Source organism: Rhipicephalus sanguineus, unplaced genomic scaffold (assembly GCF_013339695.2).
Source record: "Rhipicephalus sanguineus isolate Rsan-2018 unplaced genomic scaffold, BIME_Rsan_1.4 Seq172, whole genome shotgun sequence".
In the NCBI taxonomy this organism is placed as follows: domain Eukaryota; kingdom Metazoa; phylum Arthropoda; class Arachnida; order Ixodida; family Ixodidae; genus Rhipicephalus; species Rhipicephalus sanguineus.
In genome coordinates, this window is record NW_023614680.1 from 24087 (window position 1) to 96175 (window position 72089).

Below are 72089 nucleotides of genomic sequence, written 5' to 3' on the forward strand. Positions count from 1 at the left end.
TGTGCAAGTACGCAAGTAGTAACGTTTACTAACACGCCACCTAGGCAGGTAGTGCCGTTTACTACCTCTGACATTTACGACCTCGTGTGTACTTCTGAGGTAGTAAAAGGACCGCAATACGTAGTAATGGGGTCACAAAGGTAGTAACGGGTCCCGTTACTACCTTTTCTACTACCTTTTTTTTAAGAGTGTATGTCGCTCCAAAATCTTAGCGACCTGGAAACTGCGTGCACGATTGCATGAGCACGCTGATAAGTTGCTCAGTACGCGCTGTCGAGCATGGGATCATTACGTCATGCGAAGGCAGCGCCACTTTAACGCATATTACTAACGCAGGCCTATATGCACATTTTTATGGAGTAATACTTTTTAATATAAAGAAACGAAAGAATATTTCAATACTAACAAAAAACTCATCGACCGCGTACAGCAATCAACGGTCACGTGGCCGGTTTCATCGAATCGTTCATGTTTTTGCCGCCAGAGGCGCCACAGGTCATTTTTCACGACTTTCAATTAAGAAATAAAAATATAAACTCCATCTCTCACGAAAACAACAGGGTTGGTTTGAGTCAATGCGATGGACAATACTTCCATCAGTGGAGGACATCTCATTTCATGTTCTGGGCAGTTGTCGGTCCCTTTATTGCCCACTTTTGCAAGGAATATGTTGACTAAGACCTAGGATCCTCCAGAAGCCTGCGGTCTGATGCCTTTTAATCACGTAATAATTTACGTTGTTTTTTGTGTGTCGCGTCGCGTTCATTGAAGCACAATATACACATCTTAATTTCATGTAGCAATAAGTGCATAGAGGGCCAGCTCGTGAAATTTCGTGCAGCTGGGACAGTGCTTTGCGTACGCTTTACCGAGTCGAGGGTGGTGAACCATATCGTTTGAAAGACTCTGTTTGTATCCAATGCGGACGGGATTTCAGCATGGGAGTCAAGGGCCAATGTAAAGTAATCAGAAGATTTTGAATTCTGATTAAACTAGGTCGCTTTGCAAACACGGGCAGCAATATCGTCGTAGTCATCGATTCTTACAGCGGACAGCATTCAAACAAAACTTCCAGTGCCGCAGTTTTTTCTACGCGTGCTCAGTGACATCGTGGAACGTTGGTATTCTCCCCACGCAATGGAATGGGTACCCCTCTCTCCTCAGTTGTACTCCGTATACAACAATATAGCTGAATAATTATTACCTTATTGACTACACACGCGTCCTTTCTAATCACAGATCATACACATTTCCTTCCCATTCTATGGACCATATATACCTATAAACATTATAATGTAAGTAGTTTAGCGTCGATATCTGACTCAAGGTATCCGAGGTTCTTTTTATTTTTACAAGCGACGCAGCCACAAAGTTTTCCACAACTGCGCTGTTTGTGCAAAGTCTTCCTCCATGCTGGAGGACGGGAGTGGTCCCCTACACACCAAATTTCAATGTCGTTACAATTAACTCACGTGTTATGTTGATGTGCTCTCAAACCGAGTCTTCAGGTTTAATCGAAAAACGTGTTTGAGAACGTGTAGACGTTAGAATGACTTGCTGGTGAAGGTTAATCCCGCGGTGCGATGGAAATAGTCACTTGAGTTGACGCACATTTTGGCAACGCAAGGCAAACTCTTATTAGAGCCTGAGCTTGTACAGCCTGCAAAGTGCGAATATTTTTCTTGCAATGTTGGTCAGTACGGGCACATTATATGTAAAAAAAAAAAAAACCGAGAAACAGTGATCTATACACCTATGCAAACGCACATTGCGGTGAAAGCCCTGAGAGCTGATATCAAAGATTTTTCCCGTGCTCATTGCCACCTTGCAACACTGCCTTCAGAAAGGCCACAGGCGTCGTATTGCGCAACGATTTCAAACTATTCTGCCCACCTTCTGTCAGGCTTCAGCGCCGCATCTAAGCCAACGATACCTCCTTGGTGCTTCATTCGACCTAAAGTTCACCTCAGTGTACCGTGAATCAGAAAAAATCTGAGCTATCATCACCAGTGCTGAAACAACTGTATCTGCTTCTTTTGCACGAGAGGTACGCCGATCACGTACATGTTTGTACTGATGTATCAACAACTTTCAAATGTTCGTCCGGGGCAGTGGTTGGCCCAACGAAAGCTATTACCTTCAGTTTCAAGACAGACCACCCAACGACATCGACGGCTGCGGAACTTGCCGCTCTTTGCGCTACACTTTGGGTAGTCAATCGCGAACAGCCTCAGCGATTGTCAAGCTTCAGCAATTCGAAGGCAGCCCTGCAATCTTTGTTATCAATAAGCCTTGCGGCATGGACCATACGAACAATTGGTCTTTGAGATTAGGTATCTCCTCCGTACTTCATTAGATAAAGGACACCACGTGACATTTCAGTGGCTGCCAAGTCACTGCGGTGTGATAGGTAATGAACAGGCCGACAATGCTGTACCCTCAAATGACCGTTCCTCATATTTTCCTTCAAACATTTCAAGATACAGGCCGATATCCCCTGATACCGAATATGGCTGCATGTACTACCTATAGACATTCAGAACTCCGCCTCCTTGTTGAGAAGAGGTACCACTTGCTGGGGACAATTGCCCGACCTTTAATCAACTTCCGGAGTTCCAACTCAAGTTCTAGTCTACGGAGCTCAATCTCACGCTCCAGTTTTTCTGCTTCGCGTTTTACGCGGCGTTCCTCTCTTTCACGCTGTCTGAGCTGCTCTTCCTTTTTTTGCGTGTTGAGGTCTCATTCTTCACAGAGCTCTTCATCATCGGCCCCCAAATCAATGATTGCCTGTATGATTAGGTATTTTCGTGCCAAACCCTTTGCATCGATCCCCGATTCCTCACACAACAGCAACAAGTCCGGCTCCTGCAGCTTCTGTAAGTCCATGATCGTTCTGAGTAGGGGTGTGCGAATAGTGAAATTTTATCTCGAATCGAATTCGAATCGAATAGTGCCGAATAGTAGTAAAAAATATCCAATATCGAATATAAAAAATGTTATTGAAAATTGAAAGAAAGAACAAGAAAATGAAATCTGCTCACGTCCTTGAGCACATAATGCGGTGAGTGACTGCTACCGAATAACTACAAATTCTCATGCACAAACACAAGCTGTTCCACATGACCTGGCTTCCGGCTCTCACCGTGACGTTACGATATTTCCTGCTGTGGAAAACATGCGCTCATTGGGCACCTCAGCTGCAGGAATGGGAAGGTATCGCAAACAATTTTGGCGATACTTGGATAAAGTGCAGCTTCATGCTATTTCCAGTATTTCAAGGGATCACCCTTTTTGGGGATCGAGGGCTCATTGAAGTATTTTTGAACCTTTTGACTATAAGGTCTGAGCTTAGTGTGCGGCTTATTTTTTTACGTTAGCAGTTCTACAATCTCCCAGACTGTTCCCTGGCCTTCTTTGCTGGAACCATGACGTACGGAAATGACAATCTCCTTTAAAATAAACATGCGCTTGCTTTTGAACCAGGATATTGGTGAAAGTTTTAACGAAAGGCCTACTGTAACGACGTTAGCGTTAGTTCTAGCCGCCCAATCCTAACCAAGTTGCACCATTGGCCTTTGTTGCGTCTTAGATATTCGTCCTGTCGAATTATTCGAAACTTAGAATACTAGCTGTTCGAAAGTCGAATCGAATTATTCGATCAGGTATTATTCTATTCGAATTCGAAACTCGAATATTCGCACACCTCTAGTTCTGAGTGCTCGCTATTTCCAAAACAACCATCCGAAAGCACGTAACCTCGAGTCTTTCGGCAAAGTTATCTACCAGTTCTACAATTTAACCCTTTTTTAGAACTTGGTCCACATCAAAGAAAACGCCAAGCACTCACCCACACGTGATCGATGTCTCGAGACAGCTGCTTTCCTCAAGCCGACTGTTGTTGTCGCTTGTAGCTTGAGATCCCAGCGCTGATCACCAGTCGTTGTGACCGGGGTTTAGATCCGCCCAACCGCTGCAACCAGTTGTTGCGACGTTAGGGTTTCGTCGTACCCGGACTCCATTTGGTAGCGTGACCGGGTTGAGGAACCGGGTTGAGGAACTGATGCTAACAATTTGGGAAAACGAAAACGAACATGTTTACTGGCACTTTTGTACACTTATTCACATAGTGAAAAGGTAAGAGTTCAGCGATGAGCGAACTGGATGAGCCTTTAAAGGGGTCATGAAGCACCCCTTGGGCTGATTGAAAAAACACACCCTGCGGAAAGCTGACACGGCTGTGAACTGCTCTGCCAAATATTACAGTCGTGCGCGCCGCGTAATGGCCACAAGCGGAGCGCGAAGTTGCCGTTTCCCCAGGCACCCTCTTTTCAAACAGAGGCCGGTTCTCACTCTCGTCGGTGGGCGGGGCGTCGGTCCGCTGTACGTCGCAAGACCCATAGCATGCTTATTGGCCGATAGCGACGTAAATCGAGAGCGGCGTTCGGATCAGATGCGCTTCTTGCCGCGGGGTGCCGCCCCTTGCCGGCGCCGCACTCCTCAGTACACGGTAGCCGCACTCGCGCAAGCGAATCACAGCGGGAGAGCGATCGCGTTTCATGACGCGCGCTGGCGTAACTTCTTTCCCCCATGCCATCCCTCCCTGTCTAGCTTCCAGTGCGCTCGCCGGCACGAGAAAAGAGAGAAAGCGCTGGGAGCGTGCGCCAAACCCCCGTAACTCCGCTGATTCTTGACGGATTCGAGAAATTTTTGCGGCAATCGATTCGGGAGGCAGGACACTCCGATACTGAGGCCATTAGATCATTACTTGGAAAAGTGGTTCATGACCCCTTTAACCCAGGGCTCAGAGCCCTTTTTCTCACTCAGCACCGTCGTTATAATTCCTCAGGCTGGCTCCTCCTTCTTGATTGTAACCAATCACACACACGACACCACCCACCATGGCACCAGCCAATGACACTGTCGCTGAGGGATCGTTGCACTCACTGTAATAACAAAGGCCCTGTGGTCAACGACACGGGAGCACAGGATACTCGGGACGGCCGGTCTGGAGCGAGCGCGCGCCTCTAGACCGGCCGTGACTCGGGCAAGTTCATTTGCCTCTCCCCAGAGGGCAGGAAAGGCTTTGCGGCGACTTAATGACTCCCGTCAAAACATGCAAGACCGGTCGTCACCGCAGCATACCAAACCATGTCAAAGTGGTCCATTGTGAAGACGTCGCCAACTTTGACGTCTCTCTGCTAGTTCATTGCATCTCGGCCGCCCAACGGAACTCGTTCGAGGCTCCTCCCATTCTCGGGCGCTTCCCGTCACGGAGAGTCCGTTTCTGGGATGGTTGCAGGTGCTCCAGTAGTGTGAGAACGCATCTCCCGTCCATTCTCTTAGTCACGGTGCAGTCACCAATGGCACGGCTCCGCGAGCCATTGCCGCCAACCCGCTTTCGTTCCGTCTTTCTGTTATCGCCTTTTTCTTTTTTTCGCGACAAAAGCAATGCCCTGTCGCTGTAAAGAAAGCGAAGGAACCTCCTATGGAGAGGATGAGGACGTTGTAGGTTGCCGGCGGATCTAGCCTTGCGAAATTCGCGGGCAATTGCTCCGCCCCGTTTTCTCTTTTCAGATTATATTGAAAAGAGGAAACGAGGATTATATTGAAAAGAGGAAATTATATTGAAAGAGGATTATATTGAAAAGTGCCTGCAGACCACGACGGTGGTTACGTTGCCATTGTCACGAAATGCAGCGCGGCGATTGTTTCACTTTGAGAGGAATTTAGAATGCGAAATATCTGTTCGCGTAGCTCTTGCAGGAGCTTGTTTATGAAAATTTCTTCGCTCACATGATCACATAGAGCATGAGCTCCTACCTACAAATCTGTTTTAGCCACCTGACAACGATAAAGAGTTACTAAAACTTCGCTAACTACGCGCGAAACTTCTCCAAGTATTCTTTTATCTACAGACTGCAAGTCAATATGGTCGATGTAACAGCAATATCGACACCATGTTCTGTATATATCTAACTTTAAATATGGTGGACGTAAAAAAAAAGACATCCGGTATATAAAAAATGCACGTGACATACACGATCAAATGTTCTGTTCTTTCCTGCGCGGCGTATTTGAGAGGGGCACCTTTGAGTGTGGACATGTCATACGCTTCTTTCGAAAATATTTTTGCCGGATTTCTTTCGGATGCAGAAAATAATATTACGTAATTAATTGTAAGTTAGAAGTTACTGAATTTGATGTTTCCTTGAGCGCTGTGCAACCTTCTTTCTGGAAGCCTCGCCCTAACAATAATACTTGCGACGTTGCGTGGTTAATTATTGTTTTCTACTTGTGCAGTTAATCAGCACGCAAAAAATATACCGGGACTTGCTCCGTGCAACAGCCAATTATACATGAATTTGGTTTTGTCCTACCAGAATGTTTCATGATATTTTACTAAGATTTTCATATCTCAGCCATAGTTATCTGAAACCACGTAAATCTTATCAAATGCAGAACACAATCTGGCCGTAAATCTAGAACGTATCTTTCAAGTAATTCAAATGTGAGGTCACTTCAAAAAAAAAAAAAGAAAATATACACAGAAAAAGATTGAAACTTCTTTTTACACTGTCTTAAGGCAATCTCGAAGATTGCCTTAAGACAGTATAAAGTCTTCAAATGCAGTGCAGGCATCATCACACCAGTGCAGGACGAAGGCCTCTCCGAATGATCTCCAATTTGCCCTATCTCGTGGTAGTTGATTCATTTGCATTGCTGCGAACGTCTCGATTTCGTCGCCCTGCGTTTCCAATCCATTCGTATCCATGTTGAGGAAAGTTCAGCCCTCCTCCCCCCCCCAAAAAAAAAAAATTTCAACACTGCGGGTGTATACATACGCACACACGAACGTACATAAAAGATGATCAACCGTAAAGCCCCCCCCCCCCCCCCTCCGCAAAAAATTTCTGGCTACGCCCTTGCACCGCTTGTCTGTCCTGCGCATTAAGTGGTCCAGCAGGAGAAAGAGAGAGAAAGATAAAAGCGAAGGAAAGGCAGGGAGGTTTACCAGGTTGCACCCAGTTTGCTACCCTACACGGGGGGAGGGGGAAGGGGAGAAAAAAGAGTAGAGAGAGCAAGGAGGAGAGAGAGAACAAGTAATACGCGCACACATATCAGTGTTCACCACACACACAGAGACAGTCACAACAGAAAAATATGACATCGGTTTCTCTGCGGTTGTCTAAAAGTATACGCGTTAAAAAAGGCTTGCGAGGACTGGCTCCAAGGAATCCAGAACTTGTAGAGCACATTGAGCTGATGGAGTGGTCATTCCGTTGAGGAGAGTGCGCATCGTGGTCATGAGAGACCTCAACACAGCGCGGACTTGTAGGTTTTTGTCGTGGCAATCATCTGTGGACGATGGTGTACATTGCGGGCCATTCTGCATCGGCTCTTTATGAGCGCGCAGTGGTGGCAGTGAGGGCCACGCGACATCCGCCGCCGCTTTTAAAGCCTCTGCGTCTTTCCGGCTCTCCGATTGTGATGCAGTGGGCGGTGGTGGTGGTGGCGGCAGTGGTGGTAGCTGTCGCTTCAGAGAAGTCTGACAGCCTGTCGGAGTAGGAGGTCGCGTTGTCCGTCCAGATTGGGCAGCAGTAGTCTTAGACCTTCGTCGCCGACGCGAGCGTCGTTGTCTATTTCTCACCACATCAGCAGCCTCTTTGTGCGTTGAGCCGTCCCGTACCATCTGTTTCATGACGCTCCATTCCTTTTTCACCAATGGACAGTCCCTTGATGAGGCTTCGTGTGGTCCATGGCAGTTGGTACACTTCAGGGCAGTTGCTCGGCAGGATTCCGCATTGTGTGGCTCTGCACAGCGGGGGCAAACCGCCACGTTCCTGCAAACTCCGCTTACATGACCCATTTTTTGACATTTACGGCACTGGAGTGGTCTTGGTGTAAACGGACGGACCACGTGACGAAAGTGTCCCACCTTCACGTGGGATGGCAATATGTCTCCTTTGAAGACAATCTTTACGCAACGCGAGTTGCGCAGACGTGAGACTTAGACGATGTTGCTATGGTCACTAACTTCCTTGATGAGCATTGGAAGGTCGCCACAAGGAATGGAGATGTCGACATCGTATATGACACCTACCACCATGTCCTTGTTAAGTGGAAGGTGAGCGCGAACCTTGATACCGTCGAAGTCTGTGACCCTGGTCAGAGCAAGCAGAGATGCCTGGTGTATAACCCCTGTTTACAGTCGTAAACCAAAACGAAGATCTATGAGTGCTTCACCAGCTTCAACCGCATCTACTGTGAAGCCGAAGGTGGCTTCAACGAACTACACCGTCTTATTTGTGCCAGTTACGCCATCAGACAATCTGAGACACCTGAATCGGCAGACCATCTCGAGGAAACTCGAGTCTCTGGCCTCCAACGAAATCAAGGATGTTCGGGTCCAGCAGGTATTCGCATTGCAGCCGGTATACACTAACGTCTAGCTGATTACTTGTTGCATATGAGGTTTTCAATTTAGAGACGAAGGTGCGTGCGTTAGTATTTGTCGCGCGCCAGCGTGCCGACGCAGCGAGGACGATGAAGTCTGAGGAGGCACGAGAGGGGAACGTGTGGGCGATCGAATAAAATGAGTTGGTTTTGGTAACGCATGTAGTTGCATCTTCCTTCCTCTGCCTCTCCGCTACATATTCAACTCTGCGGCAATCGCTTCCACTTTCACGTACCATCCAATTACACGGGCGTCCGTGTCGTGTAGACATCTTGTCGACACAATCGTACCCAGCGCTCTGATTCATGTATGTTCCAATCTACAGCAACACCAGTGTCCGTGCGGAACCTGAAAACATTGAAGAAAGCATTGCAGTGAAGCCCAGCTCTCTGCAGTCAGCATCCGATCGCTATGAAACCCAGCTTCTCTGGCTGACGTCAACTCGGGAACGTACAGCTTTTGTTAAAAGTCTCGCACCACAGAGCCGAACGACGTCGTTCGGCAATGTGGTGTGCTTCGAGTTGTGCACTTTAAACTGCAGAACTCTAGTTAGCGCACGCGAGAGATTTTGCTTTTCCCACAGTATCACAGCGTATTGCACACCACAAAAAGCTCCAGCACGTAATCAGCTTGAAGTTCTAAGGCAACGTAGCGCGCAAACTTTCGACCAGGAATGTTGCTTGTAGGTTTGCCACCATGAATTGTACAGTATTTTTGTGTACAGGGGGCAGGGGGTTCATGACCAGACAGGAACTTCTTGGGTTCGAAGTCAGTCAAATGTCCCTCTGAACACATTTTGCAGTCAAGTTTTCCCATCCGGCTACAGGAAAAGCATGTTGGGGGAGCCTGAAACAAAGATAAGCTCAGTGTAGCGAAAGATGAGCTTACTTCCGTGCTAGCGGAACTTGCGCTCATATTTGTCACTACCAGTCGCTCTAAAATTACGTATGGCGTTTCATTTCCTTCCAAGAAGGCGTACGCGTTTCACCCGCCTGCGCGAATTCGAAGAGGTTTCTTCCCGAGCAGCGATGAGATGATGCGCACCCACGGCCTCCTGCCCTCGAGGCGGCGCGTCTTAATCTATGCCTGCTACTGAGTAGCGGGCAATCACCAGGCATTTCCTTGGCAGGAAACCCCCCTGCATCTTGCACGATAGCTCACCCCGCCAGCACATCCGCTGTGGCACGAACGAGTGAAGACGGTTTGCCCATGCGTTCATCCGCAGTGAGAACGTCACTTAGAACGCGTAGTGTGCCCAGTACGAGAACGAACAGTCTTTGTCCCGACTGCCACCTCAGAAAAGACGAGCAGATATTGCCGGCGCCCGAGCATCGGAGAAAGTTGTGGTTGTCGGACGGTGAGCGATGAATCGCATGGTCGGGCGGTCTTGTTGCTCGAAAGCGGTGCGGTGAAGGTGGTTCTTCTGCGGGAAGGCGCCGGGTACCTCAGATGAGTCTTAAGTCGAGACAAGCAAGGAGAGGGTCATTTCTACACATCACTTAAGCGCACCCTCTTCATTTTGGAAGGGTTGTACGGTGTGCTATAGGCAGAAGAACTGACATTTGGGCAAGTTGGAATTGGTTATGCATCTTTGGAATGGGCAGCACAAAAGCAAGGACACGAGAAAAAGTACAACACACCACAGAGCGCCTTCTCACAACTAACTTTATTAGAAAGAACACTCACTATTTAAACCTTCACCTAGTCTCACGTGCTCTTACATCATTGATAGCCAAAACGAGAACGAAAAACATGTGGTCCTGCAAAGATTAGAAACGGGTACTAAAACGATGGTCATATGTACATCTTTTTTTCTATGTAATGAAACGATTGAGGAAAGAAATTTCATCGCCATGCAGTGCTCTTGAGGGCATGCTTACATATAGATTGCCTTTTTTTCTTAATGTAATGAGCCTCAACACTTTCTCTAGTAGCTTGATGGTTATGTCTGAAAATACACATGGTGTCACGAAATTTAGGGGTGCGTCCGTGTTGCGCACAGTGTCGAGCAACGTGCGAGTACGTGTTGCTATCCAATGAGCGCTTGTGTTCCGACAACCTTACATTCAGGCAACGACAAAGCGCTCATTGGATGGCAACGCATACTCGCACGTTGCTCGACACTGCACAACACGGATGCACCCCTAACTTTCGTGACACCATATGTATATTCAGGCATAATCATCAAGCTACTTGAGAAATTGTTGAGGTTCATTACAATAACACACACAAAAAAAGGCAATCTATGTGTAAGCATGCATGCCCTCAAGAGCACTGCATGACAATGAAATTTCTTTCCTCAGTCGTTTCATTACATAGTAAAAAAGTGTGCATGTGATCATCGTTTTTGTAACCGTTTCTAATCTTTGCAGGAGCACATGTTTTTCCTTCTCGTTTTGGCTATCAATGATGTAAGAGCACGTGATACTTAATGAAGGTTTGAATAGTGAGTGCTCTTTCTAATAAAGTTAGTTGTGAGAAGGCGCTCTGTGTTGTGTGGTACTTTTTCTCGTGTCATTGTTTTTGCGCTGCCCATTTCAAAGGTGCTATAGGCTTCCAAAGCAATGTCGAGCGGCGCGCACTATAGCTCAGGCCGACATCTATGCCTTCAAATAAGTTCTCGCTCTCTCTCTCCCTCTTCGAGCGGCGCCACTGCTCTTATCGTAACTGGAAATACTTACGGCGCGTATCCCCTCGCCACAACACTGCCGCCCCCGCTTCCAAGCAAAGATCTCGGATTGCACCTGTGGTGCGTCAAAGTGCAACTATTGCTGACCAGCATTGTTCCGGGCCGAATGAGCTCATGCGCGCAAGTGTCCTTGCCGCCGCCGCTGCCGAATCCGGCGACAAACCGCTTTCGCCGGCAGCGTCTATCCCCAGTTACGCATAGCTCGGCCGCGCGAGCGTCGCGCCTAAACTTGAGGTTGGGCTCCCTATATATACTGCCAAGCTGTGAAGAGTGTCACGTTGGGGCTCGGCGTGCGCTACGTTTATCGGGTCTGCCAGCGCGTCGATATTGCCATTTGACATGATTTCGTCGATAATACGTGAGTATGCTGCTGGAAATCAGCATGATTTTCTTCTTACCGGAGTGAATGCCCAGGACCACTTTTTTTCCGCCGTGCGAGCATGACCGTAAGAATGAGGGATGCTGAAAATAAGATAATTAACTAGCAACTACGGAGTGGATCTTTAAAACATAATTAGACGATGCGAGATAGCTGCTGCAGTAAACTTCGCACAAAAAGAAGCAAATAGGCAAAATAATAAATTACTTTATGTTCAGGATGTAAGAGAGAGGACGACTGGCTTGTGAAATTAAGAGAGAGCTAGCGAGACCGAACGCAATGTGTCCCACCGCGGCAGTTCAGTGGAACGCGTTTCATTGCTGAGGGCGAGATTCGTTTTCTAGCCACACCTGCTGCGTGCTGACGGGGCAGAAATTATATGTAGAGACACCCGTGTGCTGCAATTTTGCATGCACGTTAAGAACCATCGTTCATTTGTCAACCAAGAGGTCATAAGCGTCCCTACCATGCACGCCGCTCGTACGCCAGATTAAAGTTCAGGAAGCAAAAAAATCATCAGCCTGACGACACCCCTTGGAGGGACAAATGCCTCTATACCATTGTTCTCCAATTAACACGGTCCTGTGCATGCTTGCTGCGACCACATTATCCCCACAGACTTCTTAATCTTATCTATACCCACCTAACTGTGTGCCTCCCTCTGCCGCGCTTGCCTACTCTTTGAATCCAGTCTGTTACTCTTAATGACAAGTGGTTATAGTGACTTCTCACTGCATGCGCTGCCCATGCCCTCTTCTTCTCGATTTCAACTACGACGTGATTAACAGGCTTTTGTTCCCGGACCCACACTGCTCTCTCTTGTCCCTTAACGTTACACTAATTTTACTTTCCATGGCTCGCCGCGTTGTCCTCAAAATGTTATAATGGCGAATTCCATTGGGAAAACAGGAGCACTCAAAAGCACGCTGAAAGTGCTCTCTTGAGAGCCGGCGTGTTTCAGTGGTCGAACAGGAGTAGGAGCACTCTCATCCAGTGGAAGCGCGAGGGCGCTTTTGCGGCGCCGAGAGGAGATAGGAGCAGTTTGTAGTGCTCTCGCCTGAAAAGCGGAGTAGGCGCAGTACGACATGCAGTACGACGAGAGTCACGTGACTTTTATACGTCACATTCTCCGTATTTGTTCTAATTTTGCTTCAGCCGGCGAGCGCGGCGACAATGGTAGCAACCATATGTAGTTTGACACCACTGATGTTGGCCGTATTGGCGCCGTTTGTATACGCGTGTAGCGACAATGACGGCTACGAAGTGTACGCGGCTACGTTTGCTGGCTGCGTCGTTCCATAAACGTACTGTGTAACTGCGAATTAGGATAATGGCGAACATGCGACTGACAGATTTCATGCGTATTTTGCTGCTGCCCCACACAGAGTGCCGGGGCTTCGAATGTTTGGTCACATGGTACACTTCTCCCCACTAATCACCCTCTCACCTGCGCTCTGGGAGCGTGCCGTATTCCAGTGGCAGATCGAGTGTCCCTGCTCTCAGTGCTCTACCCCCCACTCCTCACTGCACGACGCCCCTACTCCTGTTCTCTCAATGGAATTCGCCATAATAGTAAAAGAAACGTCTCCGCTGCATTCGTGCTTCCGAAACAGCCACTATATACGGAGAGCCATATTTCTGTCGTAACTGAGAACACTATACGCGCTTCGTAGCCAGAGTTACTGATATGAATATGTCGTGTCTCGTGGCGCACGTGCTGACTGCAGACTGCAGCAAGCTCAGTTCGGTTGCTGTTACACGAACGTGCTGGGAAGCGAGCATTTTGTCTGCCGACACGTACGTCTCCCGACAAATCCGTAGAACGCCATTTCATTAATTCGTCGGGCTCAATTACGATGTGACTCGCCCTTACTCAGTACCAGGACTTACCTACTCATCTGTGGGCGAGAATTTTTTGGTCGTGATAAAATCTGATGGCAGCCTCCCGAAAACACTGGCTGATGACAAATAGTAAAAAAAAATGCAACAAACAAAAAATGTATAAATCCGCGGCCCCAGATCCATAGAAATATATACTTAACGAAGTCTAAGACGACAATGAGATATTATTGGTTGGTAAAAAGTGTACGCATGGAGACACAAGCGCCTCTTGGAGGCGCCGGCAATTCCTCCGCTATGACGTAGTCATAATTATAGTGGTAACACCGTGTGATATCGCAATTACGAATGTGATACCGCATTTACGAGTGGCATAGTACAGCGAACCAGCCTATACTTGCATACTTTAGTGAGGTGGGAAGGAAGTATTGTGAGGTCGCATTGACGTGTATAAGGCAGGTGAGAAAGAAAACTATCCCGTAGTCGGAACGATACAATGAAGCATGAAATGTACAGAAAGACTTAGTGTTACCTCCATGTTAACTCTAGTTAGGCCCGCATGCGTGCCCCTCGTCGTTCACCAATGTTACTTCAATTTCATGCTTTGCATCCTAGTTTTTCATCCGTGGATGACGTCAAATGTATCTGACGTCCGTATTGGGCGAACAGAATGCCCAGAGGCCCGTTATCCCACCGGAAACCGTTAATTAGTGGTGCGTACAAAGTTATTTCAAGGTCCTTGCGAATGGTGTAGCATACATGCTGTCCTCCTAACTAATAAATAATGAATATAGGGGATATATCGTAATTACAAATATCAAGGAAGCCACGGTACTAAAAGCAGAGCCTTCTACAAGAATTTTTTTCTCCCTGCGCTGGTTTAGAGAAATAAGTACTCAGGAATTACTGCGGAGGGCATTGCAGTGAATATGTTTCCGGGCTATAAGAATATCGAGTTCGGAGAACTCTAAACTTTACCGTAATGTCTTACACACCACATTTACATCCATGTTTCTCGAACTGGCGCTAATCACAAGGCTTCAAACCTGAATGTTATGCTTTAAGCAGCGTGGCTGACTTCATGTGTGCAATAAAGAAATTTTTGTAGTAACTATATTGGATATTGCAGCGCAATTTTCTATGCCCGCAACTATACTGCAGTATAAATGAAGTTTGGTCAGTAAAATTTATGAATTCATGTCCAATCCCTTATCTCGAAGGGTAGCGGCTTGGGCTAGTTGTAATTGCCTTATCTCGAATAATTTTAGGCAGCCTTCGAAGAAACATGGGGGTGTGAGTGTCGCAGTGATCTAACGCTAACTCGTGACATCACTGTTTTCCAACGAGATTATAAGCGCCACCCGCGCTAATTACAGTTTCGGTGACGGTGACGATGATTTTGATGAAACAGAGCACGGGAGGTACTGAGCAAGCGGCAAACAATTAGGTGAAAACTTTAGCACCACTACTTACATTGCCGTAGATCGAATTCTACTAATTCTACTAATCGAATTCTACCAATTATGTTGCTTGGATTTTCAATGGGGATCGTGACATGGCCTTTCGATTGGTTTCGCGAGTTGAAGAAATGCCGGTTTGCAGTAATTCTGGTGCATGTTAAGCACTTCTGACTGGTAAAAATTGTACGAAAGATTCCCGCAATAGAAATATCTATTGCTTATACGGCGTCTCATAACAAATATTGCAATGTTAAACAAAAAAAAAATGAGGTCAAGTGCTCCTCCGCTTGAATCCATCGGTTTGAACTTCAGCAATAGTAACTGCACATGCACGTTCAAAACGACCAACGGTATTCTGATTGCTCAGTTAGGCTTTGACAGCGCCGACTCTACGCCGACGTCGGACACTGTGTTCTGCCTCTCTCTGTACAAAATCTGTCACTGTTGCAGAGCAGGAAGCGCACTAGCGGCTGACTTCGTTGCGCCATTCATTTTATCGTGTACGATTTCGGTCATGCACTGCAAGGCAGCTTCACCAGGCAGCACGTATGCTCTCTTTGACGGAGTGCAACATTCTAAGCGTACAGCGTACCAGACAGACAACGTCAACTGAGCCCTTCACTGCAGCTCCGCGACTTCCGACCGGATGTTATCGAGGTGAAGCATCGCTCATCGCTTCTCTGTCGCCTTTGTTGGCAGTTGCCTTCGCGAAGACACCTAATTGGAATGATCGGGAGTTCAGCGTGCGCGCTCTGCGCAGTGCAGCAAAGAGCATATATATATATATATATATATATATATATATATATATATATATATATATATATATATATATATATATATATATATATATATATATATATATATATTTTTTTTTTAAGTGTGAAAAAAAGCGTGAACAAAAAGCGCAGGATTCAAGCGGGGGCCTTTTCGCAGCAAATAATGCGAGTCATACACAGTGGCGTACCAACTCTCGTTCGCAAGTGGGAGAATGGCGTCGCTCACGCTATCCGCCGTGTATATATAATATATATATATATATATATATATATATATATATATATATATAATATATATATATATATATATATATATTATATATATATATTTATATATATATATAAGGTAGACAGAGAAATAAACAATAGGAACAGACACAATCCTTTGCAGGATCATATATATATATATATATATAATATATATATATATAGTAGTGGGAGAAGAATCACGCAGACCCCGATAGAATAAGGAATGAAGAAAGAGACCGACTTTCGTTGGTTTGGCACTGTGTATTTTCAGAAACGTTTCGTCTGGTGGACCAGATATATTTGATTTGAGGCGATTTTTTATATTGCTAGAGCTGATCAGATGACTTGCTTTTCAAAACTGTTTGTTTTTAAATCAAGGAAGAGTCTGCACAAACAGATTGTGCAGGCTGGGCCGCCCTATACCGCCACAATACAGCATTCATAACATTATGGAAATATTACCGGGAAGCTTAAAAAGCACACCCAAATTTAACCTGATCATCTCAGCATTCCATCAGCAAACTTCCCAGTCTTAGTTTGGCGTTGTAGATACGATGAGTATGAAGAACCTGCTATGACTCTAGTACCTTAAATTCTCACCTATTAAACAAAACAAGTACTTCACATAAATCTTCAGGATAAGACGAGTGCCAATTCCTTTACTGTTAGAGACCTCTAATATAAAGTCTTTCTTAAGAAGAAGACCAAGTTCAGTCGATCAATACTCAAGCAAACCACATTGAGCTGGTTGTGAATCGTTATGAGATTATAAATGACTACGAATTTATATACTAGGTATCATTCCTTGCCCTCCTACTTTTCCTAGCTTGGGTTGGGGGTGGACGGGAAAGTGGTGAAGTGGCCCTTTTAGATGCGAAGTATCTTAAGGCGGAGCTCAATCCGGTGGTGGTGGTGGTGGTGGTGGTGGTGTGCGGCGTGGCCACCCTTACTGCGCATGCGCATACCCTCTCCACACACCTCCTCTCCACTCATCCTCTCCCCTCCCCCTCTCCACTTTACCTCTCACCTTCCCCTCTCCACTTTCCCTCTCCCCTCCCCCTCTCCCATACCCCTCTTCCCCTCCCCTCTCCACTTTCCCTCTCCCCTTCCCCTCTCCCATATCCCTCTCCCCTCCCCCTTTCCACTCTTCCTCTGAAACGCGGGCTAGACATGCCGAAATTCTCTCCTGCGCAACGCCGCGGTGAGCTCGAGCGCATGCGCGTCCCCTCCCCTTCTCTCTCCTCTTCTACGCTGCCCCCCTCTCGCCCGCCTGTCGACCGCGTTCCCCGCTCGCCCTGTGAGAATTAACGGCCAGGCTAGATGGAATGATACGACGCGCGTAGCGTCCCTCTTCGCGTTCCACGACGCGAGGTCGGTAGCATGCCCAACGATCGCCAACGGAACGCGATCGTGCAAGTGCTCCGGCTTCGCATCGCCTCATGGTCCCCTTTAGCGGGAGATGGTGTAATTTACTCCTCCCCTCAGGTTTCTCCAAGTAAATAGTCTACGTAAAATTGTGTAAGCTCAATTTTCCTTGAAAAAATGTGGGCGATTATAACGTTAAACTACCCCGCATTGTTTCCTTCCGTATAGGTCATTATAGCTGGTAATGATTGGTCGAAATTTTCTGGATCATGCTCACAGCACCTGCTTGTAAAACGACGCAACAAATGACGCGTAAGTGATCCACCGCGTAATTACCACGAACGCATGACTACGTTAAAAAAATAAACTATTTTCAATACGGCGTATTGTTTCTCATTGGTTATTCGCTATTCGTCAAAAATTTTCAATGTGCCATAAAATCGCCTTCAATTGTTACGCGACGTCCACAAGTCTGCGAAAACTCGCGGCTTTAAAATGAAGTGTGCACAGTAAGCAGCACATTACTGTGCCTAACAATAACTCTTTTTTTTTTTCAGAATAGCCAGACGGTGTCTCTTTCTGAACGTAATTTGAGAAGCTGCCCGCCAATCACATTGGCAGCGGCTGCTTATAGCAGCGGGCGAGATGGATCAATATGTGCATAATAGATACTTTCAGTTGTAGTATAACGATGCTGAGCTGTTTTTGTACAACCCTCTGTGAACTTATCGTTGCTGACAAAGAGGTAGAGAGAGAAATAAACATTATTAGGAACAGACACAATCCTTTGCAGTGTTAAGCTGTTTATTGGACGGCACTCGCGAGAGGTACCGGGATTGATACCCAGCACCTCCACCAATTTGTTAAGCTGTTTATGGGCGGCACTCGGCGATAATGCACTATGGCGACAGTCAAGGCAAAAACACGGGTTCCGAGCGCGAGCGGCGTTTAGAAGAGGACGACCTACTAGGAGCCGCTGGAGAGCGCAACCGTTAAACAGTACCAATTGCTTCGCCACAGCAGGTAGGCAGCCTTCTTAGTCCAGAAAACCGTGGACGCTGATCATCTCCTGGTGAGGGTAGATCAAGTAACGGGGCTAACTTGAAAGCTGGGCGTCTCAATGTGCTTGAGCCCACTGCCTTGTTACAAGCCGCCACGATCGCTGCAGGCTACCATATGATAAGACAAGTGAAGCAGGCTAATCGGAGACTAAAGTGGGAATCTATTTTAGCTGTCCTGTCTAGGCACAACTAAAATACTGGACCAGGCCTTAGCCAAGAATTTCTTCCGGGAGGGGAGGGGGGCACTTGCTGAAAAACCTTGACTTTTGAGAAAACACCTGTTTTTATTGTTTATTTTTGGTAAAAACACATACTTCACCAAATTTCGGGGGGGGCTAGCCCCCCCCCCCCCCGGCTACGGGCCTGTACTAGACACTTCTGCACATTCATCAACTCACAGCAGCGTGAATATGGAGCGGTGGCGATGCTATTCATTTTCAAATAAACGGAATTTCCTGGAAGAGGAGAGCATTTGGTCTGGCTATAGAACGTTTACTGGTTCCCGCCGATATTTTCGTCGCGGATTACTTAAAATTGCAGGCCAGGCAGGACAAAATAAAATCATGACAGGTTGCTGCAATGTATAGAGCCCCTGCTGAGCGATAGCCTCCTCTGCAATGCTCGAGCGCAAGACGCACAAGCGTGGAATAGGCAAGCCGTAGCCTACAGTGCGTGGTCATGACACACAGAGGACAGTTTTCACAGCAGAATTGTAAGACAAATTTTATTATAAAATTACGTTATTGCTGCGTTCAAGTAAAACTTTGTCTGTCTTGTTAGTTTCCCAGTCTGCAGCCGACAATAACCAATGTCAAAAGTGGGAGGTATATAGATAGATAGATAGATAGATAGATAGATAGATAGATAGATAGATAGATAGATAGATAGATAGATAGATAGATAGATAGATAGATAGATAGATAGATAGATAGATAGATAGATAGATAGATAGATAGATAGAAACGCTCAAAGTGCCAAAGGTTCGCTAAAAAATGCTTCGCATTTAAAGGGACACTAAAGGCAAATATTAGGTCGACGTTGATTGTTCAAATAGCGGTCTAGAAACCTCGTAGTGCTACTTTTATGCCAAGGAAGTGCTTATTTTGAAATAAAATCACGTTTTAGTGGTCCGCGTCGCTTTAGCGCACTTCATATCACCCGCCTGAAAGCGGTATTTCGCACGTCACTGTTGCCGTGCCCAACGTTGCCCGCCTTTACTGCGCGGCGGCGTGCACTGGCGGCGTGCACCATTCGGGCATCCGGCAACATCACATGCATGCGGTATTTTGTGAACTTTCTGTCAGAGCGACTTTTACGAGCGTGCAAAACACACACGGCAGTACGCGATACCGAAACTACCACTGAGACGCGACCGCGTGAGCGAAGCAGGGCGCCGGGCGAAGCGCAGTTCGGCGAAAACGGAACTTTTGAACCACGCGCGCCGTTCCCCGCGTCAACGCCAAAGGGGTTCTTTTTTCCATGAATCAAACAGAAACGAACAAGCAGCATTTTATTGCGTCTCTTGATGCATGGAAGGTTCTTTTTTTTTATTGCAGCTAGTTTGATTACTAGTGATTATTTGTATTCAGACTCTCCCACGTCATCGGGATCACTTCCAAATTTCCCACTCGTGGCGCTCATCGTGTGATACATTTAGCTTAATTTCTCGCTAAGTAGGGCACTGCTGAACTTCAATTGATGGCGCAAATGTTAAGACAGGAACGTAGAAGACACGTAAGACACGGACAAGCGCACACTCGCAACTAAATTTTATTTTTCCGAAAGCTTAGCTTAAGAACCCTCAAGCAAGCGCACAACACCACAAAAGCAAAATCAATCTCTGATACCATCGCTTGATCAAAACCTATCCACCAAAAAACGATACTCATTTTGAGAAAGAGTTATAGAAGGAACGCTGACACTGAAGTTCAGCTATGCGCGCTGAAGCTATGCACCAACTAGCCCGACAGCAAACGCTATTAGGGCACTGCTGTTGATAATACTGCCGTTTTAGACGTTGGCATACATTGAGCTTTCACTCTGACATAAATTGTTATTTGCCTTTAGTGTCCCTTTAAAATTGGGTATGGGCGAAGCATGTAGAGACGGGTGCTCCAGCTCCACTAAAGTGAAACCTGCGGAGGGGCAAAGCATGCAGTGTGCGCCGGTGTTTCCCCCAGAAAAATCACTGCTAATGGGCAATGAGAGACAGAAGAGAGATTAGACACAGAGACCCGCAGTCCGCTTTTTGTTAACGTGCACGCTGCGAATCTTTATTGTTCAACTACGCACAAGAGAAATCTCCCACGTGCACTACATTGCAGGTCACGATCCAGTGCCTATATATACGCGGTGGCCGGTGAACGGTTGCGCAACGCGAGCAGTCGGTTTTTTCAATAAAGATACTCGCTAGCACACGCTGCCTGCATCGGCGTTGTCTCTCGCGGGCGAGGCCGCGTTTTCGTTCCTTGCGAGCTGCTAGTTCAGCGTTCATGGCCGAAAGAGCATTTCCATAGTCAACGCGCGCCGTTCGCTCTCTCTCGCCAGGCGGCGAGCGCAAGAGAGGACACGACGATGCACGCGAGACAGGACACGACGATGCCCGCCGACACGCCGAGACCCTAAGGTGCTTCGCCCCTAAAAAGTCACAGTTTCCCCGCAACGGCGAAGCAATTTCCAGCGCGTCGCTCAAGCGCAAGAAATGCACGAAAAGAACACACACAGGACGAGTGCGAACTATCAAGTGTCACAGCTCGACACTTCAAACGCGCTACTCAAACATAAAGAAGGACGCACGAAACGAACGCACAGGTATACACAGGACGAGCGCGAACTAACAACTGTCACAGTTGTTACTTCTTTCTGTTTTAACAGCGCGCTCCTTTCGCAAATGCTGCCGCTGCAGCGAGCATATATATATATATATATATATATATCGCGCACTTGTTGTAACACTATCCTTGATGTGAATAAAAAAAATTACGCCATCTCCCGCTAAAGGAGACCATGAGGCGATGCGAAGCCGGAGCACTTGCACGATCGCGTTCCGTTGGCGTTCGTAGGGCATGCTACCGACCTCGCGTCGTGGAACGCGAAGAGGAACACTACGCGCATCGTGTCTTCCCTCTAGCCTGGCCGTTAATTCTCACACGGCGAGCGGGGAACGCGGTCGACAGGCGCTCGAGAGGGGGCAGCGTAGGAGATGAGAGAGAGGGAGAGGGGACGCGCATGCGCTGGCACTCATCGCGGCGCTGCGCAGGAAAGAATTTCGAACGCGTCGACAGGCGCGCGAGAGGGAGGCAGAGTAGGAGAGGAGAGAGAGCGGGAGGGGACGCGCATGCGCTGGCGCTCATCGCGGCGCTGCGCAGGAGAGAATTTCGGCATGTCGAGCCCGCATTTCAGAGGAATCAACCGAAGCAAGCGCTGGACTGAACGCGCGCAGCGCTCTACCAGTTGAAGGAGAGGAGACTAGAGGAGGAGAGTAGCGCATGCGCCGCAAGAGCAGAAGCGAGAACGCAGGAGAAGCGCAAGCAGGTGCTGGTAGAGAAGTGGAGAGAGTAACGCGCAGCTGTTGGAGAGAGGGAAGGAGGAGAGTTGTGCATGCGTAGTGTGAGTGCGGACTACCACGCCGCGGGACGTACCCCCGAGCAAGAGATGCTTCGCATCTAAAAGCGAATCACATTACAATGCAGCTGCTAACAGAACATCGGCCTCGTCGCTAGTTGGCCCACAAGGCAATAAATGCACTTTTGTGCTTCTTGAGGATGACAGGCCTCTGCGCACACCTTTGACCAAGCGATGCAGTCTCGCACATGAGACCAATCTATCGCACATTTCCTTCTTTCCTTCCCTCCCCTCTCTCTCTCTCTTGTCTTTTTGTTCCCTTTCCCCCAGTGCAGGGTAGCCAACCAGACGTTTTCCTGGCTATCCTCCCTGCCTTCTGCCATTCTGTTTCTTCCTCCTATAGGCATCAACTTGGCAGTCGCACTCTCAATGTACACTGAATGGTTCCATAGTGATGGTGTCAGGACACTGTCGAGGAACACGGAAAGAAGAACAAGACGGGACGAAGTTCCTAAAAATTTCGCTGGCACGTCTATGTACACGGGTGAGTCGCGCTGCAGTGCAATAAAACATGAGCTGCACACGTGCTTTCAATTTCACTTACCAAATGCAAGACAGGAACACTATTGTTCCTGCATACGGAAAGCGCCTTATTCTCGCCGGATAATACATAGGACACATTAATAGCGAAAAAAGAAAGTCAGCAAAATATCGTGATCAGGGGTGCTATGCAGGATGGCCCGAGCTTCTCGGGAACACGAGTTTGCTCGAGCTCGCACTACGGCGGTCACGATAGGATGAGAGCGTGAAGCGCGCGATTTCAGCGTTGATAAAAACGGCTGAAAGAACGAGCATGGCGTAGCAAACGGATGTGCGGCATTTGCGGCGGTTTTCAAAGGAACATCGCGTGTGAACGCGTAAGCGCCGCCACTCAGTCAACATTTCAATAGTGCAGAGAGGTCCGCGTGATTGTCGCGCTACCTTTTTGCCAACTGAACGTGGCGCCTCCCACAGGCGTGTTTGTGGGCGTTTGTCCTCTTTTGGGCAAGTTCTTTCGTTCCACCTGCAGCGTGGAAATATCCACCCTCAAAGGCAACAAGGGCTAAACGAGCTGCGCGAGAGTGCTGCAGCACTCTCGTGCAGCTCGTTTCGCTTCTCTCGAATATTACAGATAAATAAATGGACAGGTTACTGCTGCTTACATTACACGTCTGAAGATTTTTCTGCAGTAACGAATCAGTAGATCAATGTCCAAGGTATGTGTAAACCGGTAGCGAAACTTCCATAGAAGCCAATGTGTCAAGTAGTTGGCAGCTCGTTACCACCGTCGCCATCTACGTATCGCGGGGACAACTAACAGCAAACAAAAAAATAAAAATAAAAATAAAAAATGATGTAACAACCGCAAGCGGTAGCGACGCCACGCATTTGCACTACATAGCGCGAAATGAATTTTTTTTAATTGCTCATCTTTTACATGCTTTTGATAACTACGCGATTTTATTGAGTCTTTATGGCTTGCCAATAGCGTGTGCGAGAGAAAATGAAGATGAAGAAGAAAGATTGTGGAAGCAAGCTTGTTTTATTAGCCAAATAGTGTACTTGCAATGTACACCGAAATACTTTGAAGATGAAGAAATTATGATACAATGACTGACTCACGAGCACAATAGCACAATAGTTGGAAAACTCACGTTGCCCAATCGAGGAAAACCACTGGAGCGAGACAGCAGCCTTGAAGGTATTACTTTGGCAAGCTTAGAGTAGAGCGTTTCTTCACTTAGCGTGTCGCATTCACCGTCACGAAAGGCGAGGGCACGCCGACCGTGAACCAGCGAAAGCAGTCTGCAGTCACAGGAGCAGTTATCTACACATTCTATGATCTAGTTTAGCTTCTCTGAAGTGCCACGGCAGTAAAAAAAACACATAAACAAATAAATAACCTGCGGAAGATACGCGTGAAACCACCGTGCAAAAGTGAACGATGCCATGTTGACCCGACAGTGCGTCGAAGCTGGTTGAACCGGCCGAACTGAACATAATCCCACATAGCAGACTGCCTGCATACGCCCACCATTTATGGCGCTCAACCAACAAAAAATTGAGGCAAAAAAAATGAGCCAAATGACCCATAAACCGTAAAGTGAATTTCTAGTTTACTTTGTCATTTATAAAATTAAGAATATTCGAAAAAAAAATCAATTGAGTTCTTGGTTTTCGTCATTGATCCCCTGCGCACCTAGTCGCGCTTCAATCGTACGGCGGTCGCTGATATCTGTGGCAATAGCTTTTCGACCACTTCAAACGTTTCGCGACCATTATAATTAGATCATGCAATGTCTCCACAAACGAGTAATAATAACATTTCTCGCCGCAAATTCCACCAGGGGCGCTTGCTTCATGGCTGTGAGTGGTACGTCGTGAGCACGGTGAAATTGAATGCGAGACATCGCAGCCACGAGATGATATACCCTTTAGTTCTTCGTGCGTGTGTGCCTAGTCTGTGCGATGAAGCTCATAAAGGAATCGCGCCGCTCGCTGGCGTTGCGACGTGAGCACTGCTATTCGGCAAGAGCAAACGAGGTGGGCAGACCCGATATTCGCCGCGGGCGTCTGTCAATCAAACTAACTGACGCGCGAACTCGGGTACAAACTCGTTGATTTTGAAAAATCCCGAGTTCAACTCGTCACTGTCATAGCGCCGGTGTGCCTGTCAAGCGTTTCATGTGGTGGACGCTACTCAGCAGCTTCTTTGCATATAAAATAATTTGGTCAGCTTGCACTACTTGTGCAAGGCTGGGGCCATCGGAGGAGCTTGTGATTACCTAGCTTCTTCCAGCTTTTACGTGGCCCGTCTACTCAGTCTGCTTCGTAGTGACGACCACATCAGTTCGGTCTCAAATTTATTGGTATTGATTAGCTAAGTCTTAATGAACATGACATTGAATAGTTATGTCGTAATTGGTAACGTTTTCATTAACACTTCATTAATTACTCATGTTTAATTAGCAAGATTTTAAATAGTTTGATACTAATGATCGAAATACGATACAGCACGATCCTAATTAGCACGACCTTAGTGAGTAAGGTCCTTATTAGCTTGGTATTAATTAGTACGCCCCTAATTCGTGTCGTGTTAATTACCACGATCATAATTAGCTTGGTCTTATTTTTACACGGCTTCATTAGCCTGGTCTTAGTAAGCTGCTGCTTAATCAGCTCGGTCTTAACATGACTTGGCTTGATTAGCTTCGTCATACCACGTCCTGGCTTAATTAGCATGGTATACCGATCATCCAATTAGCTAAGCAGCCGAGCGCACGTGCTCGGGGAGCGAGCAGACGATTAATAAGAGGACGAAGAGGGCGCGTGCCGGCCGAGCAGCGCGCTGGAATGTACAGGTTAACCATGATGATTACACACGTGACCCCGGCGCTTAGCTCCGGCCGCGGTGTTGTAAGGCTCTCGGCCGGAGCCAATCTCAGAGGCCGCGGTGTTGATTATTCTAAAGGATACTTAGTGCAGGCATTAAACGCTTGAAAAGGAATTTAAACAGCCCGTACCTCTAAAAATAGCGTTAGTGAAAGTTTCTGACACTTTTCTTGCATGGGTGCACTTCTGCACTCAGTGGAACGACAAAAAAATGAAGAAGATGCCTCTGGTTTGAAGACACCACCCAACGTTTTCGACCGCCCTTGACGTGACGCCGCGTTCCATCATAACCAATTGAACGTTGCGCGCGCTGAGGGATAGATTTGACCTTTCTGTACTGTTAGCTCGTTCAAAAGGGGGTGTCACCAGAGCTCGGAAAGATTCCGAGTTTCACCAAACTCGGGCCATCCTGCATAGCACCCCAGATCATGGCTTTTACACCTAAAACTCAGGAATTAGTTTTTTTTATTCTTACCCGGAATTTGCGACGGACTACGTTGGTTCACCACGTACTGCTTTCTGCAAGAACCTTTCTTTTGCAATGCATTCTTTGTTGTCCTGTCTAAAGTGTAGTTGGTTCTCATGCATCTAAGAATCTTTTTTAGCTTATCCCTATTAAAGATGTGCTTATGATGAAACAAGCGCAATATGCACGAACACTTAGCAAGGACAGAGGACGGAGCGCTAGCCTTCTGGCATATTGCGCTTGTTTCATCATAAACCTTTACCAACACGCCCAACTGGCAGTCCTCTTAACAGATGTGCTATGTACATAAACAAACTGTGTTTGAATTTCAGTGCTTTCTGTTCTGAATTCTAGACTATATATTTTCGGGTACAACTCTAGAAGGCAGCGGGATTTTTCTCCTCAAAGGTAGATGAATATGCGTACCCTTGAATGACGTCATTAACAAGACGGCCGGTGACTCAGCCACCGGGCTCAGGCGCGGGACTACTTTAACGGGTGGCGCACTGCGCAAGCACGAGGGAAGGAAGCAGAAAATGAGACAGGAAAGGGCACAGACTTCTAACATTGGAATCTGCGCTCTTTCCTGTCTCTTTTTCTGCTTCTTTCCTTCGTGCTTGTGCAGTACCCCACCCTTTCGATATGAACCAACTAACATGCAAGAATTATTTATTACCATTTATTCATTTCTTTAGTCGCAGACTCAATCAAAGGGGTCTCTCTGGCGGGGTCTCTCCGGCCTTAAGGTAGGTCACCACCCTCAAAAACGTATTTTTCTGATTACACGTATCTGCTTACAGTGCCTACACATGTGTAAATCTCGATGGATTTTTTATAATGACCATTATAGTACGGGTGCTTCCCGAACGTTTGTTTGAATTCATGCTCCGATAGCGCGTCATCATAATAAAACTGTGTGTCGACGTCTTTTCCAACATTTATAGGTATTATAAACTGGATCAGATAGCCCGGCCAATTGACATGACTGTCTGTTAGGTTATGACTGACGAAGAATCGGTGTATTCTCACATATGAGAAAAACTCTGCTTGCAGATGCAGGTACGTCCGTTCCTTCGGGTTTCGGTGCCAACCTTGTGAAAGGAACAGCCACTACGAGGTCTGTCAAAACTATGCGCGCTGCCAGACGTGTGCATCAGGCCTGACTGGTTGCGAAACCTGCCCACCCGGAAAGTACGGCGTATGGTGCACCTTGGGTAAGTTGTCAGGAAACGGATGGCTGCGGTGGGCCGATGAACTCTTTCCAACTTGCTCAGGACTTTTGAAGTCATAATCACATCTTTCGGAGCAGTATTACAGCTCGTTTGAAGTAACGAGCGGGAACAGTAATGCTCGATTATGAAAATTAAAGTGTTCCGGAAACGGTCTTTTGAATTTGTGTAAGCCCATAGGATATACAGCGTTATCAAATCGTTCGCGCTATAAATTAAGTGGAACACCTCGTAAAACGAGCTAAAGCCGATTAACTGTTACCCTCCTTCTCGGCCTGGCTCTGCCTTCTCAACTTCTTCGCCGCGTGGTACTGTTCACCGGACATTAGCGGCTCGACTAAGCACCACCTCTTGAGCGGCCGTCCGCCAGCGCGTGGCTCTACGCCACAAAACTCCAGGCCGCTGGCCGCTCACATTTTCTTCACCGGTAATTCGATAATCTGAATATATATATATATATATATATATATATATATATATATATATGAAGGAAAGATTACTTTTAAGGGCTCGTTTTTCTTTGTCTTTGTTCGACACAATATTAATGAGAGCAGACAGCAATGCCAAGGAAAGTATAGGGGGTGTTATTTGTAGTAATTAGAATATAAATGTGAAGAAAGTAAAGTGGACGAAAGATAACTTGCTGCCGGCAGGGGACCGAACCTGCGACCTTCGAATAACGCGTCCGATGCTCTACCACTGAGCTACGGCGGCGGTCATCTCCCCGTCCACTTTATAGGGTATATATGTGGATTGAAACTTAGGAGTGTCAGTCAGCGCCAGTCGCAGCCATGGCGGCGAGTGTGGAACACTCTTTTTTTCTGCCTTTTTTTGGCGTCACGTAGCACGTGATCTATTTACGAGCAGGCAGCTGACCAATATTCCCTCGCATACTACCCGAAGGCATCATGTCTGCCAGAACGAGACCCTCGCTATGAATGAAGGAAAGATTACTTTTAAGGGCTCGTTTATATATATATATATATATATATATATATATATATATATATTACATCCATTGAGACGTCTGAAATGAAGGAAGAATCTACACAAAGAGATTGTACAGGCTGGGCTGCCGTATACCGCGACAACACAGCAGTGTTTAATACCCTTTTGGACATTTTATCGCCGACTTTAATAAGTACAGCCACCTTTAGCCTGTTCTTCATCTGAGCATTCCATATGCAAACTTCACAGTCTCAGTTTGGCGTTGTAAATACGGTGAGTATGAAGCACCTGCTATGACTCTAGCACCTTAAATTCTCACTTATTAAACAAAACATGTGGCTGACAAAAGAAGGTACTTCGCAGAAGTCTTCAGAATAAGCCGAGTGCCAATTTCTTTACTGTTAGAGCCCTCTAATATAAAGTATTTCTAAAGAAGACCAAGTTCAGTCGATTAATATTTATAGAAACCACATTCAGCTGGTTGTGTATAGTTATAAGATTATAAATGACTACGAATTTGTATGCCAGGTGTCGTTCCTTGCCCTCCTACTTTTCCCAGCTAGGGTGGGGAGTGAACGGGAAAGCGGTGAAGTGGCTCTTTACTGCTCTCCTCCGGCTACTCCTACGTAATTCTAAGCTCAAACATTCTTTCAAAAAAATGTGGGCGACTATAACGTTAAACTGCCCCGCGTTGTTTCCTTCCGTATAGGTCGTTAGCTGTTAATGACTGGTCGAATTTCTGGGACATGGTCGAATTTTCGGGGTCATGTTCACTGCACCTGCTCATAAGACGACGCAACAAATGACGCGTAAGTGATCCACCGCGTAATTACCACTTACGCATGCCTACGTTAAAAAAATAAACTCTTTTCAATACGGCGTATTGTTCGACATTGGTTCTTCGCTATTCGCCAAAATTTTTCGGTGTGCCATAAAATCGCCTCCTTGTTACGCGACATCAGAAGTCTGCGAAAACTCGCGGCGTTAAAATAAAGTGTGCACAATAAGTAGCGCGTTACTGTGCTGAATAACAATTTTTTTTTTTTTGGAATAGCCAGACAGTGTCTCATTCTGAACGTAATTCAAGAAGGCTGCCCACCAACCACTTTGGCAGCGGCTACTTATAGCAGCGAGCGAGATGGATTCATGTGTTTAACAGATACTTTCAGTTGTAGTATAATGACGTTGACCTGTTTTTGCGCGTGTACAACTCTCTGTGAACTCATCGTTGCTGACAGAGAGGTAGAGAGAGAAATAAACATTATTAGGAACGGGCACAATCCTTCGCAGGTGGGCAGCCTTCTTAGTCCAGAAAACCATGGACGCTGATAATCTCCCTGGTGAGGTATAGATCAAGCTACAGGGCAAACTTGAAAGATGGGCTTTTCAATGTGCTAAGTCCACTGCCTTGTTACAAGCCGCCGCGACCGCTGCAGGCTACCGTAGGAGAAGCAACTTGTGACGCAGGCTAATCGAAAACTAAAGTGGGGATCTTTTTTAGCTCTTCTGGATCGGCACAACTAAAATACTCGACACTTCTGCACACTCATCAGCTCACAGCCGCTTGGATATGAAACAGTGGCGATGCTATTCGTTTTGAATGAAAAAAACTAAATTTCCTGAAAAAGGAGAGCGTTTGATCGGGCTATAAAACGTTTACTGGTTCCCGCCCGTATTTGCGTCACCGATTACTTAAGTTTCAGGCCAGGCCGAACAAAATAAAATCATGACAGATAGCTGTAATCTTATAGAGCCCCTGCTGAGCGATAGCCTCCTCTGCAATGCTCGAGCGCAAGGCGCGAAAGCGTGGAATAGGCAGCCCGCACCGCAGAGAGCCTACAATGCTACAATGCGTGGTCATGACACATGGAGGACAGTCGTCCCAGCCGAATTGTAGGAAACTTATTTTACATAGATACGTGATTGCTGCGTTCAAGTAAAACTTTGCCTCACTTGTTAGTTTCCTAGTCCGCAGCCGACAATGACCACTGTCGTAAGTGGGGGGGCTCCGCCCCCCTAACATTTCTCAGTGGGCGGGAGGTGCTAGCGCCCCCCTTGACCCCCCGGTAGATACGCCTATGGCTGCAACCACTCCGTTCGCCGGCTGCCTTGCAGAGGCACATGATGTCGCAGTTTGACACGTCACCAATCACTAGATTTTCAACCCACAAGGCAGCAAGGGTGATTCATGGTGTCAGAGAAAAAAATCACAGTTTCACCGCGAGGGCGAAGCAATGAATGCGATAGGAACAAATTGTAATATCATACGAAGTAATGCTGGTAGCTAGCTATTTTGGATCCGATGTCGTGTAACTCTACAAAACGCTGGTGTGAGAGAATGCGGCCGCTCCAGGGAGAGATGCTCTTTTCACACAGTTTCTTCGCGTTGAGAGCCCAGCACCTAGAAGGGTACACGAGCCGACCGATGATGCCTGCCGAGATAGCGCGCGCGCCAGCCATCGTGACCGCGCACTGAGAATCGAAGTTCACAGCCGCTCGATCGATCCGCCTATAGGCAATGCAACTGCGTCTATTAGCGCAGCCTTAAGGAAGCTTCATGCCTTTTTTGGAAGAAAAAATTATGTTTTGTTTCAAGTGCGCGAAACAAAGGTAATTACTTTTTATATGATATGAAACAATTAAAACGCGATACATTCGCTTTTCGGACACCAGGACCTTATTCGGAAGGATATGGAAGGATAACGTACTATTGGTTTCATGACAACGCCATCGGTTCGGCATCGTACGCTAGCCATTTCTGACCGCGGCTGTGTTGTTTCCTCCCACGAGGCCCTGTGAATGGATATCAAATTGAAATAGTGCGCCTGCATAGCAAACTTTGGCAACGTCTGCACTTGTTTTGAAGCATGCCTTTCTCGTGCAGATTGCTGGTGCCAGAATGGAGGAGTCTGCGACAAGGACACAGGCAATTGCCGGTGTCTCCCAGGATTCTCTGGTACACTTTGCGAAATCAGAGATGGTAAGGGGATGAGCATGCATCTTATGCTGTTTGTATTATTCATTGTTTTACTGGGGGAGCAGAGCAGGGGTGTATTACGCAGACTGAAACGGCGTGTTTTGCTGCCGTTAAAATAAACGTCTTTAAAAACGTCCAGCGTGTCATGTGGATGCCTCAATTTCTGTTTTCCTATTACGTCTGCCATGTTACGCAGTAGTCGTAAAGTAGGCATGTGTTACTGTTCCATGCACGAGCATGGGCCTCGGCAGGAGTGCACAAATTGGGCACATTTTCCGGATAAGCTTTTGTTCATGTTGTGTACTTTATTTACTAGATTAACTAAGTAACAGCACGTATGTTTATATGTTCTGACTCCTCGCATCATATCGACTTTCTAGACTAACTCGTGGGTTCAACGCCCTGTTCAAGGCCTCACAGCTTTTTGATTTTGTATTTATTCTTCCCCATTTGTTATTTATTACCTATCCAACTAACACGATTTACATTTTATTTTTTTTTCTTTCAATTGACCTATATATGATCGTTATTACTCCGTTGCTTAAATATTGCTGGATTCTTGTCAGGCTGCCCCCCTCCAGCTCATCCGCAAGGTGTCTTAGCTACCATGGCGCCTCCAAACCTACCAATGATTATCCACTACAACTGCCCAACTGGCTTCAAGAGGATCGGTGCTGGCACCATCAACTGCCTGAACGATGGCTCCTGGAATGGAGTGCCACCCTATTGTGGTAAGACCGCCATCTGGATGCGGCGTCTCCTCTTGCATGTTTAGATGCGAAGCGGCTTTTGCTCGGGGCTGTGTCCGTCCCTTGGCGACCATCCACTCGGGAACCAGGTGTGCTGGCACGCGCTAGCGCGTTCGGGCCTGTGTAAAGGGCTGGGTAAGATGCTGTGGCCTCTCCCCCTTACACTCTCACAGCAATCATGTGATGGCGTCGGGGAAAGAGATTCTGCAGACGCGCGATGAACCAACGCGTTGTATCCTAGTCAGAACGCGTTGGCACGCGCTAGCGCGTTCGGGCCTGTGTAAGGGGCAGGGTAAGACGCTGTGGCCTCTCCCCCTTACACTCTCACAGCAATCATGTGATGGCATCGGGGAAAGATATTCTGCAGACGCGCGATGAACCAACGCGTTGTATCCTAGTCAGAACGCGCTGCGCTAGCGCGTTCGGGCCTGTGTAAGGGGCTGGGTAAGACGCTGTGGCCTCTTTCCCTTACACTCTCTCAGTAATCACGGAACATTAAGTCGACCCATGCGCTGCTTCGCATCCCCACATGGTTCCCTTTAGTGGGAGATGGTGTAATTTTTTTTCTACTTCGGATGTAAAAAAATACGGGGGTCTTTATACAAAGGATCCTAATTTATTTACGCTGAGCTATATGGTTAGCGTTATAATCGTAGAATGATGTCACAGCGCTGTGATAACATGGTAATGGTATCGCTTGAAATCAAAGCCCTCAAAGGTTATGTTGCATTATCACCGAACTTCACTTGTCAAGGCGTAAGCTTTATTTCAACTCGACGGCTCTGGATGTACAACATACACGCGAGCCTTACTTTGAGTGCTTACTCGAAGTTTTCGTATAAGTGGTCGTCATAAGAACGCATCCCCTTAACGACGTAATGGTCTTCGAGGGAAGGGACAAACTGAGTCGGTATCCTTTTATGGAGTCTTGAGAAGGTGTTCGGGATGGTTCAAGCTATGTGACCGCATGCGGTGATAATTTAGTAGCCTAAATGAAAGCCTCGTTTGCTTTCCAGTCTACCTCTCTCGTTCTTTTTCGTCATTAGAAGCCTCAGGTGACACCCACAATTGTAGCTTATTCTGGAACGCTCGCGATGCGCCCTACTATAACGCTCGCTAATATCCTTCGCTGCACTCTCTCTCAGGCTACCGCCTTTAGTGAGTCTAATTATGCCATTGCCAGGGACACGCAGAGTAGAATGCAGACATTACGTCTTCGCCAGTCCGAACTCTTTGAGCTAAAGAAAATAAAAATGCAGAAAAGCGTCGGGAAGATCCACTTTTACTAATAGCGCCAGACGAGAGAGCAATTACTTCGCAATCTACGTTTCACAAGCTTGCAGCGACTCGCGCGGGGTTCACCTTCTCTCCCATCTTTTCTGTATTTTTCTATCCTTACTTGCCGTTTTTTGTGCGACCCTTACGCAGAGAGGCAGGTGCCGTGCCCTCCGTTACCCGACGTGGCTCGGAGCGTCGTGCAGGTGCATGGCACTGCGACCAGCGTGCGAGAGATCCAGTACAACGGCACCACCGTGACCTACTCATGCGCCGACGGATACGAAGTCGTTGGCGCAAAGTCGCTGGAGTGCACCCACGAGGGCGTCTGGACGGCATCGCCGCCATCCTGCCTCAAAGGTCAGTCTGGCGAGCAGAGAAGGCTTTAAATGTGTAGCGGTGATCACGCAGCTCACATAGGCAGTCAGGAGAGAGAAAGCAGCAGCCGTATATGGATGAAGCAAACGGCTGATCTGCATATTGATAAGAAACCAACCTCCAATAAGTGTATTGATGTCCGTTGGCTTAGTATGCACTTCATATAATGCGTCTGGCAATTATTCTTTTTTGTATATTATTATTTTCTTTTGTGCGGATTAAAGGTTTTCGGCTCTGCAACAGGCACTCTTACGCGGCTCCACTGGTAGCATAAACGGCTTTATCGGTCAAATATCGGTCTTCACATACGTTCCAAGTGTTGAGTATCTTCTGTAAATGTGAATTAAATTTTAGATGGATGTCGCCGAGGATATAGTTATGGTCTCTGGCCAGTGTTGTTGAGGTGTGATTTTATACCTTGATATTTACGTTAATACAAGTTAAAACGGAGGGAAGAGAGGAGGCATCGTTGGAAACTGTGGCGCGGCGCCGTACAAAACGCGCGCCCGAGCAAATTTTCAGTGCGCATTCTACTAGCGACCTGTCTTGTCCTTTTAGACTTTTCAACCGTTGCCCATAATCAGGAATGTTACTAATAATACAACAAGCGCACCGTCGACTAGATCAACAAAACGCTTAATTTCTCCTGTGGTTTTATTGTAACTCTCAATCTCTGGTGTGTTTCTTGGCAATTAATTTATATGATATTGTTTGAGCTGTTAGATGTAACTTCAGAACGACTAATTTTGATTTACATAGTTGTATCAGTGCACTTGATTCGCAGAAGGAGAACATAGTGCATGGACATGCAGGAGCCATTGCTATATCTCTACAAACCAATTCGTGTAGCTTTGTTGAAAAGTTGACGAGTTGAGCGATTTCGTACCGTATTATTGTATACAGCCGCACGACACAATGTGCTCTGCATCGTAACGTTTGCATCGTTCCTTCCTCTTTCCATGCTACTTTGTTGCTATGCCCATATAGCGGCGATGCAAACCAGCGCTAACAAGGAACACACTCATCGTAATTAATTTAGAAAGCTCATTTTATTTGCCTGCTCAAGTAATGAACTTGTAACCAGCTTGACGTGCGGCTCCATGGGAAGTTTTATGCTTCTGCAGGGCCGAATTCACGGTGATTTAAGTTCGTATAAGTATACTCTTTTGCAATTAGCAGCGGTACCCCTGTGACGTCCGACATCATGTCCACTCTTAGGAACATTTCTAAAGAAGTTTTTGTAAGCACCAGCCATGATTTCATAGGGATACACAGACGCGCACACGCCCAGTGGATCGCTTTCACAAACATGCCGCAGTCATGGGAGCTGGGTCAGATGGCGAAAGAAGTACAACGGCCGATCTTAGACAATGAGACAATCAAGAACATTTAAGAGATGACTGACCTCGCGTTTCAGTAAGCTAGAAAGAGCTCACTGGGACAAGCACAAAACGGGAACGAAGTATCTGTTTTCGGCCTCTGTACATTGTAGCAGTTTGTGTCTGTACGTCCGATATTCCACTAAGCTCCACATTGCATTATACAGGCATTGTTAACGATTTGTTAAATCAATAGTTTTACTCAACACTATTATTGCGTCTTTTGACTGCATGCCATGCTCAACTAAATAAAGCATGTAAGCCATGAAAAAAGAAAAAAATTCCTCAGAGCTTTGAAATGAAACTGAAATGTTCGACCCTGTAGCGTGTGATTTAATTGACTTCTACAAACTGCCTTCAATTTCTGTGCTGCGTGGCGACGCCTTGACGAAATTCTCATAAACAACCCAAAATGCTGTAAAGACGAGGTACGAAGAACGTGACACACAACGCAAATGCTCGTGTTGAGCGCATGCGTTCTCAATGTGAAACACTGCGGCATACCTGTATACAATTCGAAGAAAAAAGGATGTACGCATTATCATGCGGCACGACGTATGTAGACCATCAGATGGACAGGCGCCTGAACGATATATTGAAAGAGCCTAAGCGTAAAATAACGAAAATACTATCGGGTATTGAGCTTTCACTGTAGAGAGTGCAGTTGCGCTCTTTCGTTGGAAGATGCTATGTGTATACTGCGTAGGTCAGTTAATCGGGAGACTAAATCGAATCGGGCGAATAATGTGTAGGCGAGGCATGTAATCGGAGAAGGATGCCTGCTACCTGTCGGCATCTAGCATGTTTCCGCAGTAGGTCTTGTTTTCTTGTTTATTGTCTTCCTTGTACGACTAATAATGTGCCGCCTATGGCTAGGGGTGGCCTTCACGAATGCCATTTCGAATCGGAATGGCCAGCAGCCCGACATGTGATAACTGTAGGTGCGAGGAGACAATCGCCCGTTTTCTCTGTGAGTGTCCTCGCTTCAGTGCACCAAGCCCCGCCCCGGTGGTTTAGTGGTTATGGCGCTCGACTGCTGACCCGAAGGTCGCGGGATCGAATCCCGCCCGCGGCGGCTGCATTTTCGATGGAGGCGGAAATGTATGAGGCCCGTGTACTTAGATTTAGGTGAACGTTAAAGAACCCCAGGTGGTCGAAATCTCCGAAGCCCTCCACTACGGCGTCCCTCATAATCATATCGTGGTTTTGGGACGTTAAACCCCAGATAATATTATCATTATTCAGTGCACCAACAAAGGAACTATAAAAAGTGTTAGATAGACTTGAGAATCGCCCAATGCCGGAGGAAAAGGTCTTAGGACACTGGCCGAAACCGTCCTCGGCACGAAAAGCTTTGAGAGCGTTGTTGCGCTTCTTGCGGGCAACTAGTCTCAGAGACAGACTTTAAGCAGTATCGTTTATCGCATTATTGTTCTTTTCTCTCTCTCTCTCTCTATTGAAACATCTCTTTTCTATAATCTTTTATTCTCCTTAGCCCTTTTCCCAGCACAATGTAGCCAGCCGGTATGAGAATTGGCTAACCTCCCCGTCCTTCCGTTTTTTCCCCCTCCTCTACGTCTTCTGTCATTCTCGCGTACCAGGTTTTATTATTCGCGGTCAAGAAAAAGCATGTTGCCAGTGCGCCTTGTAGTTGTCTACATATCGTTTCTAGTGCCTCGTCTTCTCTTTTGCCGTTTGCTGCTATTGAGATCCTGTCTGACAAGAAATCAGGCTGTCACTAGCTGTCTCGCTATTTGCCTAGAAAATCGACGTGCCGCGTCTGATAATCGTCTTCACAGAAAGCGATACATTTCCTTCCAGTTGCCGAAACAGAAGTGACGTGCTCAACAAAAGCCAAAGAGGTCTTATCTGGTGACAGCGAAACGGCAGTGAGGTAAGTAAGGCGCGTACACACTGTTCATATTGAGCTAGAAAGCAGGCGCTTATCGACGGGAGATGTGCACTCTTTAACGATAAGAGCGTTGCAACATTCGCCTGGTATCATGGCCATGCTGCAATGTTCGCCTGGTCTCATGGTCGGGAGGCCGTGCATAACTTAATACTGGACGCCGTGCAGGAACTCCTCCTTTATACTACACCGCGTAAATAAAAATGAGCCTTGCATAATTTCTATAACGAAAGTAAGGACTAGGGCCATGCGACAAATATATATATATATTTTAGAGGTTGTTACCGTTGGATAAATAAAGTTTATTCAAATCCAATCGAAATTAGAGGGTGTTCACTGAACAAAAGCCGCCTTGCAAAGGTAATGACAGAGGATGGTCGAAAAATGCATATCAAGTGTCTGAGGCCTCATACGAAGGAAATCCCTGCGGATTTCCTCCGTATGGTTTAGCATCTTGCTATATTCTCTAATGAATTGACAACTTCTTTGTGTGTGATTCAGTTGCAACATATTTAAACAATCCTCTGGTCACGCTCGGGATAACTTCTGGCGTGAGCGCGCTGCTCCAAGCATGGATGCTGCTTGTCGTGCCTCGTCTATATATGTTAGGTCATGGTGTCTGTCGAACGGTAGCGCGACACAGGTGTGATCGGTGGTTGTCTCCGAACTTGTGCCTCGCAGAAGGCATCCATTTCAGCTTCAGTGTGGCGCCTGCGAAGAGCTGGCTCCTTACGTCAAGGCACATCTTTAGACCGCGAAATATTTCAGCTTTTTTTTTTCCTTTGTGTGTGTCTCTCTCTCTCTCTCTCTCTCTCTTTTTTTTGCAGTTCTCGCATTTCGCAAAAATTGTGCTCAGGTATATAACCACTCTCGAGTAACAAAAATTAAAGGATTCCGCTTTCCTTTTTGACTTTCGTATCGCTATATCTCGGTTAATAGCTTGTTTTGTCTATAATGCTTATGGTGCAATAGACGCTTCCTAAAACGTCAGAGTAAGCAACGACTCTATATAGCTGCGCTTCAATGCAAGACGGTTGATTTGGCTGTCGAGGACGAGCGCGCGCGGCGTTACTCTGAACTTCATCATGCAAACACGGTTATCGCATCTCGTCCCGATGTAAATTTCTGACCACTCGCAGGTTGCACTGTCCCCCCGGCTGCGGCCTGGTGTCCGACTTGGTGATTGGCTCCTATCAATACCACGTTCTCTCCTCGATCTGCCGCGCAGCCGTGCACGCTGGCCGAGTGAACAACGCCGGCGGCACGGTGCATGTGCGAGCAGCGGGCGCTTACGCCGACTTCGTCGCCTCCAAGGCCCACGGTGTCTCCTCAGCTAAGTGAGTGCCGCCGGCCCCGAGGTTTTACTGTAGTGCGGTCTTTCCGATGCTCACTGACTCTGCGCTGGTAATTCAGCAACACGTTGCCGCGTGTATGTATACATATTGGGGGAAGTTCAAATAGAGTTTGTGAAAAAGCCTGAAGTTTCTTCGGTTGTATGCCTGGCGAGACTGTATCTTTAAGGCCCCAGAAATTCCAGTGACAGGTGGAACACGCTAAGAGCATATGACGTATACGCTAAGAGTATAACATAATAAGATGAATGAACGAAAGAAGGGGAGCTTCTAGGGGCTCGTTTTTTCCTTGTTAGACAGAACATTAATTAGAACTAACAGACAAGAAAAGCCAAGGGAAGTATGGGGATGTTATTTGTAGTAATTATGACGTAAATATGAAGAAAGTAAAGTGGACGAAAAGATAACTTGCCGCTGGCAGGGACCGAAGCAGACAGGGTCAGCTGGCAAGCTCGTAAAAGAGAAAAAAAGAAGGAAAAGAGAGAAAAAATATCACGTGCTTCGTGACGCCAGCAGGCACAAAAATAGTGTTCCACACTCGCCGTCATGGCTACTAGCGCCGCTGACTAACATATCACAAGTTTAAATGCACATGTATACCCCATAAAGTGGACGGGAGATGAACGCCGCTGTAGCTCAGCTGGTAGAGCATCGGACGCGTTATTCGAAGGTCGCAGGTTCGGTCCCTGCTAGCGACAAGTTATCTCTTCCTCCATTTTACTTTCTTCACATTTACATCATAATTACCACAAATAACATCCCCTGTACTTTTCTTGGCTTTTCTCGTCTGTTAGTTCTAATTAATAATACGACGAAGTAATTTAAACAGTGTCTGTGAGAGAAAGAGAGAGGATTGAAGCCAGAGGCCAAGGGAGGGGGTAACTTTCCTTAAGTGCCCTGTGGGTCTGAGGGACAGCGTAGTGGAGGGTTCCGGATAAATTTTGGCCGCGAGATGTTCTGCAAAGAGCACCTAAAGCATGATACTTAGGCGTTTTATTTCAACTTCACTGAAACGCGGTCGCCGCGGTAATCGAACCTGCCACCTCATACTATATACTCAGCAGCAGAGCGCCATAGCCAATGAGGCAGTATAACATGTCCAGGCTTCGTCGTTGGGTCAAGCTCGGCACGCTTACTCATACTTGCACATATCTCATGATTTTTTTTTTCTTCTCTAATACCCATACTTGCGCATAAATAAGTTAAAGCGACGAGGACCACAAAAGAACATGAAGAGTACACGTTGCAGGCTTCTTCTTGTCAGGGCTTCCCGTCAGGGTAGCCGACACCTTATTTTCTTCTGGGGCCGCCGCGACGTCCTCTTATTGTCGCTTCCCGACAAGACGGGATTCCGCCACAATCTCTATTTTTATGCTTTCATATTTTCGTTATTTCAGCTTCTCCTCTCTTGGAGCCAGTTTCAGATTCGTCACTGTGGACGACTCGCAATGGAGGATTCCTGATGAAGGTGCGTATGTCGGCATACGAATAAACATGCGCGCTATAGTGCTACGCCGTGCATCATCATCGGCAATGCTTAACATGGTCACCTCAGGAACAGCACTGCAGCTGATAATACGTGAAGTATAAATCACTTATATTAGTGATCGATTAATCACTTACATATTAATCGCTTATAAGAATGAAATTTACTGTAGGCCTAATATTCTAATCGAAGCGAAAAGGCCACGCAACAACAGACAACTTGTCACCAGTAAGAACCGAAGCTGGAACGTTTGTATGACGTGGGCAGTGTTTTGCAAAGTGAACTACGCTGACGATCGTTCTTTAGTCAACTTTCGGAAGTATTCGTGCATATTTATGACTCGTCATGCGAAGGTTGCCAGCTCGGATCTTACCGGTGCGTCTATTCTTGCAATTTCACGTAAAAAAATCAAATTATACAACTTTAATTTCCAAATCACGACATGATTGAGGCACACCGTAGTGGCGTATCCGCATTATTAATGCGCAGTAGGAATTCCTTAATGCGCACTTATATGCAAGTTCATAAGCGTTTCTGCATTTCACCTTTATTTAAATGTCACGGTCGCGGCAGGTATCGACCAGTGACCTATGGAGATCAGCAGTGCAACTCCGTAGCCACTAAGCTACCACACCGGGTCACTTGCATGGCCGTTTTCCTTCGTTTAAATTGTTAATGTATCAAAAATTTAACACTCATCCATAATTCTACAGTTCAATAACAGTTTTCATATTCAATGCGCTTTCTTTTAGTTCATTGTGTGTAGGGGTTCACTTGGTTTTCGAGTAAACCGATTCCCGTTGTACTCACTGATACAAAAATTTCTGTGTTAACTCCTCTTCGCAGGCTGTCCTTCCAAGTGGACAGATTCCGGCAGCTTCTGTTTTTACTCCGCCGGAAAAAGCCGTCCTCGGGCACCGGCGAGGAATTTTTGCCGAAATCTGGGAAGCCAAGCTATAGCTCTTCGCGGAGACAACGCTACGAAGGCCCTTGTTGCCGAATTTCTGGCCGCTAATGGTATTTCCTTTCTCTATTCGTTGTTCAAACGAAGTGCAATTTTATTGATTTTCGCCTACACATTCGCTACAGTTAACTTCGTCATTAACAATTCATCTCAGAAATTAATCTCTCAAATAACAATTTTTTCAGCATTTCTTGAAATACAAAATATATTCTAGACCCTAAGCGGAGGGTTAGGTTGAAAGATTGAAAGCGCTTGATTTTTTTTTAATCTTTCTGGCAACTGGGCGATTGCATGCTACGATAATATGATTTCATCAATGGGCCAACAGATTAATAACCAGGATACCTTTAGAAAACTTGAAGGCTGCCTGTGTCAAGTGATAAGAATATCTTAAGCACCAATGTAGGAATTTTTTAAGTATGCTTCAAATTCGAAAATAAAAGAAAAAAAAATCACAGCATATCCACGGAGTGAATGATGATGAGTGGGCGAAGCTGCGGAGGTTCATCGGTAAACCGTGAATCTTCCGTGAATTCTGCCCAGCACATCATCACCGACGTGAGATCGGGCGCGTTTATATTAAAGGTTCGATGAGTTATGACGACTTGCAGCTCCCTTTAATTTTACATGTACGCTGTGAATTTTCATTGTTTAGAAAACCATTGCTTTAGAAAACATCTGGCGTCTTTCGTTAAGCAGCTGGCGTCTTTTCATTTTGCTTTAGAAACATCTGGCGTTCTTTCGTTTTGCTTTTACAAAACATCTGGCGTCTTTCGTTGGTTTATTTCATCAATCAACGGCGTTTTGAACAAAATTTTTATTGTTTAATGACGCACAGGAGAAATCTCACCAGGCACTACCTTAGAGGTAACAATGGCTGCTAATGGGAATGAGAGACAGAAGAAGTCGGCTTTTAGCTAGCACTTACACTTCTACTTCTACTAACGTTTCCTACTGGAACATGCCAATGGCTGCTAATGGGGAATGAGAGACAGAAGAATTCGGCTTTTAGTTAACGCGCACGCTGCGAATTTTTATTGTTCAACAACGCACAGGAAATATCTCCCACCGGCACCACCTTGGAGGTCAAAGCGTAAGAATGGTTACGCACTACGACTACTACTACGACTACGAGGGACGAACGGGTGCCGCCTTAAGGAGCTTCGCCCCTAAAAAGATGCACCGTTACAATGCTGTTTTAGGAGTTCGTGCAGCACCGCCGTAATAGTGTAGTCTCCGCCCTTACATGTTTGCAATGAAAAGGTAAGTTAAAGCACTTGTGCTATACTTGCAGGAATTGTGGAAACATGGCTTTCAGAGCTGCAAGTTCAGTCGCCGTTCCTCCTGAATCCGGAAAACAGCGGGGGACACCTGCGTGGCACTTAGCGTCGCCAACCCCAGCCAGCCCGAAGTCATAACAAGGCTATGCGGTCTTGCTCTTCCAGTCACTTGCTTTGCGGTCAAGACATTAAAACTAGGTGAGAACGATAGCCTCTCTGAGCTTTTGCGCGCTTTGGGGTGACTTCAGACGTACGGAACGAATTACATGTGATTACCTATTGGTAATCAATGACATTTGTTTTTTGTTTCGAAATTAATGGATTACTTTAGTTGCACGCTTTAATTCTATTCCCCCTTTTTGGGTGATCAGTTACATATTACCAGTTACTTGAGTAACGAGAAGCTATTAAAGGCATCACAGCTTTGAGCACTTCAATTTGGCGGGAACTATGCGACATAACCTCCAGAGGCCATGCCGTGAAGTATAACGGATAGGTGGGCAAGTTGATTTGGGTTCATAATCTGTACAGCTAAATCCGGCTGCTTTGCCTTTGTTTCTTTGTCCTGATGATGTTTGCCGGCTAATTGAACAGGCGTTGGTATGGCTCTGTAGCGATGGCCACTGCAGCATTTAACTGACTCTACCGGGAGTGCCTTCCCCAAGCCCTAGGAATTGCTACGCGCTGCACTTCATGGAGGGCCCAAGCGCGAGCGTCGCGGCGACGCAAGCACAATCTTGTGCGCAAAATTGTTCGTACGTTAGAACACTACCCTTTTCTCCAGCGCGCACATCGAGCGGGTTTTCGGGGTCGCTGCTGATATCTTTACAAATAAACGATGGAAGATGACCGACGAAAATTCTTAAAAGCAATTTGTAAGGTTCGGAGAAACCAGCGAGCCGGGGGCAGGTCGTTGGTCCCTGTATGCCCGCAACGTCGCCCGCGCACAGAGAGAAGGCGCGGGGGTTGCAGACGGCTGCCACCTGGGCAAGTACAATGCCACCACGGCTGGACAGCTAGGTGAGTCGCCGTAGGCAAGTTGGCTCTGAGGGAAGACAGCCGGTGGCAGCAACTCTCCCGAGTACGCTATCACGGAAGGACTCCGAATGTCACCCCTCCCCTTCGGTAGAGCCCTTTCCCCGCAGGTGCAGCTACACGGACGCTGCTGCATGAAAGGCGCGCCAAGGTCGGCGAGACCACGTGACTGCTAGTGGGGAAAGCAGGTGCGCAAGGGGAGACGAAAGATCTGGACCGTGGGAAGAAGGCCCGTCTGGTCTGAGCGGTGTTACAGCTAGGCAGTGCTCGGGGCTCCCGAGGTTGGACGATGTCCAAAGTAGCCGGCCAGAAGTTGTAAATACCATGTAAATATGTTCTTCTCGTAACCACTTCTGTACATAAAACTGCTTGCTCCAAGATCCCCGAGCCTCTGCTTGCAAGTCGCCACAACAACCGTCTCTGACGGGGCACCTCGAGTGTAAAAACTTCAAAAGCCTGGTGGTCAGCCTCCGATCGCGGGTAAAAGAACCCAACTTTACTCAATTATTGCTGTAGAGAAACATGATGTGAAGGGCTGAAGAGGACGCAGTGAAATAACCAGGCCACCTCAGTGGACTAAGGAAAATTTTGGGCCCTGACAGTGCTTCCTTCCCCTTTTCTTTTAATCCCTTTCCCCCAGTGTAGTGTAGCAAACCGGACGCGCGTCTTATTGACCTCCCTACCTTTCATTCCTTTCCTTCCTCCTCCTCCTTGGGCCCGTGGCCAACAAGAGATTTGCAGAAGTGAGCTTTAAAAGCGTTCAAAACTTTTCTGTAAGATGGTGGCATTCTTAGCCGTTACTAACGCATTTAAAGGGGTACTCACACGAAGTTTTTCAGTTGTCGTTTTATTGCGTCAAATGAAAGGCCAAGCCCTCAAGAACCTAGAAAAGGCAGTGCTAAGCGCGAGTGCACCCTGACAAAGTAATTACAATATGTTTTTAAAAGCTGGTTTCGGTTCCTACTGTGCCCTGACGTCACAACACGGCATGAGCTTCTCGTCACGTGCTCGCACAATATATGGTGACGTGTCTACGGCCGCGCCGCACCGTGGCCCCATTGGTGACGCACAAGCCGCCATTTTGAATGTTTTGGTGACGCACAAGCGGCCATCTTGGAAGTTTTGGTACCTGACGTCATCACAACTAGCCGTACTGCTGCGTGAGTCACCAGAATTAGTACTGTAGCATGACGCCAAGCTAGTGTCGATGTCGGTAGCTGCGCCACGGAAAAATTGACTTTAACATCGAAATAATATACCTTATCAGCATTTTCTGAGCTTTCCCACTTGCTCGGAGCCGTCTCGCCGAAAAAAAGGTGTCAGTACCCCTTTAAGCTTTGTTCTGTTTTACGTCACATTGTATATTTATGTGACTGTTGACTATTTTCCTCTTGGACGTTATGTTATATATGTTACATTTTATTTTAACACCACCGCGTATGTGCATTATGTGACTGTTGGCTATGTTTTCTTGAATGTTATGTTTTTACGTTATGCCTTTTACTGTTATGTATTTATGTGGTAATTCATCTACATCATGTATGACTTCAGGGCTTTATATAAGGGGAGATTATCCGCTGTATTTTTGAGAAGTCATAGTGCCATGGTGTTCTTCAATTTGTACATTGTGTGCGCTGAGGATTTGTTATATACGGAAATTTTGGACGCTGTATGCTCTATTTCGTACACCTCTAAGAGCTGAGGAGTAGCCGGTGCCTTATTTGTGGCCAGCATCGTCTTACGTCATGTCAATAATAATAAAAAAAATTAATGGTTGCACTAAGTCGCGCAAAGCTTCGCACCGCGAAGCACGGGCCCGTCGCCACTTCTATTACCCGTCGACCGACACGTCTAGCTTCGAGATGCGCAGCTTCCTCCTCGGGAGTACGCACTCTCTTAGGACGCCCCATGATTCTCTAGGTCTGCTCGCATGCTCTGCTAGCGTGCCTGGATAGCCGAGTGGTTAGGACGCTCGCCTTCGGATCGAGGGTACACGGGTTCGACTCCCGCCACATGAATAATTTTTTTTCGGCAAGAATTTTTCTCGTTCTCTTTCTTTCTATCCTTTTCTCTCTCTTTCGTTGATGTTCTCTCTTTCTCTTTATTTCTCTCTTTCTCATTCTTTCTGTGCGACGCTTTACTCTCTGCCCTCCTCCTTTTTCCCTCCCCCTCCACGAAGGTCGCGGGATCGAATCCCGGCCGCGGCTGCTGCATTTTCGATGGAGGCGAAAATATGTTAGGCCCGTGTACCTATATAGATTTAGGTGCACGTTAAAGAACCCGAGGTGGTCGAAATTTTCGGAGCCCTCCACTACGGCGTCTCTCATAATCATATCGTGGTTTTGGGACGTTAAACCTCAGATATCATCGTCATTTCCCTCCCCCTCGTCACGCTCACTTCCCTTTCCAACCCCCTTGCTACACTATACTGTGCAAGGCTCTGCTAGCGTGCCTGGATAGCTGAGTGGTTAGGAAGCTCGTCTTCGGATCGAGGGATCGAATCCCGCCACGTGAAGAATTTTTTTCGGCAATAGTTTTTCTCTCTTTCTTTATATATTTATTTCCGTCTGTGTGTTTGTTTCTCTCTCTCTCTCTGTGTACTCGTTCTGTCACCCATCAGGGTTATAACAGGCCACGCCGTAGAGGTGAGTAGTGGGATTTGCCCAAATTCTGCGGCACATTATTGTTCATGATGATGATAGTTTGCGACAGGGTCGACATAGGGCCAGCTTAAACAGCTTTGCTGTTAAAAAGGTGCCAGGCCAACTCCTTCTCGTATTTATTGGAGTCGTACAATGTTAACTATTGGGAGGAAAGTAACCCAGGAGTAATCGATTGCTTGAGTAATTTCTACACCTGTTTTGGGAGCATTAATTGTTCATTACAATAAACTGCAGTTGTGAAGAAGGAATTGCAATCGATTACTTTTTTATTGCGATAGCAATTATATGGACAGTCTCGGCTGGTTTTTGCCGCCGCCGTCATGCACCGTATATGTATGTATATATATATAAAAGTCCCAAGGAAATATAATTCAGAAAAATGCTTCCGAAGCGCGGAATCGAACCAGCGACCACTCGCTCGGCAGCGCGTGGCGCTAACCACTGCGCCACAAATCGCAGACCTTTCACGTAGCTAACGGCGAGCATTATATACACAGCCTTTACCGCTGGCAGGACTCGGAGACGGCTAGCGCCTATAAGCGTTTCTTCATTACCAGCGAGATGGCGCGAGGAGCGCCAACGGGCGCATTTAAAAATCGTCGGCCAGCTCGCTCGCTTCTTCCAGTATTTGCGCAGGGAGAACCTTACCCTTCCGCTGTCTGCTCGCGCGGTAGTTGCTGTCGGGGGGTAGATGTTTCTGCAGCGTAGCAGCGCGTTCATCACGGGCCGCTTTTCTTGCTATCGCATTCATTGCTTCGCCCTTGCGGAGAAACTGTGACTTTTTTCTAACTTGAACAAGTCTGCTCGGCTTAAAAACACTTCACTTTAGATGTGATATGTCTGCATTTTTTCTTGCACCCTCAAAGGATAGCCCAAGCAGTCGCTAGTATTCCTTTAAGTTAGGTTAAGTACAGTTTGTCTTATTAGCCGAAATTTCTTATAGCTAATTGGCAGTCACTTCCTGAATCCATTCAGGTTCCGTGTACTACGTCAAATGAATGTTTATAGTAATTTGACATATATGCGTGTTTCGCTACGAAATCATGAAGTAGTAAAACCACCTTCAATATTTCTCTGCGGGTTATTTCGCTGCAGTTAAACTGGATCCAGTACTTTTCTCAATCCATCCGTACACGTCCTGCCCGGTTAGCGAGTAGTAAATGAACATTAACGTGCAGAATGAGGATCGTGAAGGGACAAGGGAAGAGGCACTCGTACGCGCAACAACGTGATGCAGATCGCGGTCGATATGAACGCCATTGCCGTTTTTGTGCGCAGTCCCGTGCGAGGACCCAGGCCCAGTCAAGGGTGGTTCGGCGCTGGTGGAGAAGACAGCGCACGGCCGCTTCCTGGAGGGAAGCCGGATATCCTACTACTGCAAGGAGCTGCACTACCTCAGTGGAGAGGGAAGGCTCACGTGCACCGCCAACGCACCTGGAGTGCCCAGAAGCATCGCTGCATTCCCGGTGCGTGCTAATATAGCGCCACTACTTCGGCCGTACCGTGGAACGATCAATGCAGGGAAAACACTCGCACCCCAGCCGGCGAAAACACTTGCTGGGCTTTAACGAGTTCATGCATTCTATAAGCTCGCCATAACAATTTTTGTTTTTTAAATGCGAAGCATTTCTTAGCGAACTTCTGCGACTTTGAGCGTATCTATCTATCTATCTATCTATCTATCTATCTATCTATCTATCTATCTATCTATCTATCTATCTATCTATCTATCTATCTATCTATCTATCTATCTATCTATCTATCTATCTATCTATCTATCTATCTATCTATCTATCTAGCCGCCTACGACTTTGTGCTCTCCTGGTCGCTTGGTTCATCGAATGTGCACCAAAATTGGTATGGCGTAACATGACTGTATGACGAACATGAATGGCAAGTCATAACATGAAAATCATGACACGCATGTCATGTACAGCATGATTTACATGCTACGCTCATGGTGCGCTGGCGGCCGTTTCGCTAGTTTGATATACACCAAAATTGGTATCTTGCGACGTGACTGTGTGACGAACATAAATAACACGCGTTAACATGAAAATCATGACACGCATGTCACGTACAGCATGACTTACGTGCCACGCTCATGGGGCGCTTGCGGCCGTTTCGCTAGTTTGATATACACCAAAATTGGTATCTTGCGACGTGACTGTGTGACGAACATAAAAACACGAGTTAACATGAAAGTCATGACACGCATGTCATGTACAGCATGTCTTACGTGGCACGCTCATGGGGCGCTGGCGGCAGTTTCGTTAGCTTGATCTACCCCGAAATTGGTATTGCGCGACGTGACTGTATGACGGACATAAAAACACGAGTTAACATGAAAATCATGACACGCATGTCATGTACAGCATGACTTAAGTGCCACGCTCATGGAGCGCTGGCGGCAGTTTCGCTAGCTTGATCTACCCCGAAATTGGTATTGCGCGACGTGACTGTGTGACGAACATAAAAACTCGAGTTAACATGAAAATCATGACACGCATGTCATGTACAGCATGACTTCCGTGCCACGCTCATGGAGCGCTGGCGGCCGTTTCGCTAGCTTGATCTACCACGAAATTAGTATTGCGCGACGTGACTGTGTCACGAACATAAAAAAACACGAGTTAGCATGACAATCATGACACGCATGTCATGTACAGCATGACTTACGTGCCACGCTCATGGGGCGCTGGCGGCGGTTTCGCTAGATTTATATACACCAAAATTGGTATCTTGTGACGTGACTGTGTGACGAACATAAAAACACGAGTTAACATGAAAATCATGACACGCATGTCATGTACAGCATGACTTACGTGGCACGCTCATGGGGCGCTGGCGGCAGTTTCGTTAGCTTGATCTACCCCGAAATTGGTATTGCGCGACGTGACTGTATGACGAGCATAAAAACACGAGTTAACATGAAAATCATGACACGCATGTCATGTACAGCATGACTTAAGTGCCACGCTCATGGAGCGCTAGCGGCAGTTTCGCTAGCTTGATCTACCCCGAAATTGGTATTGCGCGACGTGACTGTGTGACGAACATAAAAACTCGAGTTAACATGAAAATCATGACACGCATGTCATGTACAGCATGACTTCCGTGCCACGCTCATGGAGCGCTGGCGGCCGTTTCGCTAGCTTGATCTACCACGAAATTAGTATTGCGCGACGTGACTGTGTCACGAACATAAAAAACACGAGTTAACATGACAATCATGACACGCATGTCATGTACAGCATGACTTACGTGCCACGCTCATGGGGCGCTGGCGGCGGTTTCGCTAGATTTATATACACCAAAATTGGTATCTTGTGACGTGACTGTGTAACGAACATAATAACACGAGTTAACATGAAAATCATGACACGCATGTCATGTACAGCATGACTCACGTGCCACGCTCATGGGCGCTGGCGGCCGTTTCGCTAGCTTCATCTACCCCTAAATTGGTATTGCGCCACGTGACTGTGTAACGAACACAAATAACACGAGTTAACATGAAAATCATGACACGCATGTCATGTACAGCATGACTTACGTGCCACGCTCATGGGGTGCTGGCGGCGGTTTCGCTAGATTTATATGCACCAAAATTGGTATCTTGCGACGTGACCGTGTGAGGAACATAAATAACACGAGTTAACATGAAAGTCATGACATGTATGTCATGTACAGCATGACTTGCGTGCCACGCTCATGGGGCGCTGGCGGCCGTTTCTCTAGCTTGATCGACCCCAAAGTTGGTATTGCGCGACGTTACTGTGTGACGAACATAAATAATAGGAGTTAACATGAAAACCATGACACGCATTTTTCTCAATGACATACAAGACGATGTATGCATCTCTTTGCTGGCTGCTTCGCATTACATCGATTCCCACAATGCGTGGGATCTGCCGGCTTTTTCTCTCACGTTTATATTTTTAGTTTTACTGTTTATGTGACGTATAACATTTTTGGAGTGGGTATAGTTTTTATACAGAACGTAAAACGCCCATGTGTCTTCCGGCATATTACTTGCCTAAGGAAAGTGCTCCACAGAAATGCGGTCAAGGCTTCGTGATTTTCTAAGAATCCTCAGGAAAAAGCAGTGATGTTGAGTAGAGCAGTGAAATAGCCATGAAAAATGCAATGTATTTTCACTGCTGCATGACGGGTGCCCGCTGTGATAGCTCAGCACGTAAGGTGCCGCGCTGCTGAGCTCGAGTGCACGGGTTCGATTCGGCGCCCCGGGGGGCACTATATCGATGGGGCGAAATGGAAGGGACACTCCTCTACTGAGATTTAGGTACGCATCGAAGAGCCCAAGGTGGTCTATTTTAAACCGGAGTTGCCCACTACGGCGTGCCTCATAATCATATCTGGTTTTAGTACGTAAAACTAGGGGGCGGAAACTCCGTATACCTCCCATGGGACGCGCTCTCGCATGCTTATATGCTGCGGCAGCGCCGCTTCCACGACTGGCGGCTGTTGGGCCTCCAACTTGAAATAATTCACAAACAAAACATTCTTTCGTGACGTCACGGGTGAGGTCAGTAAATATAGGGGAAGTGGGCGAAACCCAGAGGAGGAGGGTTGCCGCGGAAGCTCTCCTTTCCCACAAGTGGAATGTGTTCGTGCTCTTTTGCAGGTCCGCTAGCCGCTCGGGCGACGCGGCCATTCGTTAGTAAGCCTAATGAACTATATTTTTAACTTTGTTTGTTTGTTGTTAAGTGGACAACTAAAGCTGACCGATTTCTCAACAAGGCAAAGCTGGACCAACACAAGTAAAATTTAAATCTTTTTTTTAATCACACGTGTCGTACTAAAACACAGAGACATACATGTAGTGCGAAAGTGTCAATCTGCTAAAGCAGCTTTAATTCACAATTGAAATATGCACATAATGAGCAAACATTGAACCTAGAATATCCGAACCAATGCGAAAATTCTTAACAATCACGAGCAGGCCACGCCGTGCTCGACTCAATCACGTCTCTTATGACGGCGGACATATTTTTCTTACAGAACTTGAGTACCAAATAAAACAGAAGTTCAGGGGAAGATGGAGGTGTGAAGCGATGAGAAATCGTCGAAAAGGGAATGCCGCTGGAGACAATGTTTCGGCAAGTTGACTTGTCCTCGTCAGGGCAGCAGCATTGCCTTGACGAAGAAAATTCCACTTGCCAAAACGTTGGCTCCAACGACATTCCTTGTTAAACGAATTCTAGAAGCATCAGTCAGTCCATTACATGTATTTCAGTGACAGTATTAGCAGCAAAGGCCCAGAATTTTTCAAACTGGCTACATGCATTTCCATGAACAGGAAGGAGCCTATAATTGCTTCACGTCATTTGAACGCAGAAAGCGCATGGCTCGCAGGATTTCTGCACGACGCGGGCCATCGAGCTTCCTACAATGCGCTAGTGTCTATGAGAGCTGCAACACATGACGCTTCAGCCAGCATGGGAATGATGAGTAGTACACGGATTTATCTAAACTTCGTCCTTTCGGCTCCGTTTGGCTCCGCGTCAGCCTGCATCCGCTTTGTCGCAAAAGGAAGTTCAGCAAAATTCAGCAGTTCCACTTCACCACTTTAACTTTTTTAGGCTCACCAATTCAAATCTGGTCACGAAGTTCACAAGGATCCATTCTTTTATCCGAAAGAAAACCAGAACACAGCAATAAACAAAGCCACAAGTGCGTTTGAAGCCAGCAAGTACGAAGACTAGGCAAATCCGTGTACTACCCATCATTCCCATGGTGGCTGAACGATCGCAGCGCCAGAGTCCCATCTAGTTAGTTTTAGGAAACTCTATGACGTGGGCGAAGAAATGAATATAGAACTGAAGGCGCCCCTGACGGGCACTGATGGCAGCAGCGCGGCTTCGCTCGAGCCGGCGATAAGACGAGTATCAAAATATCGAGATGGGTCAGCCGGATATGCCGACGTACTCTCGATATATGCTGCGCATATGCCCATAGATCGCGCTGGCATGCAGTTTTGCCCAGTTTTGGCCACAGCTCGCGTGCTCCGTTTTATATACTTTTGGGGCACCTGTACTCATGCAAAATGAATACCCGCTCAAACAATTGACCCAAATACTTGCACTCACCCGTTGTCACTACGAAACCTAGAAAACCTTCGCGGAACTGGCAATCCCTGGGTTAACACAACACAGAACCGCACAAAACATGTGATGCCCCGATTTAGCCATCTTCGTCCTAATGCATGGTTGACCTGCTCGACGTAGCTCACTGTGGCTTCCGTTCGCTGCACACCACATCGAACGCCCTATTTTTCCCGTATTCATACTTGGCACGCCAACCGAGCGAGATAACCGAATGCGATCCAACTTGTAATATCGCTGAGCGATTGGCAAGGGCGGGCTGAGGCAAGCGCCACGAACGCAAGTGAACCAGCCCCCGCGCTTCGCCCGACTTAAAATTCACGAAATAAGAAATAAAAAAGACAAATAAACAAAAGAAGAGTTTTCACAGTTCAATCAAATTTCTTCATTTGCAAGAACTCGTGAAAGACAATAAATGCGAACATCAACATCATCCTCACTTCGTTCAACCAGATCTTAGGATGCCCGGCAACCACTACGAGCGCGCATGTTCCATGAAACCGAAATTGGCCCTCAGTTTTCGGGGCCTGGTAAAACCTCAGCAATGTATGATTGATCATTTTGAAAAAAAAGTCTTTGCCGGCACACTAATCTCGGTCCATGTGCAGAAGCATCGCGAGCAGTAGATAGATGTATAGCAATGCGTGTTATTCTGATATGCCATTCTGGACGAGTATAGGGAGAAGCTATAATGTTTTTTTTTTTGTTTTTTATGTTGTTGCACTTTTTAAGCAGCGATTACCGCTTGTCAAAGTCCAGCGGTCAAGGTTTGTGCGCAGGCGAGGAATAACGACATATATTTCGGCTTAATGATAGCCTACTTCGTAGCTCCGTGTGTTCACAAATCGACGTAATATAGCAATGCCCGTATAGCCCACGTAGCAACATTATTGCAATATTGTTGTTACCAACCGCGCACAACAGTGTTCTTTAAAGCGACCTTCAGTCTCCTGATTCGACAACTGTATATAATCCAAACGCCAAGGCAGAGCTTGTACTAAAACAACGTTTACAGTGACCTTTTCAAACATTGATGCACGCGCATTTATTTGCAGATTTGCCGTGCATATCCACACGGTATAAGCTGGTTGCAGCCAGGTCCGCAGCTTCCATATACTCAGACATCACATAGATGTTATAACTGAGCACTGAAAAACGGCGGCAACAATGCAATCTCAATTAACGTGTAAGCCGCTCAGTAATTATCGGATAGTGAAGACGCTCGAATAAATATTGTTGCTGTGCTGGCCCGCGCCGGACAGTCTGTAGCTTCTTTTGCGAGATTTTTTTTTAAATTCTGTCCATTCGTACCACTCTCCCGGTGATAACTGCAGTGGTCACCTGCGTAGAGCCCGAAGTTCCAAGTCACGGGACCATGCGCGTGCTCCCCCCTCTACGCGGTGTTGATCCCAGACGTGGACCAGTGCGCCGGTGAGCTATCTTTTTTTTTCTCTCTTTGTATTTTAGTTTGTAGATGCTGTTGAAACCAGAGATATGTCCAGCGAATAATAAAAAATTATGAAAAAGATCGCAGAGGCCGAAAAAAAAAGAGAAGAAGAACGACGACAAGAACGAGATGCGATGCTGAATAACAGGTGTACTTAGTCAGTTATTTTGACATGCGTCGATTTTATGAGGGCGACAAGCATGATTTACGAACCTTATGAATCTTGGCGGGTCTTATGAACGCATGCCTCACAGCGTTTTGTGGGAGTTTCTGGCAGTTCTTCCAGAGCGGCCGTTGCAGTCCTCTCAAATATTTCGAGGCATAGCGGAGGCTTCTTCGCGAGATCCGTGACATCGTAGTTTATAAACATATTGTGGCTTCGGATATACTGATAAGTGCTTTACATTGCAGTTGAGTTATAGGAACCCCAGCTCTCCTGAAGACTGAGGACATTTCTCTCTCCTTTTTTTTAGTTTTGGAAGAGCAGTGACATTGCTGGCATTTATTAGTAAAAGTGAATAAATATATTATTTATTCACTCAAATATTTGGATGAGGAGAAGCCTCATTCAAATATATGAGTCTGTTCATTCGACAAGTACTGGTAAGTACACAGTGACAAACACATTAGACAGCACACAGTGACAGTGGTAAGTACACAGTGAATTACAAAGGCAATTGGGTCACCGAATGGGCGACTTGTATCGCAGATTCGGCTCAGTGGCGAAAGGAACCGTTCTCAGATCAATTGTATGCCCTCGCTACTAACCGCTCAGCGTGGTGTCAACGGATCAGCGCCATTTTTAGGCCTCCCAATCATACGGACGCAACAGGGAGCCAATGAAAATGTTATTCGATTAAATGCTGAAAAAAAAAAAACAAAGAGGGAGATGTAACCCTCACTGGAGCAACCATAGCAAACGTCTATATAGCATTACGTCAAAGAACGAAGTCATGGCAAGTGCAGTTAATTGAGAGTGCGTGCTTCGATTCCAGTTAAAAAGTCACAGTTTCGCCGCAAGGGCGAAGCAATAAATGCGATAGCAAGAAAAACGGCCCGTGATGAACGCGCTGCGACGCTGCAGAAACATCTGCCCCCCGGCAGCAACTACCGCGCGAGCGGACAGTGGAAGGGCAAGGTTCTCCCTGCGCAAATATTGGAAGAAGCGAGCGAGCTGGCCGACGACTTTTAAATGCGCCCGTTTCGCTCCTCGCGCCATATCGCTGGTAATGAATAAATGCTTATAAGCGCCTGCCGTCTCCGAGTACTGCGGTAAAGGGTGTTTATATAACGCTCGCCGTTAGCTACCTGAACGATCTGCGTTTTGTGGCGTAGTAGTTAGCGTCACGCGCTGCGGAGCGGGAGGTCGCTGGTTCGATTCCGCGCTTCGGAAGCATTTTTCTGAATTATATTTCCTTGGGACTTTTATATATATATATACATACTTATACATATACGGTGCATGACGACGGCGACGGCAAAAACCAGCCGAGACTGTCCATATAATTGCTATCGCAATAATAATGGATGAGGCGGTGCGCGTGCAGGCGGGCGTCCGTGCCTATACGTCTGCAGCGTCCGCTCAGCGTAACCTCCACGGCGTACCATGGCAACGATACGAGGGCGGCCGAGGAAGCGAACGTGGTGCTGCCACCGGGACATCACCGCGTCGGCTGCCTGCCTCAGTACGAGATGGTTGGCTCCAAGGTGCGGCGGTGCCTGTCGTCAGGACAATGGAGTGGTTTTCCGACCACTTGTATTCCCGGTGAGTGCGCTTACAGAGAAGAGCGCACGATCTATCGTGCGATTTCTATAGTTTCCTTGCGAACCTCAGTTTTGATATGGGAAATAAAAATAAGACCGTCAGTGTTCATTCCATTGATTAACACCGGCCGGGCGGACTGACGTACTATATATATATATATATATATATATATATATATATATATATATATATATATGGGTCACTCCATGGGCGTGCGCAGGATTCCCCTTCAGGGGGGCGAAGGTTCGTCGCAGCGCCCATAGAGTTTCCTAAAATTAACCAGAGGGGACTCTGGCGCTGCGATCGTTCAGCCACCATGGGAATGATGGGTAGTACACGCATCTTCGTGCTTACGGCTTCGAACGCACTTGTGGCTTTGTTTATTGCTGTGTTTTGGCGTTCGTTTTAGACAAAAGAATGGGCCATTGTGAACTTCGTGACAAGATTTGAATTCGTGAGCCTCAAAAAGTTAAAGTGGTGAAGTGGAACTGCTGACTTTTGCTGAAGCTTCGTTTTGCGACAAAGCGGATGCAGGCGATGCGGAGCCAAACGGAGCCGAAAGAACGAAGTTTAGACAAACTTGTGTACTACCCATCATTCCCATGCTGGCTGAAGCGCCATGCGTTGCAGCTCCCATGGACACTAGCGCCAGAGTTCCCTCTAGTATGTATTGTAGGAAACTCTATGGCAGCGCCCCCCTCCGAGCTATGTCAATGTATAGCGCTGACATTGCGCCCCCCTCCCCTTGATTCGCAGCGCCCCCCTCCCTATTATGTCAATGTGTGGGGCTGACTTTGCGCCCCCCTCTTAGGTGAATAGGGGGGGCGCCCCCCCCCCCCCTGTGCGCACGCCTATGGGTCGTTCCATGTGTAACAGGTTAATTTTCGACCATCTCCGATCATGAAAAAAAAATCGTGCAGGTATATGTGAATGTGAGAAATTGTTACTGAGACGTTATATTTCGGCAAAAAAATTTGTGTTGCCTAGAGGGCGCTTCAAACTTCTGACCGCATTCTTACCCATACTGCGGCTTTATTTTCGCGATGTAGCGCTCCAAGTAAAAATCTGTTGGAGGTTTCACGAAGCTAGCGATTTGGCGCCATGTTGGAGGCTTGTGTCCGAATCTTATTGCTGTCGCTGCTATAACCTCTTGCTTGTATCTGCTTTGGTAGTGGGCAACCGGGGCATAAAAACGTCAGACGAGTGTGAAACGGCATGTACACGTTACAGGCAATTCCTAGTTATTATGTTGACAGTTATTACGTGTAAATAACTGTCTCACAACGAGAAGAAGGTACAAGTTTGTCACCAAGTCACATGTAGGCCTGCCGTCGTTGAGAATGAAGCTTTGCTCTATTAGGGTACCGATATGGGCTTGTTGGTTCATCTTGAACAGGCTAGTAGCATAGCGCGGGAAGACACACGGACAAAGAAGAGGTACGAGACGAACACAAGCGCTAACTTTCAACAACGAAAATTTTATTTTCAGGATCGGTCATATATACACACACATGAAATCACGCGACCGCAGTGAGATATTTTCGTTTACAACTGATAGCACATGGAAAATTGCGTTCAATCTTATCCGTCACACAGCGTTTAAACATGGCAACCAACCTTAACTATCGGGCATGCGTAAATATTCAATTTCTTTGGTGGATAATGACAGTGACACCTTGCTGATACAGTGGTCGCCGGCGGAAAGAATGCGATCTGTCTCTATTATCAGTCGTACAGGCTCCGATTTACTTCTTGAAAGAATGGCAGTATTCTCTAGTACCGGGTGGCATGCACACGTTTTGCAGTGAAGTGCTAAAAACCGTCACCTGACACGCCTTTTACTTTATTTCGGTGTTCCCTCAACCGGTCATTAATGCATCTTCCGGTCTGGCCTATGTAACAATTGCCGCACGAGAGGGGAATGCGATAAACAACGCCAAACAGCGCATGGGACAAACTGATCCTTGTGTTTCTTATCACAGACCGACCGGGTAGTCATTACAGGATTAGTAGCTCTACATAGGGTGCTCAACTTGTTCGGAGCTGAAAAGACCACGTTTATGTTTTCTCGCCCTCCTATTTTCTTCAAACTGTGAGATAACTGATGTATGTAGGTATTACAGCTGTTCTCTTGGGGTTCCACGCCCGTTACCTTCACCGTTTGTCGGGGGGCACCTGTTCGAGCGTTCCTGCTTTAGCACCTTTTCCGCTACTGACACTAGCACATGTTTAGGATAGCCGGCGTCTTCCAGACGTTGTCACCTGTTGATGAAAACTTGCCTTCATTAGGTGAGGGCACGACTTTTTGAGGGAATTTTTGAAGCACAGGTTAGTTTATGCCCCTCTTCACCAGCTTGGAATGAGCCGAATGATACTGGAGAAGAGGGTTTGTTAGCTCTTGGGCTGTAGGCCAGCAGGTCAGATTGTCAGTGACATGAGGTGAACATCCGAGAAACCGTAGTGAACCATCGACTGGCATTTCAAAAGTCACGTCAAGAGGTTTTAAACACTCGCGAACAGTTATGAACGCATCGTCACACTCCTTTTTAAAACTCATGCTAGGGCAGTCAAGAACAACCAAAAAATCGTCAACAAACCTAAAGGGCTTTTCTAAATACGGTTACTCTCGTGAGGCGTTCACACATGGCTCCGTCTAATTTCGCTAAAAACAAGTTACTAAGCACTGGAGCAAGGCACGAACCGATGCAAATCCCCTTTTTCTGTAGATAAGGAGTTTTAAAAAGGAGTGTGACGATGCGTTCATAACTGTTCGCGAGTGTTTAAAACCTCTTGACGTGACTTTTGAAATGCCAGTCGATGGTTCACTACGGTTTCTCGATGTTCACCTCATGTTCACTGACAATCTGACCTGCTGGTCCTACAGCCCAAGAGCTAACAAACCTCTTCTCCAGTATCATTCGGCTCATTCCAAGCTGGTGAAGAGGGGCATAACTAACCTGTGCTTCAAAAATTCCCTCAAAAAGTCGTGCCCTCACCTAATGAAGGCAAGTTTTCATCAACAGGTGACACGTCTGGAAGACGCCGGCTATCCTAAACATGTGCTAGTGTCAGTAGCGGAAAAGGTGCTAAAGCAGGAACGCTCGAACAGGTGCCCCCCGACAAACGGTGAAGGTAACGGGCGTGAACCCAAGAGAACAGCTGTAATACCTTACATACATCAGTTATCTCACAGTTTGAAGAAAATAGGAGGGCGAGAAAACATAAACGTGGTCTTTTCAGCTCCGAACAAGTTGAGCACCCTATGTAGAGCTACTAATCCTGTAATGACTACCCGGTCGGTCTGTGATAAGAAACACAAGGATCAGTTTGTCCCATGCGCTGTTGGCGTTGTTTATCGCATTCCCCTCTCGTGCGGCAATTGTTACATAGGCCAGACCGGAAGATGCATTAATGACCGGTTGAGGGAACACCGAAATAAAGTAAAAGGCGTGTCAGGTGACGGTTTTTTAGCACTTCACTGCAAAACGTGTGCATGCCACCCGGTACTAGAGAATACTGCCATTCTTTCAAGAAGTAAATCGGAGCCTGTACGACTGATAATAGAGACAGATCGCATTCTTTCCGCCGGCGACCACTGTATCAGCAAGGTGTCACTGTCATTATCCACCAAAGAAATTGAATATTTACGCATGCCCGATAGTTAAGGTTGGTTGCCATGTTTAAACGCTGTGTGACGGATAAGATTGAACGCAATTTTCCATGTGCTATCAGTTGTAAACGAAAATATCTCACTGCGGTCGCGTGATTTCATGTGGTGTGTATATATGACCGATCCTGAAAATAAAATTTTCGTTGTTGAAAGTTAGCGCTTGTGTTCGTCTCGTACCTCTTCTTTGTCCGTGTGTCTTCCCGCGCTATGCTACTAGCTTTGCTCTATGTTATAAATTTTGTCTGTCTGCTTTCAGTGTAACGAATAAAGCGTTGTTAGCTATCTGAATACCATGCGTGTAGTGTAGGATGTTTGGGAGGAGGCTTTGGCGCGCAACACAGCTAGGAATAGTTATAACGGTAAGTTGACCCATGTCAATGTTGACCCATTTCAAAGCGGACATGCATGCTGTAAATAACACGAACGTCAGAATACTCGCGTTCGCATCGTCGCGCTTTCGGCGCTAATGGCGCCTTAAAATTTCAACCGCTTCCGTAAGGCAGGGGTTTTTGCGTCGCCGACTGAACGCTTGCGAACCCACCTCAGCGCGTAACCAACGGTTACGCACCCACGGTCGTGTGTAACACATTTGTCGGAACAGCATTCTTTTCAATTTCATACGAAAAGTGCCACACACAAGCATCTGTTAAAGGGGTCATGAAACGAAAATGAAACTTCCCGGTTGCAATTTTCCCTGATTTAATACGGATTAGACATACCAATTCCAAAATATTTCGGCACAATATCCATTCTGTAATTAATGACACCCATTTGAAATCACAGTTCTTTGGAGATCGCTAGCGACCATGCGCGACCGTCGGCCGCTAAAAGCACTAAAATGTGACGTCAGTGATACGTCATGTTATGAGAAGTTACAAAGAGAGCGTTCGCTTTATTTTGCTCTGAAGTAATATAATTATAGGATACTAAAAAAAGAAAAAGCAGCAGAGCTATTTTGGCGCTCTGAGTTCTAAGCTGTACAATCACAGTGAGTGATCTGCTCGGTTCCGCTTTCAAGTACATCCGGGCTCTTTCACGTGTGTATCCACGCCTTCCCGTCGGTTTGCTGGGCTCGGTCGATGCAGTCAGTGCAGCGTCGCAAGTTGTGTTCTACTGTGTGTTCTCGGTGGCTTAGTCCTCGCTATGCCAACTGTGTGCGTCGTCAGACAGTGCCGCACAACTTATGAAAGTGCAAACAACGTTCGCTTTCACAAGCTGCCCAGCGAGCCACAGCGCAGAGCAGTGTGGCTTCGAGCTATCAACCGCGATGGCCCCGATGGTCTGGGCTCAGAGAGTGGTTTCGTGTGTTCCGACCACTTTCTGCCAGAAGACTACCAAACCAACCTCAATGTCCTTCGGAGTCTCGGTTTGGACACAAAAAACGCTCGCCTCAAGCGTGACGCCGTACCGACGCAGAACCTCTTGCTCGACGCACCACCGAAAAAGTCAGGAGGTGTGAGGTCATGGTCGGGGCTTCCGCTAGCGCAGGTTTTTCCCACGTGGTCTCGATACAGGTGCCTCCACGGCGCAGGCTTCTTCACCGTCGTCGCCGCTGCCGCTGTCTTGCTCGACGATGGGCGGTCTCGCGCACCCGCATGGGTGCGTCGGCGTACGGCTCAAAGCCTAACAGCCGACACCGCTCTAGCAGACGACGCTGTAGTTCGGGAAGGTCAGCCATCGCCGCTGTGTGTCCATGATGTAATGGTGTTGCGGGTCTCCCTTTTCGGAGGTGCACTGAGGTACGGGGGCGGAGTCACTTTTCTTTTTGTTGTTGTTTGTTTCCTGACGTCATTTCCGTTTTGTTTTTTTTTTGCAGAAGAGAGAGCGCATTTTTGTTGTTTGTTTCCTGACGTCATTTCCGTTTCTTTTTTACTTATTTTTTGTTTTTTTTGCGTGGAGGGGTTGTACGTTGTTGTCCGCACTGCTCTGCTACAGCTGTGTGGAGCGTGGACGCGTGATTCCGTAGCCTAAACTGTCAAGCAGCGTGGACCCGGCAGCGCCGACGGGCTGACACGGGCACATTTGATCGCAGGTTTGGTACCGACTTAGAGGTGCTGTTGCATGGTCACATTTCATCGCGATTTGGCTAACCTCCGAGCCAAACTCAAGCCGTATGGGCCCTGATCGCGACCAGGAAAGGGTCTGAGAGCAAGCTCGACGGCACGCAGACGTTCGAGCCGCCGTGGTGATAGGTGTTATGACGGTGAAGTTCAGTTATACACAGCTCGCTGGAGGCGCACGTAATATTTCCAAAGATATTCTCAAGCCTCTTAATCGCTGCCGGCCAGAAGTCAGCTGAGTTCAGTAACTGGAATTAAACTGAAACTGCTGGACGAGTTGAAGTTAGTACTTTAGTGAGAATGCGTCCAATGCACGTCGACCGCATCCTGGATTAAGCGTTGTACGTATACGACATCACGTCGGCCATCGTTCCAGTATCAGACACAGTACTATGTTGTTTTGATATAAAACACTGGAACGGTGGCCCGCGGGCTGGTCGTATGCCGTATCCATTCTTCAGTCGCGCGTCGCAGGCAGACGAACAATAAATCGATCGAGCAATGTTGCAGGACCAAAAGCGACAAACTTTGCGTCATTGCCAGAGAGCAAATTGTTTTTATTTACAAAATACTGCAGACCCAAGTTAGGGCTCGCGCAGGAGGGTACACAAGGTTTTACACAACTACAAACAGCAATTCATCGCAAGTTATGAAGGCGCAAAGATGTATACGTGTGCATATATTTATATAAACACAGCATGACACATCAACGAGCATATTATGATTATGCCAGTGACAGTAATGCTCCAAGCAAACTCAGATTACAATTTAGAGAAAAAAAAAACAATCCTAGAGTTGGACCAAGGAAGGAAAAAAGGCATTTCATATTATGATGTTAATGTGTAGACTTGGTCACTGCTCTGAAGCACACAAGTATGGCAGTTATCAGTGTAAAAATCTAGTTTTAAAGAATGACACAGAAATGCAATGCATTGGGAATTATTGGACTTGGATTTTTTACTGTAACACGCTGGCCATAGCGCACCACATGCAAGGTGAACGTTTGATTTTAACAATTTGACAGCTGCACATAACATTGAGAAACACCAGCACTGTGCACTGGGCATGAAGCTACGCTCCACTTGCGAAAGTGCCCTAAGCGTACGAGGAGCACGGCGACCGGTTTCCGCGCTCTGCGCTCAAAACGAAGCGGCAGTCAAAACCGAAACTGCGAAGTGCGCGAAGCGCCAGATAAACCTGAAACCGAAATTAAACACCGACGTGAGAATCGCATGCTTTTGTTTTGCGTGCATTTCGTTTCTTGCTTTCTATTTTTGAACGGCTTTTCAAAAATAGAAAGCAAGAAACGAAATGCACGCAAAACAAAAGCATGCGATTCTCACGTCGGTGTTTAATTTCGGTTTCAGGTTTATCTGTCGCTTCGCGCGCTCCGCACATTCGCTACCGCTTCGTTTGAGCGCAGAGCGCGGGAACTTCGCTCGCCGTGCTCCTCGTGCGCTTAGGGCATTTTCGCAAGTGGAGCGTAGCTTCATGCTCACATGCAATGAGTAGTGCAGCTAGTTCAAGCAAGTGTAATGGCACTGAAGAGGATACGCTGCGCAAGCATCTCAGGGACCTGAAGAGAGAAGGGACGCAATGGACAGGATTTGTTGAATCAAGACTTCGCTTCAAGCTTTTACCCGCGACTTCGCGGTGATGAACGTTTCTTACACAACTGAGTCATCACATTACAAGTCAGAAGAACAGCGAAGGAAAGGTTATGTATTCTTCAAACTTCTCTGCAAGCAAGTGGAAAACAGGCTGTCAGAAGTCTCATTTTATTTCGGTCTCTCTCTTTCCAGCCAAACTTGTGTTTTCTGCGTCAAAAGGTGCGGTTCCAATATCTCTCACAGCCCCTTTCAGGGTACTGTCTTCTGTCCCACAAGGGCTGCATTTTTGGGAAGGATCGTCACAATGTGCAGTCACAGCCAGAACAAAAACGTGAGTTAAAGTCTGCATGAGGTGGCTGTCTGCGAAACACAAAACAGCATGCAAAAAAAAATAATATAATATTAAAAAGAAGGGTGACACGTGAGGTGCAAGTTTACGTAGAGTGCAATAATTTATTTGTATTTCAAAATATGAACAGAAAAAAAAGAAAAAAGGAAACTAACCACACATAGTTTAAATAGACAAACATCCTTAGGCAAACATCAGCAGAAGTGAATAGCAGTGTGAGGTGCATGCACAAAATACATTTGTTGTATTTGTCTAATATTGGGAAGCATGAGCGTCGACAGGATTTTGTCTTGGGGGGTGCGAAACCGTTTTTGCGTCGCGGCTGGGGATGGGGAGTGCTGGTTGTAACTTGGGTGGGGGCAAGTGCTAGTGTGGCTTGAGGAGGGTAAGAGCCCCTTTTGCACCCCCCAGCCGACGCCCGTGTTGGGAAGCAGTCCCCACTTCGGAGAAGCTTTAATTGGAAGGGCCCGCGGCGAAAAGGGGGAAGAAGGACAACCCGGGAGAACGCGTTTTCGGGGTTGCAACCACAGCGGCCCGCAATTCGAAGGCGAACGAGTACGGGAAGAGCGGAGAGTGTCCTGACATCGTCGTTTTTTACGACCTACACGCCCACCCCGTGAAAGAACACTGAAAGCAACAGGGAAAGCGTCTCTCCCCTCTGTTCTTCAAGTCCGTTGCACGTGCGGGGTGCAGAGAAATCTCTTTTGACTGTACTTGCGTTTCTGTGTTTCTCTTTTCGTTTTCATCTCGCTGCATTTTCCGCCTCAACAATCAAACAAATGCAAAGTACAAAAATGGAATAGACTTCCCCGTTTGTGAAAGGGGACGGACCGCACATTAAGACATTCACACAATAATAACAGTTTTGCAAAGCTCACTGTATATATGTGTGTGTGTGTGTGTGGTGTGTGTGTGTGTGTGTGTGTGTGTGTGTGTGTGTGTGGTGTGTGTGTGTGTGGTGTGTGTGTGTGTGTGTATACACACACACAAACAAATAAGTAATGAGCTGCAATATGTACCACAGCTCTTTAAGAGGAACATAGATATTTGTGGAGCATACCATAAAGAAGTGCAGTGGGAATAGAATTTAATATGATAGCTGCGCAAGCGCTGGTAAAATTTGATTCTTTTATAGAGAAACTGAGCAAACAAAAAGTAAGATACAAATAGCTGAATATTAAAAGGTATGTGGCTTCCACAATTGCTTTTCAAAGTGTGGGCCAAAAACAGAAATGCAGGTAGAACATATTTATTCTTCACGAGTTAACAAAGTTGTTTCGGTAATGTTGCCCAATAACAGCTAATTTTTGAGTCAGACCCTGGCCTCTACCATGAGTGTAATGTCAGTTTTATTTATGGATCAGCTCAGAGAGCAAGCTGATTACATAAAAAGGCAATCTAGGTCAAATTTCTCTTTTAGGATGAATAACAACAAGACCTGTCCCCCCCCCCTTTTTTTCTTTTGTTGTACAGAAATCCTCCTGCACTGGCTCCTGTGACTGGAATGCAGATACATTCAAGAAAACGAAGATCAAGGTACAGGGAACCAAGAAGAAAGGCTGCCCAGCTACCATGCACATAACTGAAATTGAAGTCTTTCCTGAGCATTGCGTGAGTACAGAAACTAAAATGAGACCAAGGGATTAAATGAACAAGTAGACCTAAGGCCAGAAGACTTGAACTCAATTGAATTTGTTTGAATTTTGCAAGTGATATTTAAAAAATCATGCAGCTGCAGGCACGTAGGCAGGGGAGGGGGCAGCACCCCCCCCTCCCGAAATTCGTCCAGCCTTCTATATTCCCGAGCAACCTTTTTTTTTCTTTTTGCCATGGAATGACTCTTTTTCGAAGAATTAGGCCTTGAGTCAGGCACGTAGGCAAGGGGGGGGCCCGGGGGCCCGGGCCCCCCCCCCGAAATTCGTCCAACCTTCTATATTTCCGGGCAACTTTTTCTTCTTTTTGCCATGGAAATACTTTCTTTCGAACAATTAGGCCTCGGGCCCCCCCCCGAAAAAAATTTCTGGCTACGTGCCTGCCTTGAGTACCCCCCGAAAAAAAATCCTGGCTACGTGCCTGTGCAGCTGTAATGAATAAAAGCTGCCCGCAAGGGCCTCTGTACGCTCAAGCCACACTGTGCCTTCCCACAGGCAGCCCATGTTCTGCCACTATAGCAGTCGTCGCTCCTGACATCACGAAAAGCAGCCCTGAACTTTTGCTTGAGCCGGCGACTGCCCATCTGTGTGTTTCTCATAGGCTGTTGTGATGTGACGTCTTCACAGCTAAAATAGGGCTTGCTCGAAGCGAAGCGGCACGCAAGGCCTTGGCTTGCTACCTCGCTTCTTGACATATCAATGAGATGACGCTGCTCTTTATGGAGACACATTCAGCACATGCAAAAATGTTGGCATTTCATGGTTTCAATCCTAGCAAGGTGTCTTGTCAGCAATAATAACCAACATTTACTTTCAGCCAAACGTTCTGCCCTCGAAAACATCTCAGAGGCATCTCTGCTTATGGTGCAATTTTACGCACATGTTGCTTTTATGTCACACATATTATATTGCACATGTGCACTGCTTAACTCCCAATTCCTTGCCGAAACCTCGCCACTTGCAGCTATTCTTATATCAAAGCAGAACTTTCATGTATACGGTTGAGTCAGATTTCATTATGCTTGAAAAGTTTGCAAGCAGCAACCACAACAATTAATGTTTGGTAATGGAGACCTTCTGTGGTGATTTTGTACTGGAAAGGAAAGAAAGAAGCATTCCTAGATTCCAGTACTTCATGCTTACATTGAAGCTTCACAGCGTAAAAAATGGGAACATGGAAGCGGAAGTAAATAAACATGTTGTACTTGAAGATTCACACGTGATCATTGATAAAGAGGATAGACTTGTTGATCTACAGCTATATTCAACAAGCAAAGCATCTCTATGCTAAACCGTTTAGAAATAATGTTGAAGCACCCATAACGTACAACACTAATGCCACAACAGTCCCCTTATTCAATGGTCTAAGAACATTTGTGTGTATGTGTGAGTGCACATGCACATGTTTGCTTGCAGCCATTCACAAGCATAGCTACAAGTAGAAATTTGAACCCACATTTACAAGAATATGCCATGGTCGTCTACTGTTGGTGATTGTTGCCGACCTTCTGTTGAACTGTTGCCAGCACTGAACAGATATCACATTGTCCAATCAGAGTGTGCATCTAGGCTGCCCATGCGACTCCTGCGTACATGGCTATTTGTGACCACACCTGTCTTCCACACGCCAATCGCATGCGGTTCATATTCCTCACTGTGTGGAGCAGCAGTACAGCTTGAGCATACAGAGGCCCTAATTCAGAATAGGCTAATCTTGTGAGGCGTGCTTGTTTACCACCTTGCCAGGTGTTGTGTCAGCTTAACACATAAAGTAAAGCACAACCGAGGTTTCTGCGAATTAAACAATTCCAATGAGACTTCCAAGGACACTTGTGACAGCAGTAAAATGCAAAAATACCTAGATATGTGTGGCTTATGCAAGTTGTAGCGACACAAGGAAGTGATCATTCTCAGCCTTCCCATTTAGGATCCATTGTCCCAGAGGTTGCTTCATTGTGTCGGAACCCAGATAAGGCTCGAGTGCATGTGGCAGCCTTGCTTAGTTTGGTTTGCAACTCTGTTGCTGCCAAGTTCCTGAAAAGTATTTTATTAACAAGCAATGGCAAATAAGTAAATAAATAAATAAATAAATAAATACCCTAAGCTGGAAAGATGACTAAGTTTTCTCCACTGTGAGTCAACACTCCTCCTATACAAATACCAGAACACCTTCCCTGCCCATTTACTCTCTTTCATTGCATTACTTTGCTCTGGCATGCCCACTAATGGCAACTCTCAACAAGGGTAGGCTTTCACTAGCCACCAATGGTCACGCATTCACTTTCAATTATTTTATTTGACCTGGCATTTGTGTGCCCAAAGGCAACATACACATGAATGACATAATGATCTAGCCTGGGTCTCAGTTAAAGGAGTCACACGTGGAGGCGCACTGAATCCCGCTCTGCACTACAAAAGCAATTTTTACCATGGTCAAGGGCATAAAGTTGTTTTGTGAATGAAGCAAGCATGCCGTGTTACATCATTCTGTGCGGAACGGGCACACCAATCAAACCACATGAGAGTAAACGTTGAAGTAAAGGCCTTGTTAATAGGTAGCATGATCGCAGCTTGTGTGAATCATGCAACAAATTACAGTTGTGCGCTTGCGTGTTTTCAGTTGAACCTGCCACCTGATGCAAGTGGGAGAAGACGGAAACAAGCCTCAAAGGCGGCACTATCACGTCTGGCTGAAAAGCTGCAAACAACTGAAGGTGCATCCGAGGTGATAAGTGAAAAGCGCTACTACATTTCCCTCACATCCAAAGAAGGGCACAAGAACCACACTTTTGACACCGCACTGAGCCATGCCCAACCAGTTGACCCACGGGTGTCTGAACGTATACAGACACTGGTCAAAGGCGGAATAACGTCAGTCAAGGAGGTACAAAAGTGCATAAGGTTTTTTGTGCAAGATGTACTGTTTGCTAATGAAACACCACCTCCTGAGTCCTCCCGGGCATTTTTTCCAACTAAAAAAGACTTTGAGAACCACATACAAACAGCGCTAAGAAAAGAGAGGTTTAGCGATGAAGATCAGCAGAATGTCATGGCCCTCCTTGAGGATCTTAAAAAATAGAGAGCCAACTGCCAACATGATTTTCCGGCCCTTCCAAATCCGTGACTCTGTGCCAAATGACAGCCTAAATGAAGAATGTGACATGGAAGATGACGACCAAGCTTTTATCCTGGCCAGAGAGTGCACAGACACACTAATGTTCTGTTATCAATCGGACTTCATGCGATCTATTCTTACAATGTATGCAAAAAATGTAATCTGCCTTGATGCTACCTACAAAACTACAGATTACGCGTTGCCACTGTTTTTTCTTGTTGTGCGCACCCCTGTAGCCTACGTGACTGTGGGCGCATTCATTGTGCAGTTTGAAACGTCCCAGCACATTGAAGAAGCACTCAAGATATTTAAACAGTGGTGCCCAGAAATGAATCCTAAGTACTGGATGGTTGACTGCAGTGTCACAGAAATGAATGCCATCACGGCAGCTTTTCCCGAAGCACACATTGCGATTTGCGACTTTCACCGTGAACAAGCCTGGGAAAGGTGGTGCACTCGCAAGGAAAATAATGTTGACAAACACCAAGCACTACCTCTTCTGCGCAAGGTTGCTCAAGCTGCGACAGAAGAAGAATATGAAGCTGCTTTGCACAACCTGCAATCTTCGTCTGCCTGGAAAGACAGTGAGCAGCTCCAACATTATTTTTCCCGCCAGTGGCTGCCACTTAAACAGAGTTGGGTCAAGTGCTTTATGACCGATCTTCAAATAACGACGAACAACGGAACGGAGGCCCAGAACAGAAAGCTTAAGGAATGTTACCTAAAAAATTGTTCCGGACGACGCAGCTTGGCAGGTCTCATTGACGTACTAACCAGCCAGTTTTTTCCAGATTGTGAAAAGGAATTTAATTTTATGAACGTCACCTCTACCAGTGACTACAGGATATTTCATGCATCAGTTCCGTCTTACCTGCACAATCGACCACCAGCAGTGATCAAGCACATCTCGCAAAGACTTCAACACGCTGCTGAGTTTTCGGCAAGTGACGTGACACCAGGTGAAGAGTATGGCACGTTCATAGTGCAGTCCCAAACATTACCAGGGGAGACTTACGTAGTGAGCTTTATCGTGCCTTCCTGCAGTTGCAGAGATTTCATCAAGCACCAGCTGCCGTGCAAACATTTTTGCGCAGTTTTTAGTTTTCAGCAAGGCTGGGGTTTTGACAACCTTCCTGAAAGCTATAGGAATGGCCCTCTTCTGACACTGACCACTGGACTGAGCCATGGTGCGGTAGCAGCCAGTTCACTCAGCCGCAGCACAGAAATGGATGCTGCACCTGGTCACAGTGGAGGAGACGAGGAGAGCGGTAACCAAAGTGCTCCTCTCCTAGATGCTGGACCAGAGTTGTTTTGTGACCTTCCAAGGCACCAGAAAAGCGGTATGGGTCACAAAAGAAGAATGATTTTGTCAGGCTTAGAAAAATGCAAGGACATTGTTCACTACTGCAACAATGCGGAGAGCCTAGAGAAGGCACTCAAGCTAGTGGATGAGCTGAGTGGTGTTCTACAAGAGGGAACTCCAGCATGCCGTGGCCTCAGCTTAAGGTCCTCTCCGACTAAAGGCTGCTCCGGACAAAAAAAAAGAAAACTTGAGTCCACTTCACACATGCGAATGCGGAAGTTACAGAAGTACAGTCACCCCAACAAAGAGCACTGGAGGACAAAAGGAAGAGTTGGAGCAAGAGCCGATAACCTGCGGCGGGCATACGTTATGCCTCCAAACCAAGTGGAGTAGAACGTTGCCGACAGATTTTTTTCAGGGGGGGGGGTCAACCATACTTCATGTATGTTGCTGCGTGTGTTTGTATATGTGCGTGTATATATACGCAAGCAAAATGAGCTGAACTTCCCCCCCCCCCGCCGAAAATTTTCGGGGGGGGGGGAGTTGAATCCCCCCAACCCACCCCCTTACTGATGCATTTTTAGTAGGACCATGACAAAAAAAGGCATCCGATATTCCAATGTATAAATATCTCACTCTGCCCTATGACTGCCAATTATTGTATTGTGTCGACAGTTCTATGGCTGGCAATGTATTGTGCTTATGCATTTTATTTTTTAAAGTGAATCAAATATTTTAAAGGGACTGACAACCAGTCAGAACGTGTCACAAGACACTGGTGGAAGTGGAATGATTGTGAAATATAGTGATGTAATTGAGCATTCTTTTTGCGATTTGAGTAGAATTTGTATTTTTAAAGGGACACTAAAGGGCAAAATGATTTTTCTCATATTAGTAAAGTACTCTTTCGCAATCCCAAAAACACCACGCTTGCTGCGAGAAGACGCTTAGTAAGTGAGAAAACGAGCAAAAACAAAATGTGGGGTTTTCACACCATTCTCCGTGACGTCACATGTTTTGACGGCACCTACTGGGACTATGTAGTTCCTAATCGGTAAAAACGAAGTAAATTGTCCTCTGAGGGGCCATAGACTTAACATACCAAGTTTGAGGTAATTTTGTTGAGCCAATGGCGCCAAAACACGATAAGTACACTATGAAATCCGTGACATCATGTGGGGAGATTTCGGCGCGAGATTTAGAAATGAAACTTTGAACTTGATTTTCTCCTCTATTAATAAACCTATGATGGCGAAAAGAACAACATTATAGTTCTCAAAGCACAATTTATCGATCTAAACAGATTCATTGTTTCTCTTTAGTGTCCCTTTAAATTGCGTTTGAAAGTCATGAAAACTGGCACATTGTGTCACCAGGAGACAAGCCTTGCCACAGTGTGAATGAGTCTTTCAGATTGCTGCTATTCAGGCACACTACAATTTGTGCTCATAAAGTAAAAGGAGTTGACACTGAGAAGGTGTGCTGCTTTTGCAGCAACAAGTGTAACCGTATCGAGCCCTGCGTGTGTGTCTTTGTCAGCACTGCGGACAGAAAAATTCTGGTAAAAGATGTTTCATAGCGTTTTCTGTGTTACCATTCCATGATTATATACTCGGACCAGTAAGCTTTCTGTTGCACTAAATAAAATGGGTAACGTAAAAATTGGTTGGCAGTCTCTTTAACAAAGGTCAAAATAAACACAATACATCAAGTTGGCATCTGCACGGCCACAGAATAATCACCTCAACTGCAATGGCTACATATTGTAACACCACTGCCAGCATGAACCAAACACAACATAGATGAAAAACCTCACAGCATGGCATGTCATGTGGTTGTCCGAGGCAGCCATACTTCCAGCTGAAACCATTTTTCTGTACCGCTTCTCACGCTTGGCACACTGCCTTGTAATACAAGCTTCTCGTGTTCCGACAAGTTGTGCAAGCCTTTATTTAAGAAGGGTGTCGACTTGGGCTTGTTGGTTTGTCATTCTTGTAAACTGTTGCATGCGAAAGACGTAGACAGGGAACACAAAAAGACACACACGGAGCGCACACTGTCAACAAATTTTACTAGCAGAGCGACGTGACCTTATATACCTGGCAAAACCCAATGCGCATGACAGCAAGTACATACCAACAACACCAGGCACGTAGCCAGAATTTTTTTTCGGGGGGGGCCCAAGGCCTAATTGTTCGAAAGAAAGTATTTCCATGACAAAAATAAAACAAAAGTTGCCGGGGATATAGAAGGCCGGACGAATTTCGGGGGGGGGGGGCCCGGGCCCCCCCCTTGCCTACGTGCCTGAACAACACGGTCCACTCAATATACACGTGTTGTGCCACACAGATACGCGATTTCCTTGTCGGAAAGTGAGATGGACGCTTGGCTGACGCATTTTTCTTTTAAGCCAAAGATCTTGTGAGCCTCAATGATGAGACGCGACATTTCGTTGTTGCTATTTGCGATTATGTTGCACTTGTGAAACTGTGGGATACAGCCACAATTATTGCAATGAATTGCAAGCCATCTCTCTGTTTTGTTTTTTACATTGTTGGCGTGCTGACGAAGCCTGTCGTTTATACAACGACCCGTTTGTCCTACGTAAGAACAACTACATGTTAACGGAATTTCATAGACGAGGCCTTCATTGCATTTCACATATTTCGTTTTATGGTTCTTAGTGCAGGTTTTCTTATCTTTACGATTTGGGTTTGTCATCTTGCACACCTTGGCAAGTTTCTGTGGAGCGGAAAACACTACTTTAACATCTGCTCTTTGGGCGATCTTTTTAATGTTGTGGGAAACCTGGTGGACACACGGAATAACCGCGAACTTCTTCCTTTCTTGTTCATCCTCTCGGGAAGTGGGAAGGTCTCACGAGACGCCCTGAGATTCCTCAGGAGCTTTTCCGCTACCGACATGATTAAGAGCTTCGGATACCCTGCTTCTAAAAGCTGTGTCATCTGCTGGTTCAAGCATTGGTCCATTTGGTGGGCTTTTAGATTTGTTGATGATTTTTTGTTTCTTTTAGAATGTGACCCGGCAGTTTTTAATCAGGAATCAGAAAGCGTTCTTTCTGTTGCTAGGAGTTGCTTGAATCCCTTACTAATTACTCATGAACTTCCTAGCCACAATAGCATTTGTTTCCTAGATATCAGGCTCTTCTTTGAAGGAAGCCACGTATGCTGGCGCTATGAACCCTGGGCCAATAAACCTGCTGTGCCGTTCAGGTCAGCCCACTCGAAATTAGTGAAGAGAGCTGTCGCGAACCTCTGCATGAAAAATGCTTTGGAATGTCTTTCGCGCGCAACAGTTTATGAGAAGCCTTTATTGGTATGCAACAACACATTGTTTTGAGTATATATATTTCTTCTTGCAAGTGTGCCTCACTCGTTGCCCTGAAATGTCGTGGTTTGTTTTCTGTTTCTCCATTTCACAGTGCTGGTGTTTCTCAATGTTATGTGCAGCTGTCAAATTGTTAAAATCAAATGTTCACCTCGCCTGTGGTGTGCTATGGCCAGCGTGTTACAGTAAAAAATCAAGTCCAATAATTCCCAATGCATTGCATTTCTGTGTCATTCTTTAAAACTAGATTTTTACACTGATAACTGCCATACTTGTGTGC

General features: G+C 46.5%; 1 pseudogene; it reads left to right on the top strand.

Moving 5' to 3' along the window:
- Positions 1 to 14647: 14647 nt before the first annotated feature.
- On the top strand, positions 14648 to 59999 carry LOC119376620 (clotting factor C-like; annotated as a pseudogene).
- The last annotated feature ends 12090 nt before the right edge of the window (positions 60000 to 72089 follow it).